General features: G+C 43.3%; 1 long non-coding RNA gene across 1 annotated transcript; it reads right to left on the bottom strand.

The window, feature by feature from the left end:
* Positions 1 to 39,657: 39,657 nt before the first annotated feature.
* On the bottom strand, positions 39,658 to 48,091 carry LOC123332396. The gene is made up of 2 exons (XR_006549187.2): positions 46,791 to 48,091; positions 39,658 to 40,335 (listed from the first exon to the last, which is right to left on the bottom strand). It is a non-coding gene; the product is annotated as an uncharacterized LOC123332396 (long non-coding RNA).
* Between the last annotated feature and the right edge of the window lie 23,998 nt (positions 48,092 to 72,089).

The following is a 72,089-nucleotide window of genomic DNA, read 5'->3' as shown; positions in this document are numbered from 1 at the left end:
TTCTTGCTTTCTCCCTACTGCTCAACAAGCCCCCCCAACTCGGCACCCACGGAGGAGCTGGTCTTTTCTGCCCGGTCTGATAGTTTGAGAGTCTGCAGGGTGAGCTAACATAGTAAAGCTAGAGAAAGGGGTGCTTCCAGGTCTAGAAATGTGTTCTTCGGTTTGTTCCCTTGGATGCATGGGAGGAGCAAGCCACCAGCCCAGCGTGGGTTTCAGTCAACCCGGGGCGGGGGCCTAAGCGGTCACCCTGCCCGCCTGTTGGCTCACCCTCATTTCTGGGGAGTAGCTTTGGGGCCAGTGGCCCAGCCATGGGCTGGCCTTTGCTCTCTCCTATGGTCCAGCCTGCACCTCCCAGAACATCCCCACTGGGATTACCCAGGGTCCCTGGAAGGGGGTCCGCTCCCTCACCCCTGGGAGCGGCAGAGCCGCAGCCCGAGTGCTGGGCTGGGAGGGATTTGCTGCCAGCTCCCAGGAGGACCAAGCTCGAGGGCGAGGACTGGGGCCGTGTACCCAGAAAGCTCCCTCCAAGAGGTAACAGATGGTGGAAAAAGAAGGTAAGATTTTAGGAGGGAGGGCTTCCTGGGTTGGCCAGTGGTTAAGAATCCCTCCCAATGCAAGGAATGCAGGTTTGATCCCTGGTCCAGGAAAATATCACAAGCCCTGGGGCAACCAAGCCCGTGGGCCTCTACTACTGAGCCTGCGCGCCTAGCACCCGTGCTCCAAAGTAAAGGGACCTCCTGCAGAGAGAAGCCTGGCACGGCAACTAGAGAGCAGTCTCCACTCTCCACACAGCCGTAAATAAGTAATAAATAAAATTTAAAAGTTACGTAAGGAGGGACAGTCGTGTTTTCAACTCTATTCCAGGAACTGTATAAGGTGCTTCCCCATAACCTATGCTGACTGGTCTTCACAGCAGCCTAATAAACCGGATTCTGTTTATTATCACACCAGCCCCAGTGGCTTGGGCTTGCAAACAGTGTCGGCATGCAGGGCCCTGGGCTCAGAAGGAGCCCTGCACTCAGTTTAATCCTCTGCTGTCAGCACCTGGAAATCCGTCATGGTTTTTAGCAGGGTGTTGTGCTTCCATGTGTGTTTCTTACACTGGGCCCTGCAAGTTTGGTACCAGTCCTGACCATCCTGTTTACAGACAAGGAAACCAACGACCGTCCCTGATCTGCCCAAGGTCACAGCTGGGAAGAGGAGGACTTAGTACTTGGACTCAGGGATGTCCGACTCTCAAGACCACCCTCTCCAGCCCGCCGTGGGGTGACATCCAGCAGGGTCTGTGGTACATCAGCCAGGTCCTTGGATGGGCAGCAACAGTGTTGCTCGAGGGCTTGTTAGACCCTCTGGGGGAAGGGCCTGTATTCTAACAAGCCCTCCGGATGACACTGATGTAACTCAAGCTTGAGATGCTCTGAGCTCAAAGATGGTAGCTAACAGCGAAAAGAAGAGCACAGTGACGGGAGGGTATGCAGATGGAGAGGGCGTGCGTGGTTTGTGGGGGCTGCTCTGTTGTGAACAGGCTGGCCAAGGCCAGCTCAGTGAGAGGCGATGCTTGAACCCAAGGGTGGAGGAGATGGGAGGTGCTCTGTGGACTCGTGGAGGTTGGGTAGGAGCCAGGAAAAGGCAAGGACCAGCCTGAGGCCCGAGGGTGGGAAGGTGCCTGGGTGAGCCTGAGGCGCAGGACGGAGGCCCTGGGGTCCCGACACGCGTGGGGACGGCGAAGCCTCATTCCCTGTGTCACCAAGCCTCAGCCCCCAGCCCCCTTATCTCGTTTATTCCATCCATGTGACTGCTGCCTGGGGAGAGTTTCTGCAGTCACCCAGAAGAACAGGTGAGGGGCCGTTTCTCCCGACAGGCAATCTTGCTCTTCAAGGGGGAGGCACGAGGGCCCACCTGGAGGTGGGATTCGTGGACGAATCAATTCTCCTTGGCCAAGGTCTTCAATGTGGCTTTCTCACTTCCTGGCTGGGGGTGCGGGGGAGCTGCTGAGAAGAGGCCAGGAGACGTTTCCAGGTGGTCTCAAGACTGCCTGGGGCCCCAACAAGTAACTCAGGGAGTTCTGGCTCTGACTCTGCGGCTTGGGAAGCAGGTCTGCAGGCTTAAGGGTTTTCTTAAAGTTTCAGGGCTGAACTTGTGACCCAGCGTGAAATTCCAGAAGGAAAGGACCGGCAGAAGAGACCAGCGTTGGCTCAGTCTCTTCCTCAGGAGTGACTCTGACTCTGGGGTCCACAAGGCTGCTTTGTCTCTTTTCCTATGTCGTCTCTTTGCTAGCTTCAGCCCTTGTGCAGAATCTGCATCTCTCATCGGTGCAGGGTGATGAGATCTTGGACTTAAAGGCAGTGGTGGAAGGAGTGGAGAAGTGAGGGAGTATTAGAGTGAATGACGGAGGACTTCCCTGGTGGTCCAGGGATTAAGAATCTGCCTTCCAGTGCAGGGGACATGGGGTCGATCCCTGGCCACGGAACCAAGATCACACATGCCTCAGGGTGACTAAGCCCAAGTGCTGCACTACTGAGCCCAAGTACCACAGCTAGAGAGAAGCCCACACATTGCAACAAAAAGCTCCCATGCGCTGCAACAAAGATCCTCTGTGTTACAACTTAGATCCAATGCAGCCAAAGAAATAAATATAAAAAAATGAGTGAAAGATGTTTAGACTTAGTTAAGGATTTTTGGGAGGGGGCGTGATGGGGAAGGGAAATGGGAAATAAACTTCCAAGTTGGAGACCTGGGTGATACTAGCTGACATTTAATTGGGTGCTGATTCTATATTAGAAAGCATATCAAATGCTCTCTGTGCACTGTCCCATTTAATTCCTCATTATACCCATTTTATAGATGTGAAAACTGAGCCTCCGCTAGGGAAAGCACTTGCTCCAGGTCATGGAGTTAGTAAGTGGTGGGCTCGAGAGAAGCCCAAACCTGACTGAATCCATGACACCAGTGGTCTGCAAACCGTAGCATATGTGAGAATTACCTGGAACGCCTGTTCCGCTGGAGATGACTGTGCCCAGAACTAGAGTTTCTGGTTCAGCGTTCTGCGTTTCTATCAAGTTCCCAAGTGACGCTGCGGCAGTTGGTCCAGGGAGCACAATAACAGCAGCCCAGTAACGAGGCTGTGCTCTGGGATGCGGATCAGCATCTCATCCTGATGTCAGCTGGCTCCCTCTCTGAAAGTCTGGCTGAGTTGGTCATCAGCGGTGTCAGAACTCCAGCTTTTTCAAAAAAGCCCCACGTGTTTCTAATGTACGCTAAGGATGAGAACCGCTGCTCTAAACCCCGTAGATAGGCAATGCAAGAGGAATAGCAGGTTTCTGGAGGAAAGAATGGTCCCTTTTCACTAATATACAGAAACATAATGACTTGTGCTTTCAAGCTCAAAATCCCCAGCATTAAGAGCCAATCTGCTTCGGCCCAGCTAGATGCTAATTGAGTTTCCTCTCCGGGCAGGGTACTCGCTCGTTCTGTACAGCCTTTCCAACGACCTGAGTGTGGACTGATTGGGGCCACTCGGTTGGTGGGAAATGACAAGATGGAAATCCATTGAGGAATTGATGACAGGTATCCTTGCAACTGGGCATTTTTCTTATGAGTAACAATCTCTGGTGATTTCATTCAAGTTTGCAGCAGCATGTTTTATGACCAAAGCCCTTGCATAATTATGCAATGGAAATGTATTTGAAATTGCTTAAGTGGTTATATATAGGTAGGATTTGCTCAGGAATTTGAGGTACTTTTAAGAAGTCCATATTCAGTTGGATTACCTTCGAAATGTGCTTTGGAAATTGGCGTTTACCGCTCCCAGTTCAGTGCTGGGAAAGAGGAGGGTGCTTTGTAACCTAAAAGCCATAGTGCTTTTTAGAGGACTGGCATTAATGGTTTTCAGGGATGATTAACTTGTACCTAGTGATTAATTTTTAGGAAATAACAGGGAGGCTTGTGACTACTGCCTGAAAGTACAAAGACAGTAAACAGATGAACAAATAGAACAAGGCAAGTTGAAGGTCTCAATTCAGCGGCTCTCACCAAGATTAAAAAAAGTGATGATGTTGACTGGATGCAGGAAAAAGAGGAGCAACTGGAAACAGGGAGTGGTGGGGCCTCAGGTTTGGAGCTGCAGAAGACATCTAGATCAGGACTCAAGTTCAATGCCTTTAGAAGTCTAGATGAGTGAGGGACCAATATACATCCCACCTACAAAGGCATCTGACTGCTCCATCCACGAATGAGGTCCAAAGCTGCCAAATCACTCGAGTTTTCAAGATAAGGCAGAGCTCAAGACCTTAATATAAACTTTCCCAGTTTTCAAAGACTTGCTTAAATACAATAAATACTGTGTCAGCCAAATCGGTCTGTGGGCTGTATTCAGACCACATCAAGGATCTTGTCCAACTCCATTATTTCACGAAGGAGGAGACGTGGCCTAGAGGGTTTACTTGGTTATCGATTTATTTATTTTTTTTTAAATTTTATTTTATTTTTAGACTTTACATAACTGTATTAGTTTTGCCAAATATCAAAATGAATCCACCACAGGTATACACGTGTTCCCCATCCTGAACCCTCCTCCCTCCTCCCTCCTAAAGACAGTCAGCTCAGAGCTCCTTTGCCTTCAAAGCACTCACAGGCTGGTGAGAAAAGGCAGGGAACAGGGGTGACTCTGATGAGCGGTCCAGGCAGCTGTGAGGATGGAAACGGGGTAGTCTTATGCAACCTGGGATCAGAAAGGACTTCCCTCTGGAGAGGAAGTCTCAGCTGAGTCTTGACGGAGGAACAAGGGTCAGTTACTCAGAACGGTGGTTTTGGGAGAGAGGTCAGCTTCAGCCAAGACCTAGGGACATGTCTGGTTGGAGAAATGCAAGAGGCTGTGAGACTGAACCCAGGTAAGAACCTGAGTGGGCAACTAGCAGATTTTGATGTGGCTGAAACTCTAGCCCACACCCCAAGATACACCTTCACTGTGGCGCAAGAGGAAGATGAGTCAAGTGTCCAAGAATCTGAGAGTGGAGTTTAGCCAAGCCCGGAGAGGATGGTGAAAATGTCAGGTGATGAAGTATAGTTTCAGCTTTTACTTTTTTCCTGCTTGCTCTGAAATGAGCATTCCGAGCGCTGACATCATAACCCCTGAAAGGCTGCCTGATTCTTCCATGGAGATGGCTCATTCTGCTTTTTATAGCTTTGAGTGGATGGATCTTCACATTTCAATAATCAACATGATTTCCCTTCGGTAACCTTAGCATCCATTGCAAGAGATGCTTTCTTTTCAGCCCTTATGCCTTAGAATTTGAAGGAAGGGAAGATGACGGAATTCAAATTGTTTCTCTGTGCTATCACATGTTTGCGGCAGGGTTGGGGGGGAGTTTCTTTTTCTGCTCATACCGTTACTCTAAGAGGGACCAGTAGATTTGGACAGGAACAAAGGTTGTGCTATTTCCCCCTTAGATCAGCTGTCTCTGCGGCTTCTCTGAGTTTTTGAGGCCCCACTGTTTCCAGCGTTTTGTTGGTACTGTGATAGACTTCTGGGATTCAGGCTCCAACCCTGCCCTCATAAACTTTACAATCTTGTGGAGAGCCATGTGTGATCAAAGTCATAACAGGGTTAAAAATAGGGGCCTTAAAATATACATTCAGGGAGCAGAGAGTTTGATTACCTTTATTCTTGGTGAAACTGAGTCCACCAGCAAACATCTTGAATTGCCATGTATTTTTCTTTTAAACTATAATATAAAAGTCATCATTTCAACCACTTTCAAGCATACAATTCAGTGATTTTTTTTTTAGCATCAATGTTTTGCGACCATCCCCACCAGCCAATGGTAGAATATAATCAGTACTTGCCAAAGAAACCCCACACTCATTAAACCATCACTCCCATTTCCTCTTCTCCCAACTCCTGACCCACACTAATCTGCTTTCTGTCTCTATGGATTTTCCTACTCTGAACATTGCATCTAAATGTATGGATTTTTGGGTCTGGCTTCTTTCACTCAGCAGCTTCCAAGTTTCATCCACGTTGTAGCATGAATCAGTACTTCATTGCTTTTTATGGCTGAATAATATTCCACTGTATGGATATACCACATTTTGATTATCCATTCATCAGTGATGGACGTATAGCTTGTTACCATCTTCCAGCTATTGTGAATAACACCACTATGAATATTTGCATACAAATTTTTGTTTGGACATCTGTTTTCAGTTCTTAGGGAGAGTAATTTCTGGGACATGTGGAAATACTATGTTTAACTTTTTGAGGAAACGTCAAATTATTTTCCACTGTGGTTGCAACATTTTACATTCCCACCAGCAAATCATGAGGGCTGCAATTTCTTCACATCCTCACCAACACTTAATATTGTTTGCCTTTTTGATGATATATAATCTTTCTAGTGGGGGTGAAGTGGTATCTCACTATAGTTTTGATTTCCCTAGTGACTAATGATGTTGAGCATCTTTTTATGCACTTATTGGCCATTTGTATATGTTCTTTGGAGAAATATCTCTTCAAAGCCTTTGTTATTTAAAAATTGGATTGTCTTTTTATTGTTGAGTTATAAGAGCTATTGATATATTCTGGATACTAGACTTTTATTCAGATGTATGCTTTACAAGTATTTTCTTCCATTTTTTACATTTAAATTTAATTTTTAAATTTTTTAAATTAAAAAATTTGGAGGGCTGTACAGCATGAGAGATCTTCATTCACTGACCAAGGATGAAATCTGCGCCCCTGCAGCAGGAGCAGAGTCTTAACCACTGGAACCGCCAGGGAAATCCAGATTTTTTTCTCTGGAACACACAGAAGCGCATTGTCTTTTTATTGGATTGGCCAAAAAACAATTTGTTCAGGTTTTTTCTGTAAGTTGTTACGGAAAAGCCTAAATGAATTTTTTGGCCAACCCAATACTTTCTTGATAGTGTTCTCTGATACATGAGTTTAATTTTTTTATTGAAGTATAACTGACTTACAGTATTATATTATTTTCAGGTATACAACAGTGATTCAGTATTTTTATACATTATAAAATGATCACCATAAGTCTACTTACCATCTGTCATCATATAAAGTTACTGAAATATTATTGACTATATCCCTGTGTTGTACATTTCTTCGCTGTGACATTTATTTTATAACTAGAATTTCATATCCCTTAATCTCCCTCACCTATTTTCACTTATCCCCCCAGTCCCTTCCCTTCTGGTAACCACCAGTTTGTTCTCTGTGTCTATAACCCTGATTCTGCTTTATGTTTGTTCATTTTGTTTTTCAGATTCCACACATAAGTGAAATCACTGGATCTTTCTTGAAAAGTTTTTACTTTGATGAAGTTTACTTTGTATTTTCTTTTATTGGCTTGTGCTCTTGGTGTTATATTTAAGAAACTCTTGCCTAATCCAAGGTCACAAATGTTTATACTTATGTTTTCTTTCAAGAATTCAATAGTTTCAGCTCTTATATGTAGGTCTTGGACTGATTTTGAATTAACTTTTGTTTATGCTGTGAGATAGGCATCCAACTTCATGCAAAAGCATGTGGATATCCAATTCCTAGCAACATTTGTTGATGACTATTTTTTTTTACCAGTGAATGACCTTGGCTTCCTTGTCACAGAACAATCGATCACACATAGATGTATGGGTTTATTTCTGGGTTTTCAGTTTTATTCCATTGGCCTATGTATGATAACTCAGTTAATAAAGATTCTGCCTCCAATGCAAGAGACCACAGTTCGATTCCTGGGTCGAGAAGATCCACTGGAGAAGGGACAGGCTACCCACTCCAATATTCTGGCCTGGAGAATTCCATGGACTATATTCTCCATGCAGTCACAAAGAATCGGACACGACTGAGTGACTTTCACGTCACTTCACTTTAAGTATGTATCCTTTTGACAGTACCACAGGTTTGGGTTTTTGTAGCTTTGTAGCAAGTTTTGAAATTGTAAAGTATGCTGCTGCTGCTGCTAAGTCACTTCAGTTGTGTCCGACTCTGTGCGACCCCAGAGATGGCAGCCCACCAGATGCCCCCGTCCCTGGGATTCTCCAGGCCAGAGCACTGGAGTGGGTTGCCATTTCCTTCTCCAATGCATGAAAGTGAAAAGTGAAAGTGAAGTCGCTCAGTCGTGTCAGACTATAAGATCCTCACTTTTGTTCTTTTTCAAGGTTGTTTAAGCTACAGGGGGTCCCCTGCAATTTCATGTGAATTTAAGGATAAGCTTGTTCATTTCTGCAAAGAAAGCAGTTACATTTTTTATATAGATTGCATTGAAGCTGTAAAACATTTTGGAGAATTTTGCATCTTAATATTAAGTCTTCCAATCCATGAACCCACGATGTCTTTCCATTTATTTAAGTTTTATTTAATTTTTTCAACAACATTTTGTAGTTTTCAGAGTACAAGTCTTGTGCTTCTTTGGGTAGATGTATTCCTATTTTATTCTCTTTGATGCTCCTGTGAAATGAATTGCTGTCTTAATTTCCTTTTTGGATTGGTCACTGCTGGTGTAGAGAAGCACAACTGATTTGTGTATATTGATCCTGCAACGTTGATGAACTTGCTTATTAGCTCTAATTGTTTTTGGTTTTGGCGTGTGTGAATTCTTTCGTGGTTTCCATTTGTAAGATCATGCCATCTATAAATAGAGATAGTTTTACTTTTTCCTTTCCAACCTGGATCACTTTCCCCCTTACCTAATTGCCCTGGCTAGAACTTCTAGTACAATGTTGATTAGAAGGGGCAGAAGTGAACTTCTTTGTCTATTTCCTGAGCTTAGGGGTAAAGCATCAGGCTAGGTGTGACGTTAGCAGAGAGTTTTTTGTAGATGGCTTTATAAAGGGTGAGGAAGTCTCCCTTGCTCTCCTAGTCTGTTGGGTGTTTTCATCATGAAAATGTGTAGGGTTTTTCCCCCTAAGGGATTTGTCTGTGTCTACTGTAGATTTTTTCCTATTAATATGATACTGGGTGCATGATAGAGGTCCAGTAAACACTTACTGAGTTAATGATGTAGGTGCCACTGCCCTGACCCAGCAGAGTGATGTTGCTGCGTGGTTTAGAGGTGTTGAGGTTCTGTGTTGTTGGTCTGTTGTTGTTTCTAGGACATTGAAGTTGGATTGCCCCCAGCCATCGCCGTCCTCTCTATCCCAGCGGTCCTTTTGACCTACAACAACCTCTTGGAAGTGGCTGCCCAGGGGCTCAGGTAGGTGAACCTCCTCAGGTCAACCAGAACTCACAACTGTACAGAAATGCAGTGGCCTTGGCCTTTGCAACATTTGGGCTAGCTAAACCAGACAACAGATCTTTGCCTTCCAAATGTGCAGGTCTAAATGTTAATGTCAAATCCCAAGTGCATTGTGCATTAGAAAGCTATAAAGAGTTAATTCCCAGAAGTCATTCCTATTAATCTTGGTGTCTGGATGAAAACTGAATTGGGGACCTCAATTACCTGATCGCGCCTCACATAGCCTTAGCTGGCAGTAATATTGATGAGGATGGCAATCATTTCTCCCACTTGGAGACCCGATTGCAATCCCATCCTGAGCAATCTGCCCTTCAAGTGAATCTGGAAGTGGGCATTATTCTCTTTTCTTCTGTTGTAGAAGGAGTTTTTTGTTCCTGAATCTTTAACCCCTTATTCTCCACGACACAGCCCTAGTTGACTGAAGAAGGTAAGTAACATCACACGTTTGAATCACCTTTCACAGTTCAGGAAGCACTTTGATGTTATCTTGTTTCAACCAGTCCTTATCACTGCTCAATAATTAGAGGTGTCCATGGAGAAGGCAATGGCAACCCACTCCAGTACTCTTGCCTGGCAAATCCCATGGACGGAGGAGCCTGGTGGGCTGCAGTCCATGGGGTCGCTAGGAGTTGGACACGACTGAGCGACTTCACTTTTACTTTTAACTTTCATGCATTGGAGAAGGCAATGGCAACCCACTCCAGTGTTTTTGCCTGGAGAATCCCAGGGACAGGGCTGCTGTCTCTGGGGTTGCACAGAGTCAGACATGACTGAAGCAACTTAGCAGCATGCCCATTTTCAGGTGAGGACACTGAGGTTTTTTAACTTACCTACCTGTCTGCATCCTCCAGATGGTAAGGGCCAGAGAGACGGGACTCACATTGACTTTCTGGCCCACTGTGTGCTTCTCTCTATGCTGCAGAGGGCTTCATGAAACAGGTGCAGCTGTTTTCAAAGGACCACAGACCGAAAAAACCAAGCCTTTTTCTTGGTTCAGTGGTTTGTGGGGGGTGGGGGATGAAGAGCAAAGTCTCATTGAAAACTTACATGGGAGGACAAAGAAGGATTTTGAAGTGGGGACCGAACTGGGCACTTGGAGCATCGAAAACCAAACCTCTCCACCTTGCAAGCAGCAGTTTGTGCCCCGGACCTCCATTTCTCTACAGTCCTCCTGTGCGGACTCTTGTCGTCTGTCCCCCGGTGACTGATTGGTGGCATGTTTTTGATCCTAAGCCATCTGGCGCACATCTGGTCACCTCTCTGAACAGTGAGCGTGTGGTCAGAGGGCATGAATTCCTCTGAGCAAGTGTCTAAGCAAAATGAGTCATGGAAGCAAATCCTCATCAAAAATAGTTAAGCACCGGCGACAAAGGCCAGGCACCTAAGAAAAGATTAGGTGCCTTTGCCGGGCTGTGTTCTGAGAGCAGTTTTATGCTTCCTTTCCTCCTTTGCCTTCTGTCATTGAACAGAGGGCAAGAGGATGTGAATGAATGCAATGGAAAGCAAGTGATGGAATCCATTCATTCATTTATTCTTTTGCATTTAATCCTGCGTTTCTTCACCCAGTAAATGTGTAGGAGGCATCTGCTGTGTGTTGGGGTCTTTGCTGGGCACTGGGGGTGCAGCAGTGAGCAAGGCAGACGTGGCCTTTGCCTTCGTGAAACTTGTAGTCTAGTAGAGGAAGAAAAACAAAAATAAATAGACACATAAATACAAATGAAGGTAAAGTACCAGGAGGAAAAGAAACAAGACCCTAGAGAACAAAAGAGGGAAACTTCATTGAATCCAATGATTAGAAAGACATCTATTTTAGGACATGTCCTATTTTAGGACATCTATTTTAAATATGAGAAGAAACCGATCTTGGAGCAGAGGAAGAGGTTAAGGGGGAGAAGAGGTTAAGGGGCAGAAGAATAGCACATGCAAAGGCCCTGGGGTGGCAAAGAAATTAGTGTCTTCAAGAAAATTAAAGGAACCCTGTATGGCTAATGTGTAGGGAGTAAGGAGAGGGGTAGGAGATGAGGTCAGAGAGGTAGGTGGGGCTTGATTATGCAAGGTCTTGATTTTTCCTCCCCAGCTTCTTACTCCTTACATTCCAATGAGATCATAGAAAAACGTGTCTAATGGAAAGAAGTCAAAGTCAATGGAAACAGGACAAAGGGAAAGTGAACAGTTGAAAGACTGAATTATTGGTCTCACTTCTTCACTCCTCCATACTCTTCTCATGCTTTACATCCATACATTTGCCATGGCCTCTTGAATTCGGGCTTGGTCTTCTGACTTTCTTTGACCAATGATATGAGAAGGCAACAAAGCTTGGAAATATGCTGGCACAAATGAGAATAGTTCCTTACACTTCTACCTTTGTTATTAAAAGAACAAGCCTTGGGGAGTTCAAGGAAGATGAGAGATACCTGGAGCAGACCTGGACACACCTTGAAGCGTGGAGTCAAACCCTGCTAAGCGAAACTTGTGCCCTTGAGTTGTTTGTTTTACCTTTGAGTTTTTGGAGAGGTTTGTTACACAGCATTATTCTGGAACTAGCTGACCAATACAAGCAGGGTAGTGAGAACTCTTCTGAGGAATGATTGACAGAGATGGGATACTTATCTGGAGAACAGAAGATCAAAAAGGAACTGAGATCTGTCACATGACAGAAGGATTAGGTTTATTTCATGTGATCCTAAAGTACATGGATGAGATCAGCATGGATTTACAGGAAGGCAAGTTTACCTGTACTCAGGGAATAACTTTTTATTGATACAAGTGCCAGGAAAATGGCATGGATTATCTCAAACCACAGGATGGCATGGAAGTAACAATGTAGTGCCTACTATGTGCCAAAGACTCTCATCTTTTTTTCTTTTATTTTGTGATAATTTCCACCAAAAAAAAATCTGTAAGACAAGGATTATTTTAAAGATAAGGGAACTGAGGCTCAGAGAAAGTAAGAAACTTGCAGAAGTCTATGCATAGCCAGTATATTACAAGGCAGGATTTGAACCAAGGTCTATCTGACATGAAACTCCAGCTGTTGGAGAAACACGTTTCCAGAGATGGCTTCAGGAAGACTGAAGAACTGAATGGGGACTGATGCCCAAAGCCTGGGCCCCCAAGCCATTCCTGCTCCAGGGTTTGGCAAGTTTTCGCTACAGGAGCTAGGGGTGAGGAGGGGAGAGGAAAGGAGAAATGGAGCAAGTTTTTCCTAAAGCTCAATTTTTTTTCTTTATTTCTCTTTATTCTGATATTCTATCTTGTCAGTTGTTCTTTCGTTAAATCAAATAATGATGTTAGTTTTAAAAAATCGTCTTCATTTAGCAAATTAAAAGGGCTTGCCAGGTGATGCTAGTGGTAAAGAACCCACCTGCCAATTCAGGAGACAGAAGAGATGCAGGTTCAGTCCCTGGGTTGGGAAGATCCCCTGGAGGGGGGCATGGCAACCCACTCCTGTGTTTTTGTCTGGAGAATCTTATGGACAGAGGAGCCTGGTGGGCTACAGTCCATAGGGTCGCAGAGAGTCGGACACGACTGAGCGACTCAGTGCACAGTGAGCAATATGAAAAGATGTCAACTTGGCCAGTCTCCCCAGCTATTTGGGGATGATATAGGCTGTGAAATAGAAAAGTCTAGAAGCCACTATCTGGACGACTTCCAATGTCTTTTTCAGCTCTGAACTTTGGTAACGTTTTAAAGAAAACTCTACGGGTCAAGTGACAGGCTCGGTGGGCCTCGGGAACCTGCCTTGGCCTGTGGTTGCCCAGGCCGAGGGACGGATGCAGGGCTGGCTGTCTTCAGCCTTCTCGTGTCTCCTGTGGGTCCATTTTGCCGATTCAATGCACAGGTCACCATGTCCCATCTGTAACCGTCTCCGTCAGGGTTACGGTGGAGAGGGTGTGGCTTGCTGAGGCACCCAACCAGGAGAAGACCCCCTTGAGGCAGCTCAGCCGAGCGGTGCTGTGCTCCTGAGATCTCCCGGCAGAAAGCTCACCCTCCTCGCCCATCCCTCAGGCCGGGGGTAGGGCGGGCTGTGCTGGGGACTGCCTCTTCGCTGCAGATGCAGGTGGTTAGGAGGGGCTTCTGGGAAACTTCAATCCTGTCTCCTCTTCCTCCTTCTTCTTTTTGAAAACAGCCTGCGCTCCACAGCTAGAGCCCATGTGCCACAGTGAAAGACTGTGCAGCAAAGACCCAGAGCAGCCAAATAAAAATCAGACATAAAAATAAAGGGTATAATTCAATTATTTTCATTTATTCACGAGTGTGTGCAGTTATCACCACAATTTTAGGACATCTTCCTGACCTCAAAGAGACACACATCCCCATGAAGAATTACTTCCCTCTGCGCCACCTCTACCCCGGCCCTAGGCAGCCACTACTCTCCTTTCTGTCTCTATGGACTTCCCTAGTCTGAACATTTCCTACAAATGGAATCAGACACCATGTGGTCTGTGACTGGCTTCTTTCACTTAGCATAACAGTTTCAAGGTTCCTCCAAGCTGTAACATGTGTCAATACTTCATTAACTTTTAGATTTTATTGTTTAGAGGCATTTTAGGTTCACAGTAAAATTGAGGGAAAAGTATAGTTTCCACATACCTCCTGGCCCCCTCCCCTGCACCCATAACCTTCTCTACTCTCAAATCTGCTACCAGATTTGACATTCACTGTCAAATATAAATGCATTTACTTCATTCAATGTGTTTACTATAACCGATGAACCGGTACTGACACCTCATCATCACGACTTTGACAGATGGATAACGACATGTATCCACCTTCTCTTTGTATAGTGGTATGAATAGGTTCACTGCCCTAAAATGCTCTGAGGTCCTCCTATTCATTCCTTCCTCCCCCTAACCCCAGGCAACCACTGATCTTTTTACTGTCTCCATGGTCTTGTCCTTTCCAGAGTGCCACATAGCTGGAATTACAGAGCACGTAACCTTTTCAGCACATTCCTCTTTCCTTTAGGAACATGTCTTTTCATGACTTGATAGGTCATTCATTTTTATGGTTGACTAATATTCCACTGTATGGATGTACCACACTTTATTTATCCATTCAGTTACTGAAGGATAACTTGATCGCTTCCAAGTTTGGGCAATAATGAATACGGCTGCTATACTAATGTACATTATTATTATCTTGTTTATCCTTTCATCAGCTGATGAATATTTGGATAGTTTCCACCCCTTTTGGCTACTGTAAATAATGCTACTATAAACACTTCTGTACATGCTTTTGTTTGAACACGTTTTCGATTTTGGGTATTTACCTAGGAGTAGAATTGCTGGGTCATTTGGTAACTCTATGTTTAACTGTTTTGAGAAACTGGCAGACTGTTTTTCAAAGTGGCTGCACCATTTCACATTCCCACCAGCAGTGTCTGAGGGTTCTGATTTCTCTGCCGTCCTCAGCAACACTTGTTATTGTCTGACTCTTTGAGTCTAGCTATCCCAGTGGGTGTGAAGTGGTGTCTCACTGTGATTTTGTTTTGCGTTTCCCTGATGACTGATGATTAGAGCATCTTTTCATGTGCCTTCTGGCCATCTGTATATTTTTCTTGGAGAAATATCTATTCACATCCTTTGTCACCTGTAAGTTGGGTCTTTTGTCTTTTATTACTGAGTTGTGAGAGTTCTTCATATATTCTGGATACAAGCCCCTTAATCAGATATATGGTTTGCAAATATTTTCACTCACCCATGCACTCTGACATGGTGCTTACCTCTCTCTCCTTGACCCCTACCCCCAGAAATGTTGGGAACAAAGAGTGTAAGTTTTGATTTGTTTTTAAAAGCTCTCCTGCCTCTTTCAAAATAATTGAAAGCAGAGACTCAAACAGCTATTTCTATACCAGTGCTCAGAGCAACCTTACATGCAGTAGCCAAAAGGCAGTCACATAAAAGGTAAATTACTGGAGGGAGATCTGACTTTGGAGTCAGCCTGCCTGGCTTTGACTCCTGGCTTTGCAGCGTGACCTTAGGCAAGTCACTGCTCTCGCTGGGCCCCAGCTGGCTCACCTATGCAATGAGGTGGCAGTTCCTTCCTGAGAAGGGCCCTGGCTCAACAAGAGGATGAACTGACCAAAGCCTAGCATCAGGGCAGTGTGGCAAAAAGAGCTCTCAACTCGAAAAGACTCAGAAGAAGTTTTCCTCTCGGCACAACCCTGCTGGCAGTATGACTTTGGGCAGGTTTGCCTCTCCAGGTCACAATTTCCCCATATATCAAGCCAGGACAATAACATCTCCCCCTGCTACACACTTTGAGGTTGTTAAGAAAGAGTTCTCAAAAAGGAACAGCGTTATACAAAACCGAGATTAGGAAATAAAGTAATTCTTGGCAGAATGATGAACTGTTAACCCAGGGTGCTGTTGTTAATTAAAAATGATCCTACATAATATGCAGCTATTAACATGGATAATTATGCACGATATGTAGAAACAAGCAACACCATTTAGGAGAGGCAGAGCGTTTACAGAATTATACGGACAGGAGGATCAGAGCTATGACCAATTTATGCATAATGTAGACAAAGACCAGAAGGGATCACAGAAAAGGTGTAAGCAATTATTGTGCACAGGCCTGGGGAGGATTACAGGCAATTGAAACACATTCTTGGAAAGTCATCCTCATGCTGTTTTCACAACATGTTTTCACAGTAAGGATATAATTTTAAAACATAAGTGTGGCTGGGGGTCATCTGGGGACAGCCTGCATCTGAATTCTGGTCCTCACACCCTCTGGCATTGTTGGATCCCGGAGATTCAAACCATAGCCAGCGTCGCCCTGCAGGAGCCCTGCCCTGTCTACCCTGGCCTTACCTGCCCTTCCCCCCTCACACCCTCAATGAGAGCTGGACCACAGGCCGCTCCTGGAGCTGCTGCTGCAGAAATTCCTCACCCTCCCATCCCCGACCCTCCATTCCCAGCTCACAGGGTCACTGGGAGGATGAAATGAGATGCTAGAGGTGGAAGAACTGGACCCCCTGGATCTTGCCAGACACAAGTGGGCATCCCCACTGCCCCTTAACTCCACAAGACCCGTGTGTCCAGCGCTGCAGGGGGAGGAGGGCCCCGCACCAGCGAACATGCAGCCAAAGGCCACTGAGGCGGCTGCCTGCCCGTTCCAACCACTAGCTGCATTTGAGAAATCTCAAACTTACTCATCACGCACTTACACACCTTCAAAACGACAACATAGGGGGCGTAGCTGGGCTTTTCAAAATTTTTTTCTTTTTAGTCAGAGTCCTCCATTCTTCCATTCCGATCCCCAGAGCAATCACCTCTCACCTGTTGAGCTGTTTCTTCTGAATGTTATCTGCACATCGTTATGCAAACACTGCCATCCTCTATTTCATGTTTTAACAACATAGTCATTGACTTTCTGCCATTGCAAAACGGTTCACCTCACTCACCTCACCTCCCTCTCCTTTAGTCTCATTTTCCCAACACCATTATATCACTGTCTTGGCTACAGTGGTCACTTTAGGAAACACACTACACCCTCCCTGTTCACCCACCCCTGGCTCTGATGATGCTCCCCCTCCATGCTTCCCAAGAAGGGGCCGCTCACCCTGCAACCTCCCCTCCTCCCTTCTCCTTCCTCTTCTCCCTGTTTCCATCCTACGTACTTTTACCTTGTCTCCATCCCTAGCATTTCCATTGTAACTGTAGTGAAGCCTTCCATGCTTTGCTTAATGACTGATTCTAAAACTCATAAACAGGGGCTTCCCTGGTGGTCCAGTGGCTAAGACTCCACACTCCCAACGCAGGGGGCCTGGGTTTGATCCCTGCTCAGGGAACTAGATCTCACATGCTGCAACTAAAGATCTTGCATGCCACAACTAAAAAGATTCTGCAGGTTTCAACGAAGGTTGAAGAGCCTCAGTGCCGCACTAGGACTTGGGCAGACAAATATATAAAAATAAATATTAAAAAAATTAAAAAAAACTAATAAACAATGTTTACATGGCTGAGATTTGTATACGTACACATACGGCTGTTTGCCTGGCCAATGACATTCCTGCTTATGTTTGTTTTCTTGCAATACTTTTCTTTGATCGGGAGTTTCAAATAGCTTTTCTTTTCTTTTTTTCCCCCCAGCAATAGTTGGCTTCATCATCTTCTCAATTTCTCCCTAACTTTCCTTCCCAATAGGCATTCTATGGAGATTCCCCCTCCCCGAGGATCCACCTTCTCGAGCCCTCTGCGCTCCTGTGCTTCGGTCTGGACAGTGAACATCCAGAAACTTCCTTTCACTGGTTTCTTGGGCTCAACCCACACTTTCGGAGATCTGGGTTACAGTCTTGAGTCTCTTCCCTTATGTTGCCAGAGCAGACCACTAAGTAACATCCTATGCAGAGGTGTATGGTGGGATATAAAACATAAAATAATTTTATATTTGGAAATTATTTAGTTTGCCTTTGGATGATTGATGATGTGGCTGAGCATTGACTCATAGGTTGTAAATCTAATTCCCTTAAAACTTTGAAGGCACCGCTCTATTGGTATATAGATTTTCCTTTTTAAATCCATGATTCATTTTCATTGTGTCACTTCACAGGGACCTAACCATCGGCAGAAGCTTTTAGGCTGCTGTCCTTATTTTGGCTGACTTCTTGCTCAGTGATGTTCCCTGTTTCACTCACTGTTCTGAGGCCTTGTGTCCTTCGACTCTGAGAAATTTTCCTGTATTATTTCTTTGACAATTTCCTACCCTCTGTTGTCCTCCTCTTTTTAAAAAAATTTTTATTGGCGTACAGTTGCTTTATAATTTTGTGTTACTTTCTGCTGTATAGTGAATCAGTTTGGGAATCAGTTTGTCCTACATCTATGTCTCTTTTTCTGCTTTGCAAATAAGTTCATCTGCACAATTTGTCTAGATTCCACATATAAGCGATATTACACGATACTGCCTTTTTTCAGAAACTCCTAACGCTTGGATCCTGTTTTGATCTTTCCTCCCTACTTCTCATCTGTTGAACTCTTTTTTTCCATATCTGTCTTGATGTTTTCAAATCATGCAAGGATATTTAAGCTCGAGAACCATTCGTCTTTTCACTTTGAGTCTTACGTGAAAATGTATTTCTGGTTATGTTGTTTCTATAATAACAGAGTGACAGACATTTCAAACAAGAAATGTTCACTTAAGACTTGAAGGATTATCATAAAACGTAAACCGAAACTGCCTTCAATGAGCAAGGCTCTGAAAACTTCAGGACAAAAGGACGGTGAGTGCTTCTAGAGGCGTGAAATGAAGACCGCGGTAGCAGGGTGAGGCAGGGCCCAGGTAAGACAAGGAAAACTGTGGTCTTGGCAAGCGCTTCAGGTGCAACCTCAGATCCCCACACTCCTGGGGCACTCTGCCCCCTGCTCCCCACCCCTGCCAAGACGTGGGCAGGGTCAGCCAGTCGGACAGAGCGGCGAAAGGGTCAAATCTCAAGCCTGCGAGGAGACCTTCCCTGAGCAAGGCAGCTGGGCTGGGAAGGGCAGGGGGTCTCCCCGCCGAGGATGGAAGCCAAGCAAGGCCCAAGGCCTGGGGCAGAGGGTCCAGGCAGACAGGGAGTCAGGCTTAGAGAGGGGCCCAGCGTGAGGTCTGAGCGGATGTCCAGACCGGCTAAGAAGCTGACTCAGGCGCCAAACACCGGCGGGCACCCAAGGTCGTGTAGGCCAGGGGAAGGAGCACTCAGCCATCCGACTCACGGGCGAGCAGGCTCCTCCCAGCCTTAACCCACGACTCAGTGGCGCAGGGCCCTCCCGTAACGAAGAGGCAGCAACAGAGTAGGAACATCCGCCGGAGGCTCCAGGATCTGATGCGCGTGGACGGTGTGCCCCTTGTGGGCTGTGGAGTTGCCCAAAGCCTCGTGTTGAGCAGCCCCTCAAGCCCGCCCTGTGAGGGGAAGGAGAGCCGCGGGCCCACACACACCAGCGCCGCCACCTCGGCCGGCTGTCCCCTTCACGCGGCCCGCGCGGGGCTGAGCCGGGCGCTCCGGCGCGGAGGCCCCTTCCGGGCCTGTGGGGGAGCAGACGTGTGAACACGGAGGGCTGGCGACTCCTTCACGGTTCAGCTGCTTCCAAAGGAGATGCTTGGCAGGAGCAGAGGCCTGCAACCTGTTGTCCCTCTGCTCATTGTTTATTTGTGGAAAGAATACTTTGGATAATTAGTCATTCATGCAAATGTTTACTTGGCCAACAAATGTTTATTGGATTCCAATAATGATAATAATTAGCGCTCATGGAGTGCTTGCTCTGTGTCAGGCACCGTGCTAAGCCCTTTGAACTCCGCTATGTGCCAGATGTTAGGGGGACAGAGATAAAGATACAGTAAATGCCTTCAAGTTGTTGAGAGGTCAGTAATCAACACTGCAGCCATTTTATGTAACCTTTACAACTGCATCCTGTGAAGTATCCTTCTGGAGAAGTATAGTATAACAGTTAAAGTCCCTTCTATATCAGAGACCTCATTTTGAAACCTGTTTATACAACTTTTTTGGGTAATTTACTTAAACTGATTAAGCCTCAGTTTTCCCATCTATAAAATGGGTGTGGAATTCATAACAGCTGTGCCTCACAAGATGTGACAGTTAAAGGCAATAATGCATTTAAAATGCTAACACATTACTTGGCACATAGTGAGTTAAGTCTAGGGTACTGTGGGATTCCAGGAATTAATGTAGCATAATGTTAATTAGGTAGCCCCAAAGCATCATCTATCCACAGGATGAGTAGGAGTTAGGCAAAGAAGGAAGTGGAATATTAATCTAAATAGTTTATATTATTCTGGTTGGAAGCCTAGCATTTTCTTACTGCCCCCCATCAGTGTTTCTGTGGAGTAACACAGACACCTTCAGTTCCAATTTCCACCAGCATAATTCACAGTGTGTAATTGTAGGAGACCTTGGAAAAGTCCGTTTTTGCTTCTGGGCTTCAGATTCTTCATCTTTACAGAGAAAATGCTCTAACAATCCCAATTAGAAGTCTATCCTTTAAGTATGTTCACTACAGCGTTACTGATAATAGCAAAAACTTGTAAGAAGTATAAATACATACCAATGGAGAAATAGTTTAATAAACTATGATGCATTCATACATAGAAGACTATATAGTTGCTGCTGCTGCTGCTGCTGCTAAGTCGCTTCAGTCATGTCCAACTCTGTGCGACCCCATAGACGGCAGCCCACCAGGCTCCCCCATCCCTGGGATTCTCCAGGCAAGAACACTGGAGTGGGTTGCCATTTCCTTCTCCAATGCATGAAAGTGAAAAGGGAAAGTGAAGTCGCTCAGTCATGCCCGACTCTCAGCGACCCCATGGACTGCAGCCTACCAGGCTCCTCCATCCATGGGATTTTCTAGGCAAGAGTACTGGAGTGGGTTGCCATTGCCATACAGATGTAAATTCTTATGAGGTGATATGGAGAAATGTACTCTAGTGAGCCACAATTTACATAAAATAAATGTACTAATTCGGGGAAATATGATACAGCTCCATGCATTTTGGCAAATGTATTCATTTGTCATCATCCCACACATCAAAAACAAATATTTCCATCATTTGAAAAATTTTCCTCATGTCACTTTTCCATCAATTCCTCCCCACCTGCACAGAGGAAACTGCTATCTTGATTTACAACACCATAGATTCATTTTGTCTCTTCTTAATCCTCATATTTTTGGGATTATAGTCTTTTAAATTTTCAACCATATAGCTGTTTCAAGAAATAGTAGTTTCCTTGTTGTTGGTATTGTACATTCAATGCTTGTGTTCCCCCCAAATTCATATTTTGAAGCTTTAAACCTCAGTGTGGCCATATTTGGAGATGTGGTCTTTAAGGAAATAATTAGGTTAAGTGAGGTCATAAGGGTGGGGCCTTGATCCAATAGGATTAGTGTCCTTATAAGAAGAAGCACAAGGCAAAGGCCCAGTGAACACACAGCAAGATGGTGGCCACCTTCTAGCCAAGAGACAAGGTCTCAGAAAACTGACCAGCACCTTGATCTTGGACTTCCCAGGCTCCAGAACTGTAAGAAATAAATGTCTGTTGTTTAAGTTATCCAGTCTGTGGTATTTTGTTATGGCAGCCTGGGCAGACTTGCTGAATATTAGTCTGCTGTTTGTCTCTATACCACAGTTTTTTATTCCCTGTATATGAACATTTGCGTTTTTTCCATTTTGGGGCCAATCTGTATAAAGTTGTGTGACCAACCTGAATTCCTGTATTATATGATAAATGTACGTTTAACTTTATTATAAAGTGCCAAACAGTCGTTCAAGGTGGTAGTACCGTTTCATATTCTAACCAGAAATAAATGAGAGTTCTGGTTGCTCCATGATCTTGCCAACACTAGGTGTTTTCAGTGTTTTAAACTATATCCATTTAAGTGTGTATAATGATCTATCTCACTGTGGTTTTAATTTTGTATATCCCTGTTGACAAATGATCAGGAACAGCTTTTCTCATGATTCTCTCTCTCTCTCTAAGTCGCTTCAGTCGTGTCCGACTCTGTGTGACCCCATAGACGGCAGCCCACCAGGTTCCCCCGTCACTGGGATTCTCCAGGCAAGAACACTGGAGTGGGTTGCCATTTCCTTCTCCAATGCATGAAAGTGAAAAGTGAAAGGGAAGTTGTTCAGTCGTGTCCGACTTTTTGCGACCCCATGGACTGCAGCCTTCCAGGCTCCTCCATCCATGGGATTTTATTAGGTATCAAAAACTAGATATCCAGTTTTTTTAAATACTTTAAGTTTTTTTTATTGCACTTTTGTTTTTAATTTTTAGGAGTTGTACGTATTCTGAATATGAGTCCTTTGTCAACTATAATGCATTGCGAGTATTTTTTTCTAGTCTGTGGCTGTCTATTCACTTTTTAAATTATGTGTGCTGAAGAACAGAAGTTTTTAACTTATAAGAAGTAAAATTTTTTATGTTTCTCTTTTTTGTCTTAAGAAAATTTTGCTTACCCCAAGATCATAAATATATTTCCTGTTTCAGAAAGTTTTTCTAGAAGCGTTATAGTATGCCCTGTTTTGTTAAAATTTTCCCTAAGTATGCAACATTTTTGGTATTCTTGTAACAGTTATTTAGAATTTTTTTTTTTCCTGTGAGTCATTGTGACTAGAAATGCAATTGATTTTTTCACATTACCTTTTTATTATGTAAATTATCCCATTAGTTCTAGTAGTGGTTTAATAAATTTCTTTGGATTTTTCCATGCATTAAATCATATTAATTATCTGCAAGAAGTTTTGGTCTTCAATTTCAATTTCATATATTTTATTCATTTTTATTGCCTTATTACTTGGATAAGATCCCTGAAAGTACGTTGAAGAGTTGTGGTAAGAATCCTTGTGTTGTTATGAATCTTAGGGGAGGGTGTTCAGTCTTTCCCCACTAGTATGACATTAACTATAGATTTCCATGGATAATTTTTATTAGATTGAGGAAGTTTCATGTTATCCCTTGTTTGCTGAGAGTTTTCTCTCTCTTTCTAAAAAAATGAATTAGTTTGAATTTTGTTATATGTTTTTCTTCAGTCTATTGAGGTGTTCATATGGTTGCTTTCCTCCATTCTATTAATACTGTGAATTGCATTCATTGGTTTTTAAATATTAAGCTAGCCTTGCATTCCTGTATAAATGGCATTTAGCCATGATATATATTTTTAATGAATTGGTGAATTTAATTTGCTCATATTTTGTTTAGTATGTTAAGGTCTATATTCATAAGTGATTTGGGCTTAAAATTTTCTTTTTCTGTAATGCCTTTGTCAGATTTTGATATTAAGGTTATGCTGATTTGGAATTGTCCTCCTTCCTTTGTTCTCTGAAAACATTTGTATAAAATTGGCATTTTCTTTTAAAAAGTTTTTAATAAAATCCACCAGTTAAGCCACATGGGCCTAGAGTTTTCTTTGTGGGTAAGTTTTAAATGATCAATTCAGTTTCTTTAACAGATATTGGGTGATTCATATTTTTCACTCCTTCTTGAGTTGGTCTTAGGAAGTTTTGTTTTTCAAAGAATTTTTCAATTTCCTCTAGTCACTGATTTTACTACTATAAACTAGAGTCAAAATGAATTGCTCACTTTATTTAAATATGGATTTATTTTTGTCTGTGTTGGGTCTTGGTTGCAGCATGGGGGACCTCTCACTGAGCATCTTTGGTTGTGCTGTGCGGGCTTCTCTCGAGTTGTGATGAGTGGGCTCTGTACTTGCAGCAAGCAGGCTTAGTGGTCCCTCCACATGTGGGATCTTAGTTCCCAGACCAGGGATCAAACCTGCATCATCTGTGTTGGAGGGTGGATTCTGAACCACCAGACCACCAGGGAAATCTTGGATTGTTCACTTTAAAATATTAATGTGACCTTTACCTCGATAAAAATGAACAAATAAAAATACATCATGGATTTTCTAGTTCTAGCCATGACTCAGTAGCCGTTATCAGCCTTAACTTCCCACTCTAAGTAACTATAAAGACAAACAAAGATGTAAAGTGAGTGATTTCAGGCCTTGGGCAAGTGCTTAGCTGCTACCCTGACAGACAGGTAGCACAAGAGGCAAACCCCATATTCATCCCAGCTTTCTTCCAAGGAAGGTGGCTTCCAAGCTTCCACTAGGGTAGGTGCAGCCCAAGCACAGAGGTACAGTTGCACTGGGTAGAAAACAGGGGTTTTGTGGAAGAAACCGACCAGAGTTCAGAGCTGCAGAGGTGGTGGAAACTCAAGGGTATGGAGCAGAGAAAACTATAGAAAGGGATCCCAGAAATCTATAAAGGGGTTCCCTTCAGGGACCCAGACAACTGCTATGCTAAGCTGCCTATCCCCAGGGTGACCATTCGCAAGGTCTGGTAGAAAATAGCTGCTGGGGGCTGAGAGTTAGAGCTTTCTGAGACTTCAGAATACTGGAGGACCCAGTATTGGAGTTCTGACTCAGCTAGAGTGGAGAAGCACAGGGCATACAATGGAGAGCCCAGGAAGACTGTTTTAGGGATAAGGACCATGGCCCAGGAGTAATCAAAATATTGTAGGATTAAGGGAAAGGCCAAAATAGACCCACCTTAACAAAGATCCAAACCAAGCTTCAACAAGGCCAAGGTGACCCATCAAAAATTTAACAGCCTGCTAAAATAAAATTTAACACTCTGTAGCAAAAGACTTGAAAACCCAGTCTCTATGTTACATCAATCGTAATACCAAGAATGTAATGAAAAATTACTACCCATTTTTCTATGCCTATAAATATTCTTGACCTTTGTTCTGGGATATGATTAAGTTACTTAGACCCAGTCTGATTCTTTTAGGTTTGTTCTTAAGCTTCATCAGGTGGGCCCAAAGCAACATTTATTCTTAGGCTAATTTTGCCCCACTTCTCTGACACAAAACTTTTCTGAGGACACCAACTGAATATTCTACCTGAATTATGTGAATAGTGCTACTATGAACATGTGTATACATGCATTTGTTTGAGTATCTCTTCGTAATTTGTTTGACTATATACCAAGAAGTGAAATTGATCATACGGTACATCTAATGTTTAACTTTTTTGAGGAACTGCCAAATTATTTTCCACAGTGGCTGAACCATTTTACATTCCCATTGGCAATGTACAAGTGTTCCAGTTTCTCCACATCCTTTTCAACACTTGATACTTTCCACCAAAAAAATTATAGCCATCCTAGTGGGCGTGAAGTGATATCTCATTGTGATTTTGATTTGCATTTTTCTAATGACCATTGACCGGAGAAGGCAATGGCACCCCACTCCAGTACTCTTGCCTGGAAAATCCCATGGGCAGAGGAGCCTGGTAGGCTGCAGTCCATGGGGTCGTTAAGAGTCGGACACGACTGAGCGACTTCATTTTCCCTTTTCACTTTCATGCATTGGAGAAGGAAATGGCAACCCATTCCAGTGTTCTTGCCTGGAGAATCCCAGGGATGGGGGAGCCTGGTGGGCTGCCGTGTATGGGGTCGGACAGAGTCGGACACGACTGAAGTGACTTAGCTTAATGACCATTGACATTGGGCATCTTTTCATGTGCTTGTTGGATATTTTTTCAGGAAATGTCTGTTCAAATCCTGTGCTCAATTTTAAATTATGATGTATTTTTCAAAAAGTATTTCTTTCTTTCTTTAGCTGTTCTGGGTTTTAGATGTGGCATACAGGATTTTTGATTTTCATTGTGGCGTGTGGGATCAAGTTTGCTGACCACCAATCAAACCTGGGCCCCCTGCATTGGGAGTGCAGAGGCTTAGCCACTGGACCACCAGAGAAGTCCCTAAATTATGATCTATTTTAACTGAAAATGATCAGTATGGATACCATGATCCAATCTGGTAAAATACCAAACATAAATGGCAACCTGCTCCAGTGTTCTTGCCTGGAGAATCCCAGGGACGGTGGAGCCTGATGGGCTGCCGTCTATGGGGTCGCACAGAGTCGGACACGACTGAAGCGACTTAGTAGCAGCAGCAGCAGTATGTATGTATGTTTGTGTGTGTGTACTCCAGTACTCTTGCTTGGAAAATCCCATGGACGGAGGAGCCTGTTAGGCTGCAATCCATGGGGTCGCTTAGAGTTGGACACGACTGAGTGACTTCCCTTTCACTTTTCACTTTCATGCATTGGAGAAGGAAATGGCAACCCACTCCAGTGTTCTTGCCTGGAGAATCCCAGGGACGGGGGAGCCTGGTGGGGTGCCGTCTATGGGGTCGCACAGAGTCGGAAACGACTGAAGTGACTTAGCGTAGCATGCAAACACATACTAGAGAATAGTAATTAGATGCACAAACTTTAACACTGCCTGGTTGTATCCTAGCTTTGCCTCTTACCACTTGTATAAACATAAGCAAGTTACCTTGTCTCTCTGGGTCTCAGTTTCTCTGTCTCTGAGATGGGGATAATTACTTCTTACTGCTGACGTCAGGATGAAATAAGAATGCGTGTAAAGGGCTTAGAACAATACTCCATTTAATAATAATAACAATGATATATAATAATAATAGTATCAACAATGATATGCAGATATATGTTGGTATATGCATACAGAAAAAGTCTGTTAGGAAAGACAATAAATTATTAACAGGGATTTCTGCTGGAGATTCTCTTTTTAGTTCATGTAGTTTTGTATTGTTTGAATTTGTTCAAACAAGCATCTAAAACAGAAAGATTTAAAGCTTAATGATGTAAAAATAAAGGAATGCTCTGCTTTAAAAGTTAACTTTACCCTTAGCCCTCAGTCCAGGCTCTTCACAACTGCTGGATGGTTTGTTGTTCTTATGGCTTTTAGAGGCTGCACTGTGAAGCTGCTTTCCCAGAAGGGACGGTGAGGTGGTCCCTGCGCCCCTCCAGAGGATTCCTTTTCCATTCCCCATATTTATTCCCCAGCTCCTCAGAACTGCCTCCAGTTCCCCCATGTCTTGCTTTCTCAGGCTTAAGAGACTTTTCACTTTGTCCCCTCCGCCAGGAAATACTGCCTTGGACTCCACGCCTACGTGCTGATTATCCTTTTGAACTTGTGGTGGAAAGCCTTACTCTGTTCCTCTTCCAAGCTGGGCTGGGTGTCCCTCCTTTCTCTGTGCTTAATCTAGTGCTCTGCGGGTTGCTGGGTTTACCTCTTATCACACCATATTGGGAATGACATGTCTTTATCCTCTAAGAGTGGACAGGCAGGACAGGAGCCATATTTATTTCCACCAAGTCCTTGTGGTTTTATCCCCAAAGGCTACCACGTGGCCAGAACCATGGGAAGTGCTCATAGTGTTTGTTAAACAAAACAATGAAGGACGGAGAGATGGGGTTTTCTAGTCAGAAACTTAAACTGCAGCCCTCATCTGTGTATCCTGGCTTATTTAGTATATGGCGCCACGCCTCATAAACATAGAGCTTTACGGATCTAAAGAAAATCCTCTGGAGGAAATTTCCCCAAATGGAAAGCTAAATAGACTGAAGACCTTTAGCCCTTCCTACGATAGAGCTGCCTACAGATTCCAAAAGAGCTGATGACTATCTCCCATCCAATTCTCCTGGATATTATTGAAGGATCATTTCCATCTTTGAAATAAAGCAAGCGTTTTTTCCTAAGCCCGTGAGTCTCAAAACAGCCACCTCCTCAAGTTCCAGTCATAGTGCAGCTGTTCAGAAAAGGAAAATAATTTAAAAAATATTTTTTACCTCCCTGAGAAATAAATAGCTCAAAATTTCCCAAAGTTTCCTACGAAAAAATTCAGAGGGTCTAAGTGTCCAGATGTGTTCCTTGCACAGGCATGCCATAGCATTGAGAGGCCAAGGCTGAGTTAGGCCTCCCAGCATCCTTCAGGGCAATGGTGTGCAAATGAGGCATCACCTGACTGCATCACTGAAGCAACCGAGTTCCCATGATGCATCACTCAGAAAGGGAGCTGGTCAGGAGAGTACCTCCCTCCACGAGCCAATGTGAGATCACAGTGTTACTAAACTTGAAAAATTCATTGTAGGTTATTGCCGTTATTACCGGTGTGAGTTATTATGAGTATTATTATTTTCGTTGGTTGTGTTTATGTTGTTGCAGTGATGTTGGGGTTGAATGTGTATTTTACTTGATATTTAAAAATTCTCATGGAATTTACGAGATTCTTAGTGATAATAAACTTGGCTATTGTTATTCTGTGTGAACAGGCATTAGAGTTATCGAGGCAGGGCTGAATAGGATACAGGAGAGCTCTCCTCTGCAGGATGCAGGTGAGGCATTAGACGTGGCCCGCTGAGAGAGATGCTCAATGTGTCCTATTCCACGGGATCCAGAGAGATCCAGATCCTCTTGATCTCAGCAGCACAGAATCTCTTGCATCCTCTGAGCATGCTAATTGATGAACAGATTTCCAGTGGCTGGGAGGTTGGCACCATTGCCTGGCATCCCATGATGCCCCTGCTCCCAGCTATGGTTGAAACTGATCTCTCTTGAGATTTCTGGGGCAGCCAGTGATGTGGACCTGGTCTTCACAGAGGGTTTTATAACCAGGATGGATGTAATTAGAGACAGTTACCTTCCTGCTTCTTAATATCCAAGGCAGATCTGGGAGTCACTGCCAGTAATATTGATATTGATCGCTACCACCACCATCATCATAGCTAACATTTGAAAGTTTATTATATGCCAGGCACTCTGTGAAATACTTAGGATGGAATATTTGATCTTGCCCAGACTCTATGGGTTTTACTCCCATTTTACAAATGAGGGACCTGGGGCTGAGATGGCTAAGTAACTTGGTTGAGGCCACCTAACTTGTTAGTGGAGGAGGTAAAATACAAACCCAAGCAGATCTGTGGGCAGTGGTGGTGGATCCATCCTCCAGTGACCTCCAAGGAGTCATGTCTTTGCATAATCCTTCTCCTTGAATGTGGACAGAACCTACCACTTGCTTCTAATGCATAGAAAATGCAAAGGTGATAGATGTCACTCTCAAAGTTATACTCAATAATATATGAGTGTCTTAGCCAGCTGGAGCAAGAGTGTCTCCTGATGGCCTTACAGAAACAAGTATCCTGCCGTGAACTTCCTGTGGAGAGGGCCACATGACAGGGAACTGTGGGTGGCCTCTGTAACTTCAGGGTTCCTTCAATCGACAGCCAGTAAGAGGTTCATGAAGCAGAAAAGAAATGAATACTGCCAACAACCTGCAGGAGTTGGGGAGCAAATTATTTCTTAGTTGAGCCTGCAGATGAGAACATGCCTTGGTGGGGAGACTTGGATTTCAGCCTTGTGAGACCCTGAGCAGAGGACCCAGCTAAGCCATGCCTGACTTCTGACCCACAGGAACTGTGAGATAAAAGCATGATGTTTCAAGTCACTATGTTTGCGGTGATTTGTTCCACGGCATAGAAAACTCATTTGCAGCCCATGTGGTTAACCGGCCCATCCATTTTTGCAGCAGGTCCCTGGGCTCTGATATATGGATCTCCCTGCAGAGTTGCTTTCCAGGGAGTTCCTGCCTACATTCCTGGAAAAGGGTCAGAACATGGGAATCCTGGGCTTCTTCCTGACACAAGGTTGAGAAGCAGGGGACCTCGGAACAATCGCCTGCTTATCTGAAAGGAGGGTCAGCAAGAAGCACGTGGAGCCCTCTGGCCTTGTGACATTTCTAGGAAAGCGGAGACTTTGGGTTGGGATTGAGGTAGAACATTCAAGGATTGGTCCTGGCAGAAATGTGCTCTTGTGACTTTGTACAGTGGGATGCAATCTGAGATGTGAACCTAATGATGGTGTATAGTTGAGTCCGTGCTGGGCTTCCAGGCACATTTCACCTTGACTTTCAGTGCTGGGGTTTCAAGGACAGCCCACAGGCCACACGAACTTGGAGAGGTGCCACATCTGCTAGACACTTTCAGTTTCTCCGCTTCGTTGAGCATGTCCTTAAAAAGTCAATACGGCAGGACAGGGCTGCCTGCATAATTAGTCTGAAGACAAAGGGCAACCCTCCCGTATAGGGACTAATCAAGCTGGAAGTTTCCTCTTCCTGCTTGACCAGTGTGTGCGCAGCCTGCCATGCGAGGATGGAAGAAGGTGTCTTCGAGCTCCGCCCCAGCCTTGGAGGATGCTGGAAACCTTCCCTAGTTCCCACGGAAGCTGAGGGCCCCACAAGGGTCACCCAGGGCAGGCCTGCCCTTGTGCTGAGCTGGCACCATCCTGATGGCCATGGGGTTGCCCTTACTGACCATACTTCCCAAAGAAGCAGAAGGAACAGCCGTGACCTCCTGAATACAGAGGCACAGGCTGGTGCTAGTGTCTGGGAGTCCGCCTGAGCAGCCTTGGGGTGGCCGTGGGGACACTCTGCCAGCTGCCTCAAGATAAGAACGACTCTGATTCATCTCTTTGCAGGAGTCATAGAACATTTGGTCCCTGCTTCTAAGTGTACATTGAAAGGATAGAGCACTTACGTGTTCAAAAATGTCCCTCGTGTAGGGGACACCTGGACAGGGCTGTCCCCCTGCTGTGCCCCATCCGGTCTACCTGCTTTCCCAAGGCAGAACTTCCTGCAGGTGAGGCTCTAGCCTTTGGGCGATGGGGGAGGGGGCTTTCTCTCTGGGAACATGTAGGAGGCCAGAGAGCAGCATCGGAGAGCATGGGGGTGGAGTGGAGAGGGGCAGGAGCATCCCCCCCACCCCAGGCCTCCCTCAAAGATGAGAAGATTCCTGCACGGCTGTCCGCATGTGACCTCTCAGAGCCCAGGCCCCAGCTGGAGCCATGGACTGGGTCCCCGGACCCTCCCGAGCAGGTCGGTCCAACCAACAGAACGTGTGCCAAGGGGAATAGAGGCAGGTACCAACTTTAGCCAAAATTAATAAGGACATTTACGAAGATATAGGAAGCTGAAACAAAAGGTATGTGCAGATGTCCAGGGTATCACTCACATCCCCATCAGTGAAAAATACTTGAAGAAGGCTCTAACACAGCAACGCGTGGATCCGCGAGAGACTTCGGGAAGGATGAAGATGAAGTCACCCCCAGACCTTGCCAGTTTTACCAGTAAAGGTGCAGTCTGGCTCCGGCTGCCGTTCCCTTCTGAGCGCTGAGGCTCCCAGGTGGACCTGTTTGGGGTCAAAGTCTATTGCGTGCTTTTACTGCTTTCATTTTATGTTGACTTTTTTATGTTGCTGTTTCCTCTTTTTCTGTTCCCTAACTGACCGGTTGGGTCGAGCTCCCATTCATTCTGTTTCTCATCCATTCAGCTCAGGGTTTCTCCTGCCCACTCCTAAATGCAGTTAGGGGACTCACTCTTTCCTTTCATTCCTAAAAGAACACACGTTTCTCCCCTATTATGTGAAAATAACATGCCAACTAATGATGATAGGAAGTACAGAAAGTGTGGGTCCCCAAGGATTAACTTCCTTGTTAACCCAAGATGACCTATTTTGGTTCTTATTTTACAAGAGAGAGAAACAGCCTTCCTACCTGCCTCTGGTATTTGGGATTTTCTGTTACATGCAGCAGTGATAGATTAGACTCTTCTGTTTGGCCCTGTGGGAGGATTATATGCACGCTAAGTCGGTTCAGTCGTGTCCAACTCTGTGTGACCTCATAGACGACAGCCCACCAGGCTCCTCTGTCCCTGGGATTCTGCAGGCAAGAATACTAGAGTGGGTTGCCATTTCCCTCTCCAATGCATGCACGCACGCTAAGTCGGTTCAGTCGTGTCCGACTCTGTGCGACCTCATAGACGGCAACCCACTGGGCTCCCCTGTCCACAGGATTCTCCAGGCAAGAATACTGGAGTGGGTTGCCATAGTCCCAGTTTATTGAGGACAGGCATGGCCATGTGACTGGCTTCGGCCAATGAAAACTTAGCAGAAGAGACCTCTGCCACTCCTAAGAGAAGCTTTGAGAAGCCACTGTGTTGTTGTACCATTTGTCCTTTCTGTTGCCATGACCCCAGCAATGCCCCGCATGGGAGATACTCTGACAGCCCAGGTCCTGAGGTGAGGGACACAGAGCCGTGGCTACCCCACCGTGGACCAGGTGTGTGGGCAGAAACTGAATCTTGCAAATCCCTGAGATTTAGGAGTCATTTCTGAACACATAACCCAGTCTATTCAGACTGGAAAAAATTGTCAAACATAATCCTAGCGGCTGGTGTTTGGTCCAAAATGGATTTTACTCCACAATGAATCATGCCATCTAGTATGTAATCAACACCCTGGACTTCAAATTAACTCTGTTTTCCTAGAAAGTGATGAGGACATAGATTAGGTCACCTTCCCAGAACTGTACGGACTGTAAGGGGAACAGAGCCTGATTTCAAACTCAGGACTGTATCTGTTACTCATTTTACTGCAAGTAGCTGCTGCATGAGACTGTCCCAGTCTCCTTGGCATCTCGGCCGAAGTGCAGAGGGCACTGGGCTCCTGCACAGGCTTTTCTCATTTAATTCCGTTTTTAGATGGAGCGGCACAGGGTACTAGGTTTCTGACTGTTACCTTTGGAGTCTGACTTATTACAAAATAAGGATCCTTCAGACCCCCAATTTACCAAGCTTTAGGAAAAAAAGGAAGAAGAACTTTAACTGTCAATGCCTAACCCCTGCTGCCAAACTGGATGTAAAAATTAATGTTCAGTTTAAACGCTCCATACTCGCTGAACTGGAGGCCTGAATAATCTGTTTCCTGAGTGCAGGGGGAGGTGATCCTCAGTCTCACCTTTGTGCAGGAATTCTAGGCTTCTTGCTAGATTCGGATCTCAGGGGTATGTAGTTAGCAGAACAGGGTCCCCATTATCCAGGAGCACACAGAGTCTCTGCTTCACACTTCGAGGCTTGGCAGAATGGCCACCTTCTCCAGGAAACTCAAGCTGTCCCAGCTGGCTCCCTGGGAGAGAGCAAAACTTTTTCAAGGGCCTCTTTCAGGAGGAGGGAAAAAAAATTATCCAAAACCCTTACATTGGTATAAGCCTAACCATTCAAGGGCCCCTCACGGATTTTTACCCAGGACTTCAGCAGGGGAAGGGAGGAGGTGGGAAACAAATGCAGACGGGAGAAGAAAGGAACTCCTTGAACTTGCTTCTGGATGTGAACAAGAAAATTGTACAAGTATCGGTTGATGGTGGGAGGCCAGGGGAAGCAGAGAAAATTACTGAAGGTCCCATAGACTAGAAGGTTCATTTTTATCTTGGAAGTTTTTCGACCTGAGCTTTTCCGTAAGTGGATTCCTAGATCTCCGGACTATAATTTGGGGACTCGTTAATGATGAAAAAAAAAGTTGGTTTTGACCAAAGCACACTCAAAAGCTCTACTTCTCAAGAGCTGATTTATTACCTCCTGCTCCTCTTGGAAGTTCCTTTTAAAAGAGGGATTGTGTGGGGCTTCTCCGGTGGTCCAGTGGTAAGGAATCCACCTGCCAATGCAGGGGACACGGGTTCAATCTCTGCTCCAGAACATCCTGCATGCCTTGGGGTCACTAAGCCTGCGTGCCACCGCTCCCGCAGCCTGTGTGCCTAGAGTCCACGCGTGCAATAAGAGGAGCCACTGCGCTGAGACCACACACCACCATGAAGAGCAGCTCCTGTTTGCCGCAACTAGAGAAGGCCCGTATGTGGCCACGAGCACCCAGCGTGGCCAAAAATAAAACATAAGTAAGAGGGGTCATGTGGCTTCCTGATAAAGACTCTTCCCCGCCTCCCTTGTCATTCTGAGCAGTACAAGTTGGAGGCGAAGGCCTGGCATCAGAAATGGGGAGAAAAACTTAGTGGCCCGAAAGGGTAAAACAAGAGGGTGCCAAGGATGGCTGTTGAAGCACCCACAGCTGATGAACCTCTTGGGGCGTTTGGGTTGCTGTCTGCGTGGTAGAGAAGGCAGTGTTGGTACATCACCCATGGGAGATGTGGATGCCTTAGGCTGCTTGGGGCATCATATCTTAGTTTCGATTTAGATCAAGATTTCTGAAATGGCTTGAAAAGGCAGATGCTAAGAGGTGTCTAGAGTCTTGACAACAAGATGAACCACAGAGTCCTAGAGAACTGAGACTGCTTCCCCTGAACAGCACCCCACCCTGAACTCAAGGATTAATCTCTTCTGTAAATCTGTAACCAGGAATAGATTTAACAGAATGGTATTCAGTGGCACTAAGAAGTCAATTCAGGGTCTTCCCTGGTGGTCCAGTGGCTGAACCTCCACACTTCTATCGCAGGGGCCTGGGTTCAATCCCTAGTCAGGGAACTAGATTCCATATGCCACAGCTAAGACCTAGAGCAGCCAAATAAATACATTTAAAAAATTAAAAAGAAGTTAATCCAGATTGGAGATGTGGATTTCTTTGGAGCTTGTGGGATTCATAAAGGTATAACAAACTCCAATATCACCTGCCAGAATTTGAGCAGGACTTCTCACCGCTTACTCCTTGGAAGGAAAGTTATGACCAACCTAGATAGCATATTCAAAAGCAGAGACATTACTTTGCCAACAAAGGTTCGTCTAGTCAAGGCTTTGGTTTTTCCTGTGGTCATGTATGGATGTGAGAGTTGGACTGTGAAGAAGGCTGAGCGCAGAAGAATGGATGCTTTTGAACTGTGGTGTTGGAGAAGACTCTTGAGAGTCCCTTGGACTGCAAGGAGAGCCAACCAGTCCATCCTAAAGGAGATCAGCCCTGGGATTTCTTTGGAAGGAATGATGCTAAAGCTGAAACTCCAGTACTTTGGCCACCTCGTGAGAAGAGTTGACTCATTGGAAAAGACTCTGATGCTGGGAGGGATTGAGGGCAGGAGGAGAAGGGGACGACAGAGGATGAGATGGCTGGATGGTATCACTGACTCAATGGACGTGAATCTGAGTGAACTCCGGGAGTTGGTGATGGACAGGGAGGCCTGGTGTGCTGCGATTCATGGGGTTGCAAAGAGTCGGACACTGAGCGACTGATCTGATCTGATCTCTCACCGCATGCCATCCTGGCATAGAGGAGAGGAGGTGCCCAGTTCCTGGTATTACAGGCGCTTTCTCTCAAAGTGAGGATGAGTTGAGAAGAGGCTCAGGTCACCTCCATAGCTGATGGGGTCTTTGTTAGCTATTGTTGTGTAACAGACCATCCCACGCTAGCCTTAGCTGATCATGGCTTGCCTTGCTCGTTACTCTCTTGTCAGCTGGTGGGATGGTCGGCCCCAACTGGTCTAGGATGGCTTCATTCACATCAACTGGCTTTTGGCTACAGCGGTGGGGGTGACTGAGCCCTGAATCTCTCATCCTCCAGCAGGCGAGCCTAGGCTTAGTCTCACAGAATGAGCAGAAGTGGGGAAGGTTTTAAAGCCTAGACACAGACCTGGCTCAGTGGAAATTTTTACTACCTTCTGTTTACCAAAGCAAGTCACAGAGTCAGCCTGGAATCAAAGACTGGGGCCACCAATTTCACCTCTTGATGGGAGGAGCTGCAACGTCAGATTATCAATGCTGTAGCTAGAGGCAGATGTGAAAATTAAGGCCATGTTTATAATCAGCCTACATAAATGGATTGACTGTGTTTGTAACATGGCTGACCCAGGCTATGCATGTGATGTATGCCCTGGAACCGAAGCCATCTCTGTGTGCAGTGACTAGACTCATAGAGAAATCAGACCATAGCCTTGGCCTCATTGAGGCCATGTCCCTAAAAGGAAGCGATTGTAGGACCAAAAAGTTTCCCGCATTCAAAACGTTGCCTAGGAATTCTCTCAGTCGCTTTTGAGTGCTTCATGCATTTCACAGAAAGGGAAACCATAAAATCAAGACTTTTTATTTTTTCTTTTTGAAAAAAAGATTTGACCCTAGTCTTCTTTTTTGGAAACACCGATCACAGTATGTCTGCTCTGTAGTTTCATGGGTTCCTGATGACTTCCTAAGATGCTGCACAAAAAGAATAGATAGGAGGAGTAACATAAGGGCTATAAATCAAGCTTCATAAATCTAGGGCACAAATGTGACCTACTAAGAACAGTAGAGAACCGTGGTGTCTGTCTACAGTTACTGAGATCAGGGCTTTCAAGCATTCAACTTGGATGTATGAGTTGGTCTTCAGTAATGACCTTGAAGATCTCTAGGGTCACCTGCACAGGTCAGTGATGCCTCTATCTAGAGGGAAAAAGAGTAGCATTGGTGGAATGGCTGGATTCTCCAATCACCCTACCCTTACACCAGGGTGACCCTATGGAAAAATGAAAAGTTGCTCTTCACCAAAATGTCAGCTTGGCAGACATGGTTGGTTGCCAGCCTAAATGTTATTCCTCACTGTCTCCCACATTCTGCTTCCTTCCAAGCTAATGGAACCCTAATTTGATTTCAGTACAAGTAGAATGTGTTTTGGCAAGGCGGAACCCTCCAAGATCCAGAGACTAAAGGATGGATTGGTCTGAGCTAACCACTACAGCACCTTCTCCTGCGTGTTATTGGTTTAAGGCTGGGCATGCGACCCACCTTCTGGCCAATAGTCAGTTCAGTTCAGTTCTGTCGCTCAGTCATGTCTGACTCTTTGTGACCCCATGGACTGCAGCACACCAGGCTTCCCGTCCTTTACTAACTCCCAGAGCGTGCTCAAACTCATGTCCATTGAGTCAGTGATGCCATCCAACCATCTCATCCTCTGTCATCCCCTTCTCCTCCTGCCCCCAATCCCTCCCAGCATCAGGGTCTTTTCCAATAAGTCAGCTCTTTGCATCAGGTGGCCAAAGTATTGGAGTTTCAGCTTTAGCATCAGTTCTTCCAATGAATATTCAGGACTGATCTCCTTTAGGTTGGACTGGTTGGATCTCCTTGCAGTCCAAGGGACTCTCAAGAGTCTTTTCCAACACCACAGTTTAAAAGCATCAATTCTTCGGCGCTCAGCTTTGTCTATGGTCCAGCTCTCACATCCACACACGACTACTGGAAAAACCATAGCTTTAACTAGATGGATCTTTGTTGGCAAAGTAATGTCTCTGCTTTTTCATATGCTATCTAGGCTGGTCATAACTTTTCTTCCAAGGAGCAAACATCTTTTAATTTCAAGGCTGCAGTCACAATCTGCAGTGATTTTGGAGTCCAAGAAAGTAAAATCTGTCACTGTTTCCATTGTTGCCCCATCTATTTGCTGTGAAGTGATGGGACCAGATGCCATGATCTTAGTTTTCTGAACACTGAATTTTAAGCCAGCTTTTTAACTCTCCTCTTTCACTTTCATCAAGAGGCTTTTCAGTTCCTCTTCACTTTCTGCCATAAGGGTGGTGTCATCTACATATCTGAGGTTATTGATATTTGATTCCAGCTTGTGCTTCATCCAGCACGGCATTTTGCATGATGTACTCATATAAGTTAAATAAACAAGGTGACAATATACAGGCTTGACATACTCCTTTCCCAATTTGGAACCAGTCTGTTGTTCCATGACTGGATCTAACTGTTGCTTCTTGACCTGTATACAGATTTCTTATGAAGCAGGTCAGGTGGTCTGGTATTCCCATCTCTTTAAGAATTTTCCACAGTTTGTTGTGATCCACACAGTCAAAGGCTTTGGCATAGTCAATAAAGCAGAAGTAGATGTTTTTCTGAACTGTCTTGCTTTTTCTATGATCCAATGGGTGTTGGCAATTTGATCTCTGGTTCCTCTGCCGTCTCTAAATCCAGCTTGAACATCTGGAAGTTCTCGGTTCAGATACTGTTGAAGCCTCGCTTGGAGAATTTTGAGTGTTACTTTGCTAGCGTGTGAGATGAGTGCAGTTGTGTGGTAGTTTGAGCATTCTTTGGCATTGCCTTTCTTTGGGATTGGAATGAAAACTGACCTTTTCCAGTCCTGTGGCCACTGCTGAGTTTTCCAAATTTGCTGACATATTGAGCATATTTAACAGCTGGCATATTTGCTGGCATATTTAACAGCATCATCTTTTAGGATTTGAAAAAGCTCAGCTGGAATTCCATAACCTCCACTAGCTTTGCTCCTAGTGATGCTTCCTAAGGCCCACCTGACTTCAGACTCCTGGATGTCTGGCTCTAGGTGAGTGACCACACCATCGTGGTTATCTGGGTCAAGAAGATCTCTTTTGTACAGTTCTTCCGTGTATTCTTGCCACCTCTTCTTAACGTCTTCTGCTTCTGTTAGGTCCTTGTCATTTCTGTCCTTCATTGTGCCCATCTTTGCATGAAATGTTTCCTTGGTATCTCTAATTGGCTAATAGCACTTAAGAGGAAATTGACTGAGGGCTTCTGGGGGTGGGGAGATGTCTCCCTAATACAAAGAGAAAAGCCCTAGGAGCAACCTTCACCCCTTCCTTCCTGTTTGTAGATTTCACTGTTAGGGGAGGAAGTGATGTCTGGAGGCATGGCAATCAACCTCTCACCACGAAGGGAAGGCCAAGAGAAGCTCTGGAGGGTAACCCAAGCTCTGACACCACTGAACTGCAGGGCCAACCTGGAAGCAGGGATGGAATTCAGCCAGATGTGGTGATGCAGCAGCAGCCGATGTTCACAGCTGGGGTTTGTTCTGATTGGTTGGGCACCGGTTCTGGTTTGCCATGGTCTGTGGCATGTTGATTGTTCAGTGTTTTGAATACCACCCTTGCCCCTCATTTGGAATTTACACCTCTGGATTTATTGTTATGTAAGGAAAATGATGCCCTGTTGTTTAAGCCTCATTAATTAGATATTCAGTTACTTGCAGCCAAAAGCATTCCAACTGATGCAGTTAGGGATCACGGAAACTTGGTCACATGTGAACTGGATGTATGGCTATTTCACTTGCAGGGCTTTGGGACCTGCGGTATCTTCCTGGGGTATATACATATTTTTAAAAGGTGGCAGTGGCGGGTAAAGGCAAGCTATCTTATCTCTCTGGCCTGGCAAAGGAAGCTATCTCAGCTCTATCACTGTGTCATATCTGCTCTTCTAGGAAGGGTTGAGATAGAAATTTATCCGCTTTGGCAGAAAGTAGGAGATTTAGCTTTTACCTAATCTGTGTATTTGCTCTTTTGCTATGCCATTTGATTGGCCATATTGATAACGTCTGTTTTAGGAACGAGGCTTGGGTATCCATCAGTCAACCAGACAGCCAGTCAGTCTTGCTGACGTGTGCTTTCAGCTTCCAGAGGTAACTTCAGGGTCTACCGACACACTTGCTCCATCGTATGGTCATTGTTGGGGTTTTTTTGTTTTCTGTGTCCATCTTCCATGGACTCAATGGCAGGAACTATTTCTTTAATCTCGGTATTGCTAAGTTTGGTACAAGATCTGGACCATACAGGGTGCTTGATAGTTGTTTTGTTGAAAGAAAGAAAGAAAGAATGAATTATATACAAAACTGTCTGTAAATGCAAGTCCTACCAAGAGCAGATGACTTTTATGGCCGCAGAATGATTTGCTTTATATCTGACTGCCTGAAAAAAGCTCTAATTAGGGAAATTAGAATATCTTATCCCATTTTTAAATCCAACACATTCAAAAGTACACTTTAAGGGGAATCAACTCATCTTTCCATGTGCTTTTTGTGGCATGGCTTGTGCCTAGAAAGCCTTTATTACTGGGAAAGATGATGCTTCCTAAAATAGCCCTCCTATTAAATGTGAGGGTGAGAAGTAGAAATATTCTCAGAGTTAAAAAAAAGATTTTCATGAATTCACTAAGTAGTGTGTTTGAACTAATTTTAAAAGCTGGCTTAAAGAAACGAGATAAAATATATTTATATCTCTGCTAACCATTTCTCAACATGTCAGCTCCTCTGCAGCCTCCCTGAGATCCATGAGAGACAGCATGTAAGCTGTTCTTTAGATGGCCATCTGAAAACTCATCAAATAGCAAGGTAGGAAGAACAAAATCACCTCCAAAACTTTCGAATTGCATTGATCTGTGGCATAAAGCCCTCACCACAGGAAGAGAAATGATGGATTTGAGACTCACAGGAGAATTCATTTAAAGTGCTTTGTGTGTTTTTTTTTTTTTTTTAATTTATGTATGGAATTGCCCGGGAGTAGTAAATAGACTTTATTTGCTATATTTCCAGGAAGATAAAATTATCAGGACTGTCTATGTATTTCAAAGCCAGGGAAAACAAAAACAGCTTTGAAGCCTCTCCTCTTGGATTTTTTTGTCCTAATCTTCTAAGAGATGGTCTTGATAATGTTTATTCTTTTCTTCGTTCTAAAACAGTTGAAAGTCCTATTTTTCTCAGTTAAAATAGCAATCTGATTTTTAATTAGGTCAGGTAAAATACCCACTGAACACCACAGATTATTTAAGTGATTGCAAAGGGCAGGCAAAAATTTCTGAACAGCGTCGCCACCCTTTTCCCCAAATATCCCTCCTCCTCCTTTCCTAACCCTGGATGCTCCCACCAGCAATGCGCCCTGCTCTTTGGAGGTGTGTTTCTCATTTGGATTTATACACCATCTGGGCAAGTTTTTCCGCTGTATTTTCCCAATTTAACTGAAGAGATAAGCCCTTTCCATCTCCTTGGAGATAGTTTGTAGATTTTTGTTAAGACTGGTGGGCATGGGAAGGGGAATACAGCGCCTGCATTGTGCACTCCAGCAAACACGGAGGGTCAGGGCTTTAGTTCAGATCTCCTGTATGCCGAAACAGGGGCTTCTCCTAAGACTTCATCCTGTGAATCTCCGCATAGCCTTGAGCACGGGTTGGCAAGCGTTTCCTGTAAAGGCCAGATAAGTAAATATTATAGGCTTTGGGGGACGTTTGTTCTCTGTTGCCACTATTCAGCTCTTCACAAAAGCAGCTATAAGTGGGGACTTCCCTGGTGGTCCAGTGGCTAAGACTCTGCGCTCCCAAAGCAGGGGACCTGAGCTCAATCCCTGGTCAGGGAAGTAGATCCCACATGTTGAAACTAGGAGTTCCTGTGCAACTAAAAAGAAAAAAAAAATTCTGAATGCTACACCCAATCAGTTGCTCAGTGGTTAAGACTCAGCCTGCTAATGAGGAGACTCAGGTTTGACCCCTGGGTGGGGAAGATCCCCTGGAGAAGGAAATGGTAACATCACTCCAGTATTCTTGCCTGGGAAATCCCAGGGACAGAGGAGCCTGGCGGGCTACAGTCTGTGGGGTCGAAAAGAGTCAGACACGGCTTAGCAACTAAACAACAGCATGCTGCAACTGAAGATTTTACAAAGGTAGACGATCCCATGTGCCACAAGTGAGACCTGGCACAGCCGAATAAACAAATAAATATTTTTCTTAAAAAGCGGCTATAAGTAACATGGAACCAAATAGTCACGGTCATGTCCAATAAAGCTTTATTTTCAAAGGCACACTGTGAGTGCTGGACCACTAGCTTTAAACCTTTCTCAAGGAGAGGAAGAGCACTGAGCAATGCTGGGAGCCCAGGTCATAGGTTTTTGAGTGATGGCATCCTGCCTGCTTTCATAAGGAGGTGGTGAGCCCAGCAGTGGTTTTGAGCCTTTTAGGTAAGTCCATTGCACCACTCAGACTGTGTGCAGGCCACACCTTTGCATGATGCAAAGCTGCTGAGCAGTATAGCATGCTGCTGTTGATGCTAAGTTGCTTCAGTCGTGTCCAACTCTGTGCGACCCCAGAGACGGCAGCCCACCAGGCTCCCCCGTCCCTGGGATTCCCCAGGCAAGAACACTGGAGTGGGTTGCCATGTCCTTCTCCAATGCATGAAAGTGAAAAGTGAAAGTGAAGTCGCTCAGTCGTGTCTGACTCCTAGCGACCCCATGGACTGCAGCCCACCAGGCTCCTCCGTCCATGGGATTTTCCAGGCAAGAGTACTGGAGTGGGGTGCCATTGCCTTCGCCGCATTATAGCATATAGACGCTCAAATTAGTGAGCCTTCCAGCTGCCCTTACTAAAGCCCTACTAATGGCCCACCTCAGTCATGGTGACTACCTTCCCCTGAGTACAAAAGTTCGATTCTTGGCCTCTTCACCATCCTCTCAACTAGGACTAGTTTCCTGAGACACAGTCTAATCCTAGAGGTCTTCGTTGAACAAAGGTCAATGAAGAATGTCCAGTTATGTCTAATTGTGGCATTTGAGGCACTTCGTATGCCGACTTATCCATTAGGCATGGTAGGTATGGTGCCTGGGGCCCATGATAGAGACATCCATGAATATATTTAACTTTAATTTTTTTAGAGTGGAAGAAAAATGAGTGTGATAATGAGTATGTAATAATGAATCCAGCCTGAATTATGCTGCTGCTGTGCTTTGTTGCTCAGTCGTGTCCGACTCTTTGAGACCCCATGGACGGCAGCCTACCAGTCTCCTCTGTTCATGGGGATTCTCCAGGCAAGAATACTGGAGAGGGTTACCGTATTGCCCTGCCTTGTTCCCCCAGTCACCTATTAGTCTCCTCTGGGAGCACTTCTTTAAATAAACTACTTGCACATGAATCTTTGTCTTAAGATCTGCCTCCTCCAGGGGCAGGGTTACCCTCCTCCAGAGGATCTTCCCAACCCAGGGATCAAACCCAGGTCTCCTGCACTACAGGCGAATTCTTTACTATCTGAGCCAACAAGGAAGCCCAAGAATCCTGGAGTAGGTAGCCTATCCCTTCTCCAGGGGATCTTCCTGACCCAGGAATTGAACTGGAGTCTCCTGGATGGAAGGTGGGTTCTTTACCAGCTGAGCTACCAGGGAAGCCCAGCCTGAATTATATTCATCTTTATACCCACATAGTCATAAATGTAATTTAAAAACTTTTTTCTTAGATGAACAGACCAGTGAAGGCGAAATACCAAGCACTCTTTCTAAGGATTGCCATGTAAATAAAATACAGAACACCCAGTTAAATTTGAATTTCAGATAAGAAATGAACAATTTTTAGTGCATACACGCATGCATGCTAAGTCACTTCAGTTGTGTCTGACTCTTTCTGACCCTATGAACTGCAGCCTGCTGGGCTCCTCTGTCCATGGGATTCTCCAGGCGAGAATACTAGAATATGTTGTCATGCTTTCTTTCAGGGAGTTGAAGCCACATCTCTTGAGTGCCCTGCAGTGGCAGGCAGGTTCTTTACCACCAGCACCACTCGGGAAGTCCAGTTTTAGTGTAAGTATATCCCAAATATTGCACGGGGTATGCTTGTTCTAAAAAGTGATTTGTTTTTTTTAATCTGAAATTCACTTTAACTGAGCATCCTGTTTATCTGAAATTCAAACTTTTACTTGCTAAATCTGGCGATGCTATGGGAAAGCCAGCCGAGGTTCTGGCTGGTACGAATTACAGTTGCAGCCTTCTCGCCCATACTCCTGAACCTAAATGTCTTAGGTTGGGCTCCCAGGAGGCAGATCTTAAGACAAAGATTAATGTGCAAGTAGTTTATTTAAAGAAGTGCTCCCAGAGGAGACTAATAGGTGACTGGGGGAACAAGGCGGGGCAAGAGAGGAGTCCGCGCCAGGAGGAAGACTCAGGCAAGCCCCTGCAGAGGGTGCTTCAGCCTGACTCCACAGGGGAGAGTAAGTTTCACCTCAGAAATATGCCAAAGGATATCTGGGTGGGCACTGACATTGTCATCTATGATAGGCCAGAAACAGAGATCAGCCCAAGTTCAAAACTTAGGAAGAAAAATCACCCTGGCCGTTATTTTCATTAACACACGAAGCTGTGCAAAGAATGGTGAGATCAAGCAGCCGTGACGGTATGATGGATGCAACTGTCCCCTGCCCTCCTGGACCCCGCCGAGGTACCTGCCCCTTCACGATCGGTGATCCCTGTGGTCTGCATGAAGGGAGGGATGCGGTAGACAGAGGAAGAGACTTGCTATCTTTTACAGTGTTTGCAGGGGTGGGGGGCAGGCAAGGGAGGTCTGTACCTCATGGAGGTGGTCTGGACCTTACAGAAGCATCATCACGTTAGAACTTTATCATAAAAATATTTTCTGTCTTGACCACCTTCCTATCCATGAACCCTTGCTGCACCATCAGGCGTGGTTAATACTAAGTTCTCTGGCCTGATCAATGCCTCATGTCACCAGCATGCCCCATGCCCTACTCCCAAGACGAGATATATATAGACAAGGGTATACTCCTCAGCTCGGAGAAGGCAATGGCACCCCACTCCAGTACTCTTGCCTGGAAAATCCCATGGATGGAGGAGCCTGGTGGGCTGCAGTCCATGGGGTCGCTAAGAGTCGGACATGACTGAGTGACTTCACTTTCACTTTTCACTTTCATGCATTGGAGAAGGAAATGGCAACCCACTCCAGTGTTCTTGCCTGGAGAATCCCAGGGACGGGGGAGCCTGGTGGGCTGCCATCTATGGGGTTGCACAGAGTCGGACACGACTGAAGTGACTTAGCAGCAGCGGCAGCATACTCCTCAGCTGGGGCTTCCCAGGTGGCGCTAATGGTAAAGAGCCTGCCTGCCAATGCAGGAGACGTAAGAGACGCGAGTTCCATTCCTGTATGGGAAGATCCCCTGGAGGAGGTCATGGCAACCCACTCCAGTGGATTCTCTTGCCTGGAGAATCCCCATGGACAGAGAAGCCTGGCGGGCTACGGTTCACAAGGTCCCAAAGAGTTGACACTTAAGCATTGGAGTGGGACACTGAAGTGACTTAGCATGCACGTATGCACATACTCCTCAGTCATAAAAAAGAATGAAATAGTGCCATTTGCAGCAACATAGTTGGACCTGGAGATTATCATACTAAGTGAAATGTCAGACAGAGGAAGACAAATATCATAAGCTATCACTTATATGCGGAATCTAAAATATGACACAAATGAATTTATCTATGAAACAGAAACAGACGCACAGACATAGAGAACAGGCTCGTGGTTGCCGAGGTGGGTTGGGGGGAGGGACGAACTGGGAGGCTGGGGTTAGCAGATGCAAACTATGATATAGAAAATGGATGAGCAACAAGCTCCTGCTGTATAGCACAGGGAACTATATTCAATACTCTGTGATAAACCACAGTGGAAAAGAATATGGAAAAGAATGCATGTGTATGTATAACTGAATCATTTTACTGTACAACTAGAAATTAACAGAAGACTGTAGATTAACTGTACTTCAATAAAATTTAAAACAAGAAGCAGAGGCATGAAAATGTAAGTGGGAAAACACTGACCCGAGTTCTACATCAGAGCCCATTGAGGAGCCTCCTGGTGGAGCTGGGTAGCTATTAGGAGCCTCTTCTCCTGAGATGTCTCCAGCTCTATTCCACCAGATGGAGGCCTTTCCCAATCCCTGCTGCTGCTGCTGCTGCTGCTGCTGCTAAGTCACTTCAGTCGTGTCCGACTCTGTGCAACCCCATAGACGGCAGCCCACCAGGCTCCCCCGTCCCTGGGATTCTCCAGGCAAGAACACTGGAGTGGGTTGCCATTTCCTTCTCCAATGCATCAAAGTGAAAAGTGAAAGGGAAGTCGCTCAGCCGGGTCCGACTCTTAGCGACCCCATGGACTGCAGCCTACCCAGCTCCTCCATCCATGGGATTTTCCAGGCAAGAGTAATCCCTGCTAGACCGTCCCATCTGATGATTTGATTTGATTTTTTCAGTTTTGTTTCTGCCTGTGTTTCTCCCCCCAGGGAAGCGCTCTCTGCAGGACAGCCCCTCCTATCTTCCTGTTTTGGTTCTGTCACTGGAATACATGGTGCATATGAGAAAGGTTAATCAAACCTGACGATCTGACTTCTACCTCCATTTCCAGGAGCGGGAGCCTGGCCCTCGTCCACGTCCACTTACTGGTAGGGGCCTCGCCTTTGCCAACTCCCCGCCGATCCCTCTCTTCTGCTGGCTTCTTGTGGCGCCCTGCATTTCCCGCTCTAAAACGCCCAGACCTGAAGCACCAAACACAGCCTGATGTGAAGAACACCACGGAATCCTCGGCCGGCAGGACCCTTTGGATTTGAATGGTACTCTCCCTCAGATCTACATTTGACTTCCCTGGTGGCTCAGATGGTAAAGTGTCTGCCTACAACACGGGTGACCTGGGTTCAATCACTGGGTTGGGAAGATCTCCTGGAGAAGGAAATGGCAACCCACTGCAGTATTCTTGCCTGGGAAATCCCACGGACAGAGGAGCCTGCGGGGCTACAGTTCGTGAGGTTGCAAAGAGTCAGACACGACTTCACTTTCCCTTTCACTCCCTCAGATCCTCGGGCACCTGCCCCTTGGACACCTGAAGTGTCTGCTGGCTCCCCCTCCCCTTGGCCCACGGGGCAGCCCTTTCTCATAGCCAGAGGTGCAGGGTGGGAGAAGGGAGAGTGGCTGGGCACTGGGGTGGGCAGACCCAGATGTGGACTTTGGCCCTGGCACTGACTGTGGAAGGGCGTAACCTTGGGGGAGTTGCTTCATCTTGGTTTCCTCACCTGTTAACAGTAACACCACGGCCTCACAGGAAAGGCAGAACTGAGTGACCTCATTCAACAGATGCACAAAACCATATCACCTCCGCTCCCTTCTGTTTTGGGACCAACATGTTCCTAGACCTCTCCTTTTCCTTCCTTGAAGCCCAGGGTGCCAAGTGACTCTGGGTCCAAGACTTAGAAGAGCTATATGCTTAGTCATTCAGTTGTCTGACTCTTTGCAGCCCCCTGGACTATAACCTCCAGGCTCCTCTGTCCATGGGGATTATCCAGGCAAGAATACTGGAGTGGGTTGCCATGCCCTCCTCCAGGGGATCTTCCTGACCCAGGGATCAAACCCAGGTCTCCCGCATTGCAGGATGATTCTTTACCATCTGAGCCACCAGGGAAGCCCAAGAATACTGGAGTGGGTGGCTTATCCCTTCTCCAGCGGATCTTCCCCACCCAGGAATAGAACCAGGGTCTCCTGCATTGCAGGCAGATTCTTCACCAACTGAGCTACCAGGGAAGCCCTAGGCAAAAGATGCAGCCCCAGCCCCCTGCACAGTGGGAGAGCAGGGCACGTTAATCAAAGGGACCCTGCAGCAGACATGAGGTGCTGAGTAGAGTGCAGACTGCAGAGCACATTTGGACCAAACCAAAAAGACTACGGTCAATAAGAAGAGTCATAATAAACTATTCCTCCTGACATGAGTGGACAAAAAGGGACCAAGTGAGAAAGAGAGTGATGCACAGGAGACCTGGAATTTCACCCTCACGCGTGGTCCTTGACTGCTCAGGCTGCAGGGGGCCTTCCCAAAGAAACAGGTGACACTCACTTTCTGATCAGTTCAGCCAGCACACGGCAGGACCCTTCAGGAAGAGAGGTGCTCGGTGAGGGTGAAATGTCCCTCGCGTTGTTACAATGGCCCACTTTTGCACCCGCTTCAATTTCTGAGTCTTCCACCTCTTGCCTTTTGCCACAAAGCAAATAGAATGATTTGGAGAGATTCAGTGGCAGCTGCCCTCAATCTCCAGTTTAACTCAGATAGTTTCCTCCTGGGCAAAGAAAAAAAAAAAATTCCCCAGGTATGCCCTGCCAGACAAATTATCGAGTACTTATTTGTTTATTTCCCCCTACGCATCACACGTGGAGGGTGGGGAACAGGATGTTTAAGATGAGTTCCTCAGTCCCCATGATCCAGCAGGGGAGACAAGCATGGAGATAAATGCTCCCAGGACGAGTGCTAACTGCTGCCACGGAGGGCCAGCCAGGGGTCTGTGGGAACCCGAGAAATGAGTGATTGACAGTCACGGCAGAATGCATGCTTGAACTGAGTCTGCAAGAAGAATCAGGGCTGGCCCAGATTGACAGATGGGTCAGAAAACAGTCTAACTGGAGAGATCAATGTGTGCAAAGGCTCAGATACATGGGTTGGCCTGGCTAGTTGGAAAATTTGGTTTGGCTAGAATACAGGGTTTTGGGGAAATAGCAAGAGCTGGATTCATTCATTCAGCAAATATTTACTGGGCATCTACTGTACATGAGAGACCATGCCAAGGATGCATGAACCCCAGTGGTCCCTGCCTTCTCTGGGCATGCCCACCGTGGAAACTACACAAGAAGAGGGGCACCTGATGCCAGGTCATGAAGCATCTTTGGCTGCAGTGTGAAGGCTGCAGTGTGTGGTCTTTCCCAGTAGGAGATTAAACGAAAAGATTTTAATCAAAGGAACACTGCGCTCAGTTTGACATCATAGAAAGTTGGTTGAAGATGGAGTGGAGAAGGTAACCCTGGGGACAGGGGACCAGGCAGGAGTTTGCCGTGGTAACCCACAGAGAGTGTAACAATGGCCTGAACTAGGCAGGAAAGGTTTGCCTGATTTGCAGATGATGTGGCTGGACAACCACATCCTGACTCCATAGTGAATATTTATCTTTCTATATTGTGGTAAAATGCACATAAAATTTACCATTCTAACTATTTTAAAATGTTAAATAGTAGCATTTAGTACATTTACAGAGTTGTAAAACCATGACTGCTGTCTAGTCCCAGAACATTTTTGTTACTTTAAAAAGAAACCCTGAGGACTTCCCTGGTGGTCCAGTGGCTAAGACCCCATGCTCTCAATGCAGGGGGGCCTGGGTTTGATCCCTGGTCAGGGAACTAAGATCCCATATGCCACAGCTAAGACCTGGCACAGCTGAATAAATTCATTAAACAAATAAAAAGAATAAAAAAGAAAAACAAAATATACTGTATTTATTAAGCAGTTACTTCCAGTAGCTAATCGTTTTTGTCTTTATGAATTTGCCTATTCTGGATATTTCATATAAATGGAATATATGGCCTTTTGTGTCTGTACTTTTTCATGTAGCATGCTTTTCCCAAGGTTTGTCCATGTTGTAGCATGTCAGTACTTTGTCCTTTTTATTGCTGAATAATATTTCCTTGTGTGGATGTGCCATGTTTTGTTATCCATTCATTTCTTGATGGTCATTTAGGTTTTTCTACCTTTCGGCTATTGTGAACAATGCTGGTGTGAACATTCATGCACAAGTTTGTTTGTTTGTTTTTAACTCCTGTTTTCAGTTCTTTTAGGCAGATACCAGGGAGTGGAACTACTGAGACTTCTTTTTAACTTAAACTTGTAGCTCCCAGGAAAATCCATTTTTTGAAATATTTTCAGAAAAGTTTTCTGTCCCTTCTTAAGGATGATGAATGGCAGTGGTATTATTCCTTTCACTTTGTGATCTTGGTGGAATCAATCTTAAACTTTTGCTTAGAACCTGCCTCCTTCTCAGCAAGAAGTGATCTCAGAGGAGTCTGGTTTTTCTGAAGTGGCCACGGAGGCAAATTGGCTTAGACTCCTTGACCTAGAGACATATGGCCAAATCTCTTGACTAAAACAGAATCCATATCGTCAGTCCTGATTTCCTGTCTAGATTATTCAAGGAAGGCCCGAGGAGACCAGTGTTGATAATGAGAGCTTCTGACCTCAGCACCTGTTTCAGGATACAGGACAATTATCAGTCCATGGCCATTTGGAGGACAACACAACAGAACATTAGTCATGGTATGGTTTTCTAGAACAGCCAAATTTTAGAAATGCCTTAGCTCTTTTGGTTTTATATGTAAGTTCGGGGAGTGATAAATGCTGCTGAAATTTTTCTATTAGTACTGGTATGGCCTAGCAGAAAGAAGTGCCTCTTTGGACCTGAAAGAACCAAGTTTGAATCATGCTACTTCCCAGCTATTTGACCTTGAGCAAGTTATTCAAACTCTCTGAACCTAACATCTCTCATCTGTAAAAGAAAAGTAGTAATATCATTTGTATATGGATGTCTTCCTTTTCACTTGGATCACAGCCTTGTCTAACTCAATGAAACAATGAACCATGCCGGGTAGGGCCACCCAAGATGGATGGGTCATGGTGGAGAGTTCTGACAAAACGGGGTCCACTGGAGAAGAGAATGGCAAACCACTTCAGTATTCTTGCCTTGAGAACACCATGAACAGTATGAAAAGGCAAAAAGATATAACACTGAAAGATGAACTCCCCAGGTCGGTAGGTGCCCAATATGCTACTGGAGATCAGTGGAGAAATAACTCCAGAAAGAATGAAGAGATGGAGCCAAAGTGAAAACAACACCCAGTTGTGGATGTGACTGGTGGTGAAAGTAAAGTCTGATGCTGTAAAGAGTATTGCGTAGGAACCTGGAATGTTAAGTCCATGAATAAACGTAAATTGGAAGTGGTCAAACAGGAGATGGCAAGGGTGAACATCGACATTTTAGGAATCAGTGAACTAAGATGGACTGGAATGGGTGAATTTAACTCAGAACCATTACATCTACTACTGTGGGCAAGAATCCCTGAGAAGAAATGGAGTAGCCCTCATAGTCAACAAAAAAGTCCGAAATGCAGCACTTGGATGCAATCTCAAAAATGACAGGTTGATTTCTGTTCGTTTCCAAGGCAAACCATGCAATATCACAGTAATCCAAGTCTATGCGCCAACCACTAATGCCAGAGAAGCTGAAGTTGAACTGTTCTATGAAGGTGGACATCAAAAAAAGATGTCCTTTTCATCATAGGGAACTGGAAGGCAAAAGTAGGAAGTCAAGAGATACCAGGAGTAACAGGCAAGTTTGGCCTTGGAGTACAAAGTGAAGCAGGGCAAAGGCTAACAGAGTTTTGTCAAGAGAACACACTGGTCATAGCAAACACCCTCTTCCAATAACACGAGATGACTCTACACATGGACATCACCAGATTGTCAACACCTAAATCAATTGATTATATTCTTTGCAGCCAAAGATGGAGAAGCTCTATACACTCAGCAAAAACAAGACCGGGAGTTGACTGTGGCTCAGATCATGAACTCCTTATTGCCAAATTCAGACTTAAATTGAAGAAAGTAGGGAAAACCCCTAGGCCATTCAAGTATGACCTAAATCAAATCCCTTACAATTATACAGTGGAAGTGAGAAACAGATTCAAGGGATTAGATCTGATAGACAGAGTGCCTGAAGAACTGTGGACAGAGATTCTTAACACTGAACAGGAGACGGTGATCAAAACCATTCCCAAGAAGAAATGCAAAAAGGCAAAATGGCTGTCTGAGGAGGCCTTACAAATAGCTGAGAAAAGAAGAGAAGCAAAAGGCAAAGGAGAAAAGGAAATATATACCCATTTGAATGTGGAGTTCCAAAGAGTAGTAAGGAGACATAAGAAAGCCTTCCTCGGTGATCAATGCAAAGAAATAGAGGAAAACAATAGAATGGGAAAGACTAGAGATCTCTTCAAGAAAAATAGAGATACCAAGGGAACATTTCATGCAAAGATGGGCTTGATAAAAGACAGAAAATGTATGGACCTAACAGAAGCAGAAGATATTAAGAAGAGGTGGCAAGAATACACAGAAGAGCTATACAAAAAAGATCTTCATGACAGATAACCACGATGGTGTGATCATTCACCTAGAGCCAGACATCCTGGAGTGTGAAGTCAAGTGGGTCTTAGGAAGCATCACTACAATAAAGCTAGTGGAGGTGATGGAATTCCAGCTGAGCTATTTCAAATCCTAAAAGATGATGCTGTTAAAGTGATGCACTCAATATGCCAGCAAATTTGGAAAACTCAGCAGTGGCCACAGGACTGGGAAAGGTCAGTTTTCATTCCAATCCCAAAGAAAGGCAATGCCAAGGAATGTTCAAACTACCACACAATTGCATTCATCTCACTTGCTAGCAAAGTAATGCTCAAAATTCTCCAAGCGTGGCTTCAATAGTATCTGAACCGAGAACTTCCAGATGTTCAAGCTGGATTTAGAGAAGGCAGAGGAACCAGAGATCAAACTGCCAACATCTGTTGGATCATAGAAAAAGCAATACAGTTCCAGAAAAACATCTACTCCTGCTTCATTGACTGTCCTAAAGCCTTTGACTGTGTGGATCACAACAAACTGTGAAAAATTCTGAAAGAGATGGGAATACCAGACCACCTGACCTGTCTCCTGAGAAATCTGTATGCAGGTCAAGAAGCAACAGTTAGAATCAGTCATGGAACAACAGACTGGTTCCAAATTGGGAAAGGAGTACATCAAGGCTGTATATTATCCCCTTGCTTATTTAACTTCTATGCAGAGTACATCATGAGAAATGCCAGACTGGATGAAGCTCAAGCTGGAATCAAGATTGTTGGGAGAAATATCAATAACCTCAGATATATAGATGACACCACCTTTATGGTAGAAAGTAAAGAGGAATTAAAGAGCCTCTTGATTAAAGTCAAAAAGTAGCCTGAAAAAACTGGCTTAAAACTCAACATTCAAAAACTAAGATCATGGCATCCAGTCCTATCACTTCATGGCAACTAGATGGGGAAACAATGGAAACAGTGAGAGACTTTATTTTTTGGGGCTCCAAAGCAACTTCACTTTTACTTTTCACTTTCGTGCATTGGAGAAGAAAATGGAAAGCCAGTTCAGTGTTCTTGCCTGGAGAATCCCAGGGACGGGGGAGCTTGGTGGGCTGCCGTCTGGGGTCGCACAGAGTCGGACACAACTGAAGCGCCTTAGCAGCAAAATCACTGCAGATGGTGACTGTAGCCTTGAAATTAAAGGATATTTGCTTCTTGGAAGAAAAGCTATGACCAACCTAGACAGCATATTAAAAAGCAGAGACATTACTTTGCCAACAAAGGTCCGTCTAGTCAAAGCTATGGTTTTTCCAGTAGTCATCTATGAATGTGAGAATTGGACCATAAAGAAAGCTGAGTGTCGAAGAATTGATGCTTTTGAACTATGGTGTTGGAGAAGACTCGAGAGTCCCTTGGACTGCAAGGAGATCCAACCAGTCCATCCTAAAGGAGATTAGTCCTAAATATTCATTGGAAGAACGGATGCTAAAGCTGAAACTCCAATACTTTGGCCACCTGATGCGAAGAACTGACTCATGGGAAAAGACCCTGATGCTGGGAAAGATTGAAGGCAGGAGGAGAAGGGGATGACAGAGGATGAGATAGTTGGATGGCATCACCCACTCAGTGAACATGAGTTTGAGCAAGCTCTGGGAGTTGGTGATGGACAGGATATGGATAGGGCATGGGGCATGGACATGGCATGCTGCAGTCCATGGGGTCGCAGAGAGTCAGACAGAACTGAGTGACTGAACTGAACTGGACTGTCTTAGTTTTTGCTGAGGTCCCAAAGGGCTGAGAAAAAAAAAATGAGGCAAGTTATCTCTCTCATTCAAAAATTAAGGGCTAGAACACATTTTCAAGGCTTATAAAAAGGCATCCTGGAACCAATTTTTTGACCCCTACACCCACCAACCCCAAAGGCATACAGAGGCTGAAGTTGTAAAGAGGGAAGTTGAAATTAGATTTCACTAGATAGAGTTGTCAGTGGATGGGAGTTATACTCTTCCCCTGAGAGTCATCTAGGAAACGTTTCCTTCTTGCTACAAGTTCAGTGAGAAGGTTCCAAGGAAACTCTGTTAAACTGGGAATGAGGCAAGAACGTGTACTCTCACCACTCCTAGCCAACAGTTTACTGGGGGTCCTGCTGCTGCTTCTGCTAAGTCGCTTCAGACGTGTCCAACTCTGTGCGACCCTATAGACGGCAGCCCACCAGGCCCCCCCGTCCCTGGGATTCTCCAGGCAAGAACACTGGAGTGGGTTACCATTTCCTTCTCCAATGCATGAAAGTGAAAAGTGAAAGTGAAGTCGCTCAGTCATGTCCGACTCTTTGCAACCCCATGGACTGCAGCCTACCAGGGTCCTCCGACCATGGGATCCTCTATGCAAGAGTACTGGAGTGGGTTGCCATTGCCTTCTCCCACTGGGGGTCCTAAATAGTGCAATAAAGCAAGAAAAAGAAATAAAAGTCATATGGATTATAAAAGAAGTAAAACTGTCTCTAAAACTGTACCAAACTGTGTACATAGAAAATCTCAAAGGTTCTGCAGAATAAGCTGCTATAACTAAGTGAGTCTAGTTAAGATTGAAAGATAAAAAGTCAAGAACCAGAAATCAATTTTATTTTAAATGTTAGCAATTAATAATTGGAAATTTAAGGATTTTATAAAAGTACTGTTTACAACCACATCCATAAGTTCAAAATATTTAGGTATAAACCTAATAAAATCTGTTCAAAGTCTGCATGCTAAAATGTATAAAACATTCATGAACATAAAAAGAAGACTTAAATAAATGGATGGTTCATGGATTAAAAGACTCAGTCCTGTTAAGATGGCAGTTCTTCTCAAATTGATCTGTTGATTTAATATAATCTCAGCCAAAAACCAGGAGGATTTTTTTTGTTCAAATTGATAAGTTGATTCTAAAGTTTATGGAAAGGCAACAGATCTAGAATAGTCCAAGGAGTTTTGAAAAAAAAAAAAAAAAAAAAGAACAAAACTGGAGGACAGTCTCTGATTTCAAAACTCACTATGAAGCTGGTGGAAACGAAATCACATAGTAATATCAGAAGGACATCCACAGATCAGTGACACCAAGCAGAGAATCCAGAAAGAAACCCATACACATATGCCAAATGATTTTCATCAAAGGGATAGACGAACCAATGGAGAATATAGTTGTACAACAAATGCTGCTGAAAAATTAGCCATCATATGCAAAAGTGAACCTAGATCTATACCTTGCACCATATATAAAAATTAACTCCACGTGGGGAGTAGATTTAAATATGAAGCCCTAAAAAACTTTTAGAGGAAAATGTAAAAAAAAAATCATTATGTTCTTGTGTTAGGCAAAGTCTGTAGTTACAAAACTAAAAGCATGATCCCTGAAGGAAAATTTTGATGTATTAGATTTCATCAAAATTGAAAACTTCTGCTCTTTGGAAGACATTGCCAAGAGAACGAAATACTAAGGATATAACATATAACATGATGACTATGTTTAACACTGCTGATTGATATATATGAAAATTGTAGAGAGTAAATCCCTAGTTCTCATCACAAGGATAAAACGTTTTTTCTTTTTATTTTCTTCTTCTCCTTCTTCATTTTGCTTTCTTTTTTTATTGTATCCATATGAGATGCTGGCTGCTAACTAAACTGATAGAGATAATCATTTTACAATCTATGTTAAGTCAAACCATTATGCTGTATAACTTAAACAGTGATGTCAATTATATCTCAATAAAACTGGAAAAGAAAGCATTACAACACACAAAGCAATGGAAAAAACAAAAACACAAAATTGTCGTTGATTCCCAAACCCTTAACTGATTGGCAAACTGGAAGATTTAAGCGGTCATCTCATAGTATCTAAAGAAATGAGCTGATGGAGGAAAGTATTTTCCAAGTCTTTTATTTATTCTTTGTTAGAGGAGATGTAACTCTTACTAAAAATAAATCATTTAAAGTATCTTAAACTGTCATTCATTCTCTAATGAAAAGACAAGCCACGGAGTTGAAGAAGATATTTGCAAAATGTATATCTGATCTAGAATATATAAAGAACTCTCAAAATCCCTTAATGAGAAAACAACCCGTTTTAAAAATAGGCAAAGGTTTGAATTGACACTTCATCAGAGATGATATATGGATGGCAAATAAGCATTTGAAAAGATGCTCAGCATCATTAGTTATTTAGAAAATGTAAACTGAAACTATTGGATACTGCTGCCCATTTATTCCGAGAAGGCAATGGCACCCCGCTCCAGTACTCTTGCCTGGAAAATCCCATGGACGGAGGAGCCTGGTGGGCTGCCGTCTATGGGGTCGCACAGAGTCAGACACGACTGAAGTGACTTAGCATAGCCCATTTATTAGATCAGCTAATTTTTTAAAACTGACACCACCATGTGCTGGCAAACATCTGGGTACAGGATCTTTCACACAGCGCTAGTAGGAATACAAAATGGTACAGCTGCTATGGAAAAGAGTTTCTTATAATATGACCCACAATCCCACAATCCTACTCTTAGGTATTTACCCAAGTGAAATGAAAACTTCTGTTCACACAAAAACCTACATATGAATCTTTACACTGGCTTTACTCATAATTGCCAAGATCTGGAAACAACTCAAAAGACTTTCAATTAGTGAACAGGTAAACAAGCTGTGGTATATCCATAGAACAGAATCCCACTCAGCAATAAGAAGGAACAAATTATTAATCCTCAGAACAACATGGATGGATCTCAAAAACATTATGTTAAGTGAAAGAAGCCAAACCCAAAGGCTATGTGTTGAATGAATCCATTTACGTGACATTATGGAGAAAACTAAATTTTAGGGACAGATAAAAGGTCCGTCTAGTCAACACTATGGTTTTTCCTGTGGTCATGTATGGATATGAGAGCTGGACTGTGAAGAAAGCTGAGTGCCGAAGAATTGATGATTTAGAACTGTGGTGTTGGAGAAGACTCTTGAGAGTCCCTTGGACTGCAAGGAGATCCAACCAGTCCATTCTGAAGGAGATCAGCCCTGGGTGTTCTTTGGAAGGAAGGATGCTAAAGCTGAAACTCCAGTACTTTGGCCACCTCATGCGAAGAGTTGACTCATTGGAAAAGACCCTGATGCTGGGAGGGATTGGGGGCAGGAGGAGAAGGGGACGACAGAGGATGAGATGGCTGGATGGCATCACTGACTCAATGGACGTGAGTCTGAGTGTCCGGGAGTTGGTGATGGACAGGGAGGCCTGGCGTGCTGTGGTTTATGGGGTCGCAAAGAGTTAGACACAACTGAGCGACTGTACTGAACTGAACTGAACAGATCAGGGGTTGCCAGGAGCTGGGGGTTGATGGAAGGAGCTGATTACAAACACAGAGTAGAGAGTTTGGGGGTGATGAAATGTTCCACATCTTGATTGTGGTGGTAGCTATATTACTGTATTCATTTGTCAAAACTCGAAGAACTCAACACTCAAAAGGTGAATGTTGCTACATGTGTATTTCAACTTTTAGAAAATGTTGTTGAATTTTTTTAATGCATGCACCGGGGGGTTGAGGATGAAAAGCCAGAGGTTGGAATTTCTTGGGGGACTGTTGCAGCGTGATGCGTCTCATTCTCTTCTTGGGGAGAAAGGGCATGCCTCCCCCTCATCTCAAGGCCAGTAGGAGGAGCTGCAAATAGATAACCCACTAAGAGTTCACTCTGGGACCTCTGCGGTTGGAAGGACACAGAGGCAGGAACCTTAACTCAGGCTTGAAAGCAAAGTCACGGGTCTGGCTGAAGCTGCCTGGGCAGCAGAGTGATCACTATGGCAGAGGAATCACCGCACTATGACAAAAGCTGAAAGCATGCAGTGCCGGATGCCTCTAGGAAGGGTGGGGTTGTTTTAAAAGGACACTGTGCACCGAACTTCCGACCTGGAACAAGGAGACCTGAGCAGGAGCAGGTGGAGGGAAAACTGTCAGGTGCCCAGCTGAGGGGGAGGGGGCAGTTAGTCTAAGACAGATACTACCTGGACAAAGGATTCCATTGTGGGGAATCCAGGACTGGCGGGGTACCTGGAGGACCCCATGGCAGCCCCTGAGAGACGTGCCAGCTCTAGTCATCCGCCTGAGTGGTACCACTGTCAGATCAGACCTTTCATCCTTTCTCCATGATCCAGGAGGAGCCAAAGGAAATTTGGTGATGGGGGCAGAGGTCATAGGAAGGACTTGGAAGGGAGAGGCAGCCAGCAAAGTTGCTATGCATTTCTGGACTCTCCAGACCAGAGAATCATTTTCTAGAACTCGGAAAGAGGGAGATGAAATATAATGAAAGTCATTATTTTCTCTTTTAGATAAACATGAATTATTCACCAAAGACCTAAATTCTATTTTATTACAGCTTCCCATTTATCAAAGAGAAAAAACCTTTTTCTTTTTCCTTTTTCGTCTCCATCTCTGGAGGGCAAGTACGACCTCAGCTTGCTCAGCGCTACAACACTGAGTGGGATGGTCACCTTTAATCGTGGAGGAGGTGAAGTGATCGTGGGCCAGAGTGCTAAGCAGGGTGGTTATTTACACAAACTTCTTGCCTCCGTTGTGAATGATAATGCCCGTTTACCTCTCCTGCCTCAAAGTCTGAATTGTTCTTACCAACAGAGTGAAAATTATGACTTTTTTGGATCATCTTAAAGTCAGCTGTTGTACTCTTTTAAAAGGATGTTAGTGGTCTAATCAACTTACTTGCTGATTCTGAAGTCTGACCTTAATGTGAAAGGTCAGATGGTGAAGTTCTTTCTGAACCTGGTGGGAAGGGAGCAAGAGTGAGATGCCATGGGATCAAAGAGGTCAACCCAAGGATGGATTTGAACCCATGGCTTGAGTGAGCTCCAGTGTAAGTCAATTTGGCTTGACAAAATGGAGCCTTGGCTCCATTTTCACCAAGGCTGTGTTTGTCCCTCACGATGTGGGTCTTCTAAAGACGGTGTCACTCTTGGAGGTGACTGGGGTACTGTTAATTGAGTTGAAGAAGGTGACTGCAACCCTCAGGGAGAGAGAGCCCTCAAGCGTCTGAGCTCACCCTGCCGGGAGACTGAATAGTGTTTATCAATTCAGGCAGTGATGTCAGATTTAATTTTGCTGCCAAGGGCTTTGAAAACCTGTGATAAATTGTATCCCAGAACCTAAATCACTCTTGTTGCGACTTTCATCCCAGAGATCTGGTCCTTTGTGATCATCTTTCATGATACTGAATACAGCTGCACCCCACTCCGCATCCCCCAGTGAAGGATGACTGGCTTGGTCTATGTTGACATGAAGGTAATCTATGATTCTCTTAGTGTTAATTTATTTCCCCTGAGATTTAGCTTCAGATCTTGGATGGGGAAGGGAAGGAAGTACGAAACATCTCACCTCCGTGTATTCTGTGTCTGAGTGCATATCCTAAATGTCCATATTAATTTTAGTCCTCATTACTCAGCTGGTACAATAACTATTGAGTCATGTTTTTGTATCCCTGAATTAGCAAAGACTCCTTTTTTTCAAATATGTATTTATTTGGCTGAGTTGGGTCTGAGTTGCATCATGAGGGATCTTTTCGTTGTGGTGCTTGGTCTCAGTGCTTATAGCTGGCGTGCAAGCTCTCTAGCTACTGTGCACAGGCTCGAGTCCGTGGGCTCAAAATTGTGGTGCATGGGCTTAGTTGCTCCGTGGCACGTGGGATCTTAGTTTCCTGACCAGGGATCAAACCCGCATTTTCTGCATGACAAGACAGATTCTAAACCACTGGACCACCAAGGAAGTCCTCTAGGAGTCCTTTTTCCAAGTGTTAGAAAACCCAACGTGAGGTTCATATTACTGAAAAGACCAGACATTGAGGAAAGCCTCAGGCATGGCTAGATCCAAGGGTTTAAATCAAGGCTTCAAGACTCAGTCTTTAATTTCTCGTTCTTTTGTCTCATGCCTAAACCAATCACTGCATCCAGCAGTTTCGAATATAAGGAATGAGCCAGTCGGAGTCATTTCCTCAGTTTTTGAACCCAGGACTAGGTAACTCAGCTCCAACCAAACCACAAGACCAAATGTGGAAGGGGTAGGGCTCCCAAGAGGAAACTGAGGATGTTGTCGTTCAGGGAAAGAGATTGAATGCTTGGCACAAAAACTACAGTTGTTAAGAGCAAATCTTGGCTTTGGCTTTTCTGAGCTCTGCAAGTTTGGGCAAGTTATTAAATGTTGCTGGACCCAGTTTCCTCACTTTTTAAATTGGGAAAGTACTAGTTCATACCTCAGGGATGTCAAACAATTAAATGAAGTAATGTATGTAAACTGCTTAGTGCAAAAAGTAGACAGTTAAATGTCGTTTGTTACAATAATGATAATAATCACATCAATGTTTATTATTAAATCTCCCTACTGCTACTGCTAAGTCACTTCAGTCGTGTCCGACTCTGTGTGACCCCATAGACACCAGCCCACCAGGCTCTCCTGCCCCTGGGATTCTCCAGGCAAGAACACTGGAATGGGTTGCCATTTCCTTCTCCAATGCATGAAAGTGAAAAGTGAAAGTGAAGTCGCTTAGTCGTGTCCGACTCTTAGCGACCCCATGGACTGAGGCCCACCAGGCTCCTCCATCCATGGGATTTTCCAGGCAAGAGTGCTGGAGTGGGGTGCCACTGCCTTCTCCATTAAATCTCCCTAATAGATAATAAATTAATATCTATATTTTAGGTATCTAGTATTAGTAAAATAGTAAATATACAACAAATTCCTGTGGAATAAGTGAATAAATGAAAATATACATCAGTTAGGTTAATTTTATTTTAGGTTTATTAATTTACTGACTGAAATTAATTTTATTTTATTCTTTTGAAATGTGTCATACATATAGATGAGTGAATAAAACATGAAAGTACATGCTAAAGAATAATAATGTGGTAAGATGCACATGACTAGCAACCAGGTCAAGAAAGAAAATTGGTGCCCTTCCCCAATTGTGATTCCATCTCCACAGTGCTGCTAAGTCACTTCAGTCATGTCCGACTCTGTGTGACCCCATAGACAGCAGCCCACCAGGCTCCCCCGTCCCTGGGATTCTCCAGGCAAGAACACTGGAGTGGGTTGCCATTTCCTTCTCCAATGCATGAAAGTGAAAAGTAAAAGTGAAGTCGCTCAGTTGTGCTTGACTCTTCGAGACCCCATGGACTGCAGCCTACCAGGCTCCTCCGTCCATGGGATTTTCCAGTCAAGAGTACTGGAGTGGGGTGCCATGGCCTTCTCCGATCTCCACAATAGAGGTGGCCATTATCCCAGTGTTTTGTGACAATCATCTACTTGTTTCATTTTATAGTGTTATCAGTTATGTATCCATTCCAAAATAATATAGTATATACAATACAAATAATTATATATACCAACTATAATTATATATACAAATAATAATATATACAATACAAATAATTGTATATGTTTTAAACTTTATCAACATTAAATCATACTGTATGTATCAATTTCTCTTGGCATCTTTTCTTCAACACTGTATTTTGATATTCTTCTATGTCAACAAGAGTAACTGTAGTTTAGTCCTTTTCAACACTATATAGTATTGTATGCAGTATTCCAATACTATGTAGTAATTCATAGTAGTCCATAGTTAGATAGATAGATAGTAAAGTCTGTAAAGTTCAAATATTTTATTTATGTGGGGGACTATTTGTTTTCTTATGAATTTATAACATTATTTATATAACCTGGGTATTTGTCCTCTATCAGTTGTATGTGTTAAAAGTATTTATTCTCCTAATTCTGGCCTGTCTTTGTCTTTTGATTTACAGAAGTTCTTATAATAAAGACTAATGTATCCGTCTTTTTCCTTATGTTTTGTGTTTTGTCGTGGAAGTTCTTATAATAAAGACTAATGTATCCGTCTTTTTCCTTATGTTTTGTGTTTTGTCGTGGGTCCTACTTAAGAAATACTTCCTGTCTCTCCAGATATTTACACCTTTTCCTATTATCTTTGAATAACTTTATAATTTTCCCTTTCCTACTTAGTTGTTAATTCATCTGGAATTGATTTTTGTATGTGTTGTGAGATAGGGGGCGAAAGTTTTATGAATTAGAGATAACCAATCATGCCAGCATCACTTACTGAAAACTTCAGTGTTTTCTTGTTGCTCTACGGTGGCATTTCTGTTATACATCATGCTCACAATTGTGTAGGTCTTTTTGAAAAGGGGTTTCTCCGTATTTTTTTTTTTCTGATCTTTTTTTGAGCTCTGTGTTAATACTGTGATCTTCTAACTCAAATAGCTTTAGTCTTGATATCTGATATCTGGTAGGGAAAGTCACTCAAATTTATTTTCTTTTTAAAGTATCTAGCTTATTCTATATCATTTACATGTTCATATAAACTTACTTTGCTTTTTATTTTTAAAAGTTTGTTTTATTGAGGATTCCCCTGGTGGTCCAGTAGTTAAGAATTAGAATTCTAGGAATTCCAGTTCAGGAAGTATGGGTGCAAGCCCTGGTTGGGGAACTAAAATGTGTGCTCTGCACAGAGCAGCCAAAAAATTAAAAGTGTGTTTTATTGAATTTTACATACTTAGAGATGTACACACATCATAAGTGCAAAGTTCAATGAATGATCACAGAGTGAACAAATCTATGAAACTACCAACCTGGTCAAGAGATAATAGTGCGAAACACATGAAACTGGTATTGCTGTAAGTAAAAAAAAAAAGTTTAATGTATGCCACAAAGCATTAGATTGATCTCTCACCACAAACAACTACAAAAACAGAGAAAATACATTAACCATTTTCAGACATTGGACCACAAGTAGCATAGAATTATGATCTCTGAGAGAGATCAAAGAAATGAAGCAAGCACTTTGGTTGTCCCAGCTTACTGACTGAAGACAGTTTTCAGCTGAAACTCAAGTCTGAGAAGCCCAAAGAGCCCAGCGTTTTCACTGAATTGAGGTGACAGATATTGAAGTTCAGGGAAGCCAAGGTACCTAGAATTTACAAAGCAGAGTACTAGGAGGGGGCAGAGAGAGAAAGAGAAATCTACAGGAATTTATAAAGCATTCTTCACAATTATTTGGGTGAAAACTGATCATTGCATGATTGTGTGTGTAGGGTGGCATTCCACAAGGCTGGAAAAAGAACCTCTGGAAAGCAATAGGCCAAACAGTTCCAGGAGTTCATACAGGGCTGAGAATAGTTTGTACTCCTGCCAGCCAGGGTGCTGATGCCTGTAATACACTGTGAAAGTTAATTTCATGTGTCAAATTGGATGGTATTTTTGGATGACGTGAGCATTTAAGTCGGTAAACTCTAAGTAAAGCAGATTGCCCTCGATAATGTCAGTGGGCTTCATCCAATCCATTAAAAGCCTGAATAGACTAAAAAAGCTGGCACACTGAACGAAAGCAAAACCTCCAGTAGACTGCCTTTGAACATTATTTGCACTATCAGCTCTCCTGGGCATCAGGATGCTGGCCTTCAGACTGGAACTGAACCATTCTCTCCTGAGTTTCCAGCCTGCCAACTCATACTGCATATTTTGGACTTATTTTCTGGAACTATGCATGCCAAAAGTCAATGGAATCGCATTGCTAAACTACTGATAGATTTTGGAAAAAAAAAAAAAAAAACCCTGCCAACCTAAAATTCTATTGCCAGGAGAAGTATCTTTCTAAAGAATAAAGACTTAAGTAAATGAAGAATAAATAGAAGCTTTATCAAAGATACCAAAGCTAAAATAAATCATTGCAAGTACATCTTTGCTACAAGAATTATATTAAAAGTTCTCTGGGGAAAAAATAGTAGTTAAATATTACAGTCTATACAAAGAAATGCAAAGAGTGCCAGATGCGGTAAGTATATAGGAAAGTTTAACATAATTCCCCTCATTTTAAAATCTCTTTAAAAGGTAACTGTTTAAAGCAAAAAAGAACGTATGTGGGATTTATATGTAGAAGTAAACGATATGGCAAAAATAGCATAGGATGGGAAGAGGGATAAGGAAATATATTAAGGCTTTTACATTAAATGTGAATAGAATTAATCTTATTTGAAGTCAGAGTTCAGTTCAGTTCAATCACTCACTCATGTCCGACTCTTTGCGACCCCATGAATCACGCACGCCAGGCCTCCCTGTCCATCACCAACTCCCGGAGTTCACTCAAACTCATGTCCATCGAGTCAGTGATGCCATCCAGTCATCTCATCCTCTTTCGTCCCCTTCTCCTCCTGCCCCCAATCCCTCCCAGCATCAGGGTCTTTTCCAATGAGTCAACTCTTTGCATGAGGTGGCCAAAGTACTGGAGTTTCAGCTTTAGCATCATTCCTTCCAGTGAACACCCAGGACGGATCTCCTTCAGAATGGACTGGTTGGATCTCCTTGCAGTCCAAGGGACTCTCAAGAGTCTTCTCCAACACCACAGTTCAAAAGCATTAATTCTTTGGTGCTCAGGTTTCTTCACAGTCCAACTCTCACATCCATACATGACCACTGGAAAAACCATAGCCTTGACTAGACGGACCTTTGTTGGCAAAGTAATGTCTCTGCTTTTCAATATGCTATCTAGGCTGGTCATAAGTTTCCCTCCAAGGAGTAAGCGTCTTTTAATTTCATGGCTGCAATCACCATCTGCAGTGATTTTGGAGCCCAGAAAAATAAAGTCTGACACTGTTTTCACTGTTTCCCCATCTATTTGCCATGAAGTGATGGGACCAGATGCCATGATCTTCGTTTTCTGAATGTTGAGCTTTAAGCCAACTTTTTCACTCTCCTCTTTCACTTTCATCAAGACACTTTTTAGTTCCTCTTCACTTTTTGCCATAAGGGTGGTGTCATCTGCATATCTGAGGTTATTGATATTTCTCCCGGCAATCTTGATTCTAGCTTGTGCTTCTTCCAGCTCAGCGTTTCTCATGATGTACTCTGCATAGAAGTTAAATAAGCAGGGTGACAATATACAGCCTTGATGTACTCCTTTTCCTATTTGGAACCAGTCTGTTGTTCCATGTCCAGTTCTAACTGTTGCTTCCTGACCTGCATACAGATTTCTCGAGAGGCAGGTCAGGTGGTCTGGTATTCCCATCTCTTTCAGAATTTTCCACAGTTTATTGTGATCCACACAGTCAAAGGCTTTGGCATAGTCAATAAAGCAGAAATAGATGTTTTTCTGGAACTCTCTTGCTTTTTTGATGATCCAGTGGATGTTAGCAATTTGATCTCTGGTTCATCTGCCTTTCCTAAAACCAGCTGAACATTTGGAAGTTCATGGTTCACGTATTGCTGAAGCCTGGCTTGGAGAATTTTGAGCATTACTTTACTAGTGTGTGAGATGAGTGCAATTGTGTGGTAGTTTGAGCATTCTTTGGCATTGCCTTTCTTTGGGATTGGAATAAAAACTGACCTTTTCCAGTCCTGTGGCCACTGCTGAGTTTTCCAAATTTGCTGGCATATTGAGTGCAGCACTTTCACAGCATATTTCAGGATTTGAAATAGCTCAACTGGAATTCCACCACCTCCACTAACTTTGTTTGTAGTGATGCTTTCTAAGGCCCACTTTACTTCACATTCCAGGAGTGTGTCTAAATTAGAGTAGTAGAGAAGTCAGAGTAGTCTAAGTTAAATGTGTATATTAAAAATTCCAGATCAATAACTAAACACATAGATAGATAAATAAATAAAGAGACATCCCACTAAAATGTCACTGGGATGACAATAGTGTAAATTAAAACTGAATCATTAAAAAATACTTTAGCAATTCAAAAGAAGACAAGAGCAAAAAATCAAAAGAACGACAACAAAGATGTATAAATAGAAGACAAATAGCAAGATGGTAAACTTAAACCCAACTACACTTATAATTACATTAAATGTAAATGGAGAATATTCTAATGAAAGACAAAGATTTTCAGATTGGAATAAATAGAAGACCCAAAATGCTGTCTACAAGAAACTCTCTTATATTTAAAGATGTAAATAGGTTTAGAGTAAGTTGATAAAAGGATAAATACCATGAAGATGTTAATATCTGATCAAGTAAACTTCAGAATATAAAATAACACCAGAACTTAATAGGCACATTTCATAATGATAAAGGACAATAAAATCAAGAGGACATAACCCTAGAAGTTATGTAAATAATAAAACAGCTTCAAAATAAATTAATAAAAAATTGATGGGGACTTCCCTGGTGGTTCAGTGGTTAAGAATCTGCCTGCTAATGCAGGGGACACAAGTTGAAGCCTGGTCAGGGAAGATTCTACATGGCACAGGGCAACTAAGTCTGCGTGCCACAACTATGGTGCTCACACCCTAGAGCCTGGGAGCAGCAACGATCAAGTCTGCGTGCCACCACAGCGGAAGGCCATGTGCCCTAACGCCATGCTCTGCAACAAGAGAAACCCACACACTGCAATTAGAGAGCAGCCCCCACTCACTGTAACTAGAGAAAGCCCATGTGCAGCAATGAAGACCCAGTGCAGCCAAAAATAAATAAATAAATAATAAAAATATATTAAAAAACTGATGAATTTATTTAAAAAACAGATAAATCTACAATTATAGTTGGAGAACTCAACATTTCTTTATCAGTAATTGAAGAAAAACTTGACTTAAAATCAGTAATGAGGTAGAACTCAATCAACTTAATTGACAATATAAAACTACCCCAAAACAGCAGAATATATGTATTTTTTCAAGTATACATGGAACATTCACCAAAAGTAGAACATATTGTGGGCTATAAAGCAAGTCTCAATAAATTTATCATGTGGTGGTTCAGTGGCTAAGTCGTGTCCAACTCCTTGAAACCGCATGGACTGCAGCACGCCTGGCTTCCTCTCCTTCACTGTCTCCCAGAGTTTGCTTAAATTCATGTGCATTGAGTCGGTGATGCCATCCAACCATTTCATCTTCTGTCGCGCTCTTCTCCTCCTACCCTCAATCTTTCCCAGCATCAGGGTCTCTTCCAATGAGTAGGTTTTCTGCATCAGGTGGCTAAAGTATTGTAGTTTCAGCTTCAGCATCAGTCCTTCCAATGAATATTCAGGGTTGATTTCCTTTAGGATTGACTGGTTTGATCTCCTTGCAGTCCAAGGGACTTTAAGAATCTTCTCCAGCACCAGAGTTCAAAAGCATCAATTCTTCAGTCTTCTTTATGGTCCAACTCTCACATCCATACACGACTCTGGAAAAACTATAGCTTTAACTATATAGACCTTTGTTGGCAAAGTCTTTGCTTTATGATACACTGTCTAGGTTGACCAAAAGCTAGGTTGTCATAGCTTTCCTTCCAAGGAGTAACTTTCACTGAAGTCATATACTATATGTTTCATTTTTTTTTGCTATAATAAAATTAAACTAAAAATCAATAACAGATATCTAGAGAATCCCCAAATATTTTGTGATTAAACAATACCTTTCTAAATAACCCATGGGTCAAAAGAGGAAATCTGAATAGAAATTAGAAAATATTTTGAAATAAATTAAATACAACATATGAAATTTTGTGGGAAGCAGCTAAGGGAGTGCTTAGAGGGAGATATATAGTCCTAAATGTTTATATTAGAAAAAAAGAAAGGTCTCAAAGCAACTACCTAAATTTCCACCTTAAAAAACTAGAAAAAAAAAAGGGAAAATTAATTCCAATGTAAATAGGAGGAAGTAAATAATAAAGGTAAGACTGGAAGCTGCTAAAACAACATGAAAAACAACAGAAAAGAATCAGTGAAATCAAAAGCTGCTTCTTTGAGAATATCAATAAAATTGGTAAACTAGACAGACTAATTAAGAAAAAAGAGAAAGAAGACATAAATTATTATATTGGAAATAAAAGATTATCAGGAGTATATTTTATAGACATTAAAGTATAATAACGGAATATTATGCCAATTTAAAGTATTTAAATGAAACGGACAAATTCCTTAAAAGATGAGAAGAAAGCATAATCAGGAAAAAATAGATAACCTGGATAGCTCTAAGTCAATTAAAGAAACATTCACTTAAAATCTATCAGGCCTGGATAACTTCACTAATGAATTCTAACAAATTATGGAGGAAATAATACAGATTATATACAATCTCTTTCAGAAAATAGAAGATCAGAGCATCCCTTTCAAATCATTTTATGATATAATTACCATACTATCAAAACCAGATGAAAACATTACAAAAGAATAAAACTACAGACCAGTATTCCTCATGAACATAGAAACAAAAAAATTTAAGAAAGATTTAGCAAACTGAATGCAGAAATATGTGAAAAGGATAATGCATCAGATGAAGTGGGATTTATCCTGAGAATGTAAGATTAGTCTAATTTTCACAACTCAATATAAGTCATTTTAACACACTAAAGAAGAGACACAACAGGCTCTGTGGCTTGGTTGGCTAAAGCGCCTGTCTCATAAACAGGAAATCCTGGGTTCGAATCCTGCTGGGTTTTTCTCTCTCAAAACCGAGTCCTTTGTTTTTAGGGCTTCTCGGTGCTAGCGGTACCAAATGCAGGTGGCATAAGCGGTGCTGATTCAATCCCTGAGTCAGGAAGATCCCTTAGAGGAGGAAATGGCAACCCACTCCAGTATACCTGTTTGGAAAATCACCAAGGGAGCCTCGTGGGCAATAGTCCATGGGGTCGCAGAGTGGGACATGATTGAAGCCACTTAGCATGCAAAAAAGAAAAGTCATATGATCATCTAAATATAAAAAACACTTCACAAAACCCAACATTCATTCATGATAAAAAAAATTCTCAGCAAACTTAGAATAAAAAAGAATTCCCTTGACCTGATGAAAGGAGTCTTCAAAATAAACTACAGCTAACATTACACTTGATGGTGAGATAGATGTTGAATGCCTTCCTCCTAAGATTGGAAACGAGGCAAGTATATCTGCTCTTACCAATTCTTTTTAACATTTTAATGGGGGCAAGAGAATAGGAAAGAGAAAAAGTCATGCAGATTGTAAAAGAAGAAATGAAACTTTCTTTTTTCACTGTTAACATGATTATCTATGTAGAAAATCTTAAGCAGTTTATGAAAAAGCCACCAGAACTAATATATGAGTTCAGTTAAGGTCATATAATACAAATAAAAAATACAAAAATTAATTGTATTTCTATATTTTTAGCAACAAAAAATTGAAAAAAAATTTCAAATTCTGGCAGGATTTTGATTGGGACTAAATTGATTCTACAGATCACTTTAAAGAGAATTGGCATCTTTACGAACGTGTCTTCCAAAATGTGAAACAACCCTCTACATATGTAGATCTTCTTTAATATTCATCAATAATGTTTTATAGCTTTTGTGTAGAATTCTTGCATGTCAAATGAAGATTCATTTCTAGATTTTTATGTTTTCTAATGCTATTTTAAATATTATCTTTAAAATTTTCATTTTAATTTGTTTATAGCTAGATTATAGAAATTCAATTGACTTTTGCAATATTTACCTTGTATCTATTTGTTGTTCAGTTGCTCAGTCATGTCCAACTCTTTGTGACCCCAGGGACTCCAGCATACCAGGCTTCCCTGTCCTTTTCTATCTCCTGGAGTTTACTCAAACTCATGTCCATTGAGTGGGTGATGCCATCCAACCATCTCAACCTCTGGTCCCCTTTTCTTCCTGCCTTCAATCTTTCCCAGCATCAGGGTCTTTTCCAATGAGTCAGCTCTTCAAATTAGGTGGCCAAAGTATTGGAATTCCAGCTTCAGCATCAGTCCTCCCAAAGAATATTCAGGATTGATTTCCTTTAGGATGTACTGGTTGGATCTCCTTGCTGTCCAAGGGACTCTCAAGAGTCTTCTCCAGCACCACAGTTCAAAAGCATCAATTCTTTAGCATTCAGCCTTCTTTATGATCCAACTCTCACATCTGCACATGTGTACTGGAAAAACCGCAAATTTAATTTGATAATTTTATTCTTCCAAAAAATAGAAAAATCTTACAACTTTCATTTATATCTTCCTGACTCAGATGATATTAGTGCTGTGCATTTTAATCTATCAACTTTTCTTTTGAAACCCTATACATTTATTGTTGCTTTATACACTCAATATTGCTTTATACACTCAATGGCTAGACGGCATCACAGATGCAATGGACATGAACTTGGGCAAACTCCAGGAGATGGTGAGGGACAAGGAGGGCTGGCATGCTGCAGTCCAGGGGGTTGCAAAGAGTTGGACATGACTGGATGACTGAACAACAATAAGAGCAACACTCGATATTTCACCTATTTTCCACTTTTTGTGTGCTTGATTGCCTCTTGCTCCTCCTCACACTTTCCATTGGGGTTAATTTTTCTTCTGCCTGAATGAAGTTTTGTTGGTACCAAATTGTTTCAGTTTTTGTTTGTCTGAAAATGGCTTTTTCCCTTTAATTACTGATCTAGAATTGAAAATAATTGTTTTCCTTTCAGCACATTGAAGATAGCATCTGTTGTCTTTTGATTGCTATTGCTATTAATGAGTTGTAAGTTATCTGCCACCCCTTTAAAACTAATCTGTCTTTTCTCTCTCATTGCTCTAGAGATAGTCTTTTTGTCTTCCGGATTCTGCAGTTTCACTGTGGTGGATTCATACATACGACCTGCTTGGGATTCCTCAGATTTCTAGACTCTGTGGATTGATGTATTTCATCAGTCCTGAAAAATTTCAGCCCTAATGTCTTCAGATATCGCCTCTGCCCAACCTTCTTTCTCTTTTCCTTTTGGGACTTTAATTAGATGTTTAAAATTCTTGATTTATCCTCCATGTCTTTTTTCCTCTTTAGTAGTTTTGTCTTTCTATGCTGTATTATGGGAATGTTTATTTTCAAGTCATCTATATTGTGTACTCATTCTTGTCACATGTGATTATTCTAGTAAATCTGTCCGCAGCATTCTCTTTTCCAAAGAAGTTCTTTTGGTTCTTTCTCAAAATTGCTTGATCATTTTTTCATAGTTTCTTTTTCTTGTATATATTTTCACGTGTATATTTTGTTTTCATTAAGATTCCCTTGTGGCTCAGATGGTAAAGAGTGCCTGCAATGCGGGAGACCGGGGTTTGATCCCTGGGTCAGGAAGATTCCCCTGGAGAAGGAAAGGGCAACCCATCCCATTATTCTTGCCTGGAAAAGCCTATGGCTGGAGGAGCCTGGCGGGCTGCAGTCCATATTACAGCATGTATTTTCATGTGTGTATTTTGTTTTTATTAAACATATTAAATACACATGGTTATTTTATAGTCTTCACCTTATCATTCCGGGATCTAAAGCTTTTGCAGGTCTCTTCTGCCGAATGCTGCTTCTCGCTCTTAGTCCTTAGTGCCTTATTTGGCTGCGTCTCTCCCTTCCTTGTGTCTTCCCTTCGGTCCTTCCTTTCTTCCTATCTCCCTCACTCACTCCCTCCCACTTAGTTACCCCACGCTTTTCTATTATGTAGTCATTTGTTTATGATCTGTCCTTCTGTGTGTGCGTGTTTGTATTTTAACTTTAATCTGATCACTGTCCTTGACATTTTATATGTGGGAATGCTTTGAGGTCTGGGATAAATTTGGCTTCCTCTAAAGAGGATTCATTTTTGCTCTGCCAGGTGCTGGAGGCATTACTAGTTCCTGGGATGATTCTAGTTATATCCTCCACTTGGGGTATTCAGACCACCCAGATAGTGTGGATTTTTTGCTGTAAACTGTGTCATGGGCAACTTGAGGTTTGAATGTTTTATAGAGATTCCTGGCACATGTGTCTACACACACACACACACACTCACTCACACACATCCCTTATCCTCTCCAGTGCAAAGTTCGAGACAGATTTTCCTTGTAATCTCAAGTAGAGTGTGGAACGTGTTTCTAAATTCACTCTTACACTCAAGGCATAGCCTTTCACATGTCCCATTTTAATGCTGGAACATCTCTTCTTGGATTCCCCATCTTTGGCAGACCGGGCACTTTGACTGCTTTTTCAAAGTCTGATGAAGCCTTGAGTAACAGAGTTCAAGTTTGCCAGGTTCAGCAAATGTTCTTGGAGTGCTGGGCTCTGCTACACCTTGTCACTCCACTTCACTAGATCCTTGACTAAGAATTCTTAAATTTTCTGCTCATTCACTGATGTTCTTAAGAAAATCCAGAATTTTTAGTTGTTTTCTGTAAGTATATTGATTCACTTGCTGTGTTTCCAGGAATGGAAATCAGTTTCATAAGAAAAAAGAAAACACTTGTATTTTATAACTCAATAGTCTTCATTTAAATATGCAGATATATAGTATCTACTGAAAATCCACTGCAGTTTTATAGATTAATCATACTGTATATTTGAAAAGTGTATCTGTGGTTCTCAAGGGGGGTAGTACTGCCCTTTAGGGGAGTTTAAAAAATCTTAAGGAGTTGTTTGGGTCATCATCATGAATAGGGCATTATCAGTGTTTAGTGGGATCCAGGGATGCTAGACTCCTACAATGCTCAGGACAATCCTTCCCAAAGGATCATTGTCTTGTGTCTCATATGACTTTGGAATTTTCCCCCTGTTCATTGAGAGACTGAATGTCTGATGACATTTCAAGTAGGAGGTGTGTTTTTTCTCACATTTTCTTTTATCTTATCCTGTGTCTTAACACAGGAAATTGTTTTAATATTATACTTCTTAATGAGGCCCAGCTCATTTGTAAGAATATTTTTCCTTTTCATTTTCTCCACTTTGATAATCTTTAATTTGTCTTGGCACATTATTCTTACTTCAATTAACATTATAGTCCTAAAAAAAAAAGTATATTCCTGTTTCTTATCATATGCAAACAAGTCCAGTTTTTATCACTTATCCTAACATTATTTAATAGTGGGGCACATCTTTGCTGCTTGTTTTTTAAGTTCTAAATCCAAACTAACATGTTCATCATAACTCCATGCTATCATCTGACTCCTTCCTGTGCCCTTTAGTGAAATTATGCCAGGGCATTTATAGATTGAACTAGATTTACAAACTGAACCAGAAAGTTACTTAAAATTACTTAATAACCACATGTAGCAGGAGAGCAACCATAGATGCTACTTAACTGAATGATACAAACACTGAATGTGTTTGGCTGTGTTCCAATAAAACTTTCTTTACAAACCAGGGGGTGGGCAGGAGATGCTCTGGGGCTACAGTTTACCCACTCCTGCCCTACACAAAAGTGTCGTTCAAAGCACTCCAGGCAGACACACAGACAATCAGAAAAATCATGCTTAATTAT

Source organism: Bubalus bubalis, chromosome 3 (genome assembly GCF_019923935.1).
Source record: "Bubalus bubalis isolate 160015118507 breed Murrah chromosome 3, NDDB_SH_1, whole genome shotgun sequence".
Lineage (NCBI taxonomy): Eukaryota > Metazoa > Chordata > Mammalia > Artiodactyla > Bovidae > Bubalus > Bubalus bubalis.
This window is presented reverse-complemented; position numbering and strand designations above follow the sequence as displayed.